The sequence below is a fragment of the Canis lupus genome, chromosome 26 (assembly GCF_011100685.1).
Source record: "Canis lupus familiaris isolate Mischka breed German Shepherd chromosome 26, alternate assembly UU_Cfam_GSD_1.0, whole genome shotgun sequence".
In the NCBI taxonomy this organism is placed as follows: domain Eukaryota; kingdom Metazoa; phylum Chordata; class Mammalia; order Carnivora; family Canidae; genus Canis; species Canis lupus.
This window is the reverse complement of record NC_049247.1, coordinates 19,220,796-19,281,486: the sequence shown is the minus strand read 5'-3', so window position 1 is coordinate 19,281,486 and position 60,691 is coordinate 19,220,796. Positions and strand designations below refer to the sequence as shown.

General features: G+C 44.3%; 1 long non-coding RNA gene and 2 pseudogenes across 1 annotated transcript; 1 reads left to right on the top strand and 2 right to left on the bottom strand.

The window, feature by feature from the left end:
• Positions 1 to 21,547: 21,547 nt before the first annotated feature.
• Positions 21,548 to 22,840, bottom strand: LOC100687137 (annotated as a pseudogene).
• Positions 22,841 to 38,131: 15,291 nt separating this feature from the next.
• On the top strand, positions 38,132 to 41,611 carry LOC100686035 (annotated as a pseudogene).
• An 8,850-nt stretch (positions 41,612 to 50,461) lies between these two features.
• LOC119866191 lies at positions 50,462 to 57,712 on the bottom strand. Its single transcript, XR_005379300.1, has 3 exons — positions 57,416 to 57,712; positions 55,727 to 55,795; positions 50,462 to 55,287 (listed from the first exon to the last, which is right to left on the bottom strand). It is a non-coding gene; the product is annotated as an uncharacterized LOC119866191 (long non-coding RNA).
• Between the last annotated feature and the right edge of the window lie 2,979 nt (positions 57,713 to 60,691).

Here is a 60,691-nt window from a genome sequence, read left to right as displayed (position 1 = left end):
GATCAACAGTGGCTGAGTTAGGTCGGTAACCTCTGTATTATACTGCTGCTCAAAAGAGGTGAGAAAGAACACTGGTGTGACTGTCAGCAAAGGCTAGTCAAGTCACCTAAATAGGTACAAAAAAGCCTGGATCACTAACAGAGGCCCAGGGGTGTGCTAGGAAGACTATTTCCCCAAGTTTAAGAACACATTAAAGATACTCTTAATAGTCTCTTATTTTAGATGTCCCAGGGATGACCTCTTTTTTCCCTGTAAGCACACATGGCCCAGGAGAACAAGACTCTCATAAACATTGTGTTGGGGTCACTGCACCAGGCTTCTTTAACTTGCTATAGGTAAATGCGGGACCAAGCCTTGAATTATGTATTTCTCACTATAGTACTGCCTTAAAAAATTAAGGATGTAATTAAGAACTTTGAAGAGGATTCCCACATTAATGGGGGACGACAAACCTGGTCACTCCTTGCAGCTGCAATACTACAGCTATTCCAAACATGCCTCCTGCATCATCGAAACTTTTCCGGCAGGAAAAGGCATTTGCCAAGACATCTATCCAGAAGCTCCTATCCCTAGGCTGCAATTCCTGTACAATAAAGTGCCTTTCCTCTCCCACATAAAGTGATGGTCTGTCATAGATCCTTCCATGCTGATCAGTGAGATCCTCATCAGTCACCAGTTAGCCACATGAATTCTGGTGGGATTGGTTAAGTATCTTGAGAATGTCAAAGGAGTTCCAGAGACAAGAAGACTTCGAATCCAGTGTTCATGGCGCTTTACCTCTGGAGCTGAACTACTACTTTTAATTCTCTGTAGTTATTTGAAAGGCAGCTGGGATTCACCTCCATTCCCCTGCTTCTAGAGTCTTAAGGCAGGAGCTTGTGCAAGTATATGTATATACATGTATGCAGAATCATGGCATCATTTTAGGGCCTCAATCACCACTCCCACTACTGAGACTAGCACAGCCTTTGTACAAGCTATTCTTTCTGTCGAGAACTTTGAGAAACACACTACTTAATTCTCATGGCTGTCCTGTGATATCCCAGACGGATCTCCTACAACACCAACTTCTGCATCTCCACAGGAATTTCCTTGTCCCACTTTGCATTACTATGAACGCTTTTCTGCAAGCCAGGATTGTGCTTTCCTTTTAAGGGCTCATCTATGGATTTCAGGAGTTTTCTAGATCTCATGACAACACAACTAGATTGCCATCTGTTATTATACTGAGTTCCCCCCAGGACATCCCAAGACTACCCAAGTCATTTCAAAGGTCGTCTCAACCAATGACCTTTGAAGTAAAATCTGGAGAATGAGCAAGCAAATATCAGCCTGATATCCCTGTCTGCAACTCCATCAGAGGCTATGTCAACCCAACAATCCCCAAGCCAGCTCCTCACACACAATCTCCCATTGCAATAAGTGATGCCAGCCTCCACTCACTTCCTCAGATAAAGCCAGAGACTCCTCTTACCATTACTCACTACATTTGAGCCATCAAAAGTCCTCCCGTCTGCCTCGTCCATTCCCTTTCTAATCCAGGTCACCATTATCACTGATCTAAATGGACTTAAGCACCTCCCCACTGGTGTCCCTGCCTCCCTTTTTACCCACATACAGTGCATTCCCTGTACATTAGACGCACATCTATAAAATAAAGTACCCCATTTCATCTATCTGTATAGTGTCACTTAGCGGTAAAATCCAATGCGTGTAGGTGGACAGAACTTTATACAATGTGGCTCCCACGTCCTCCTCTGACATCATATCCTGCAACCCTGTACACGTCCCACCCACAACTGGGTTTATTTCTTGACGGGACACTCTAGCTTTGTTTGGGATCTGGATACATCATGCCCATCCTGAAAGTGGTGTAAGAGACAATTCTTCTCACCAATCTGCACACAGCTCGCTCCTTTCTGACAGTCACATACCAGCTACTCAGAGCTTTCTATGACCAGCAGTCTAAGCCACCAGACATTCTCCATAACACCTCTTGATTATTTGCATAGATTGTCCCCAATACATGCTTTCTTCTTGTCTGCCATCTCTCTTCCTGCTACAAGGATGCAAGTTCCTTAAGAACAGAGAACTCAGTAGTCTTACCAATGTATACCCAAGTTGTATAATGAGCACTCATTACATGCTTTCAGGTTAAACAAGTAAGTACTAAGCGTGGAGCACAAGTGGGGATGATACCATAATAGCACCATACTCTTGAATGGCTGTGTACCCTCAGTGCTTCCAAGTAGCTAGGTTTTGGATTCCTAATATAATTTAGCAAAAAACCCAGCTTATACTTTTCTATGTTCTTTCCGTTTGCTATAAATATCTGTAACTCCTTGAATTCTCTATTATCTGCCGAAGCTAGAAAACCAACCTCAGCACCCAGTGCACCTTCGTTCACAAAGTTTACTTGTTTCTTTGTGAATAAAGATTGAGGGAATTCATGAGTTATGAGATTTAGCACATAAGTGACATCATTTCTGATGGTAATTGCTCACTTTTTCTTTTTGAACCAAGTCCTAGAGAGCTGAGACTTCTATGTAGGTGAAGTCTTCATATCTGAGATCTTGCCATATTTTATTTTCAACCCAATAATCCATCAACATGTTTAAAACTATCATTGCCACTTCTAAAACTCACGAGAGAGGTCATATTGGAGCCATTCTAATTATGTAACATATATATACAAGCACCTATATACAAGGTACTCAAATACGGACAATTCATGTAAGTGATAATACCCTATAGATTATGACTTATGATCTAACATATGTGACTATCAGTTATATATAAGAGACATATTTGATTAAATAAGAAAAATACTTAGATATACTGAAATAAAAGATTGCGTACCTCCCTGTAGTAGTCTACAAAGGTGATTTCAGCACCACCTGATTTTTTAAATTTAGTTCTGGGATTATTCTTCCAATTAATAGAATCCACCCTCTAGGTTTTGTTGTTATACCTGTGGAATATTCACAATATATGGTATTATTCCTAATGTATTCATAGTATGGGGTCAGGCAAGAATTAATAGGCTTTAAAAACTACAGGTAATTGCAGGATAGATCAGCTTTATTATATTTAATATATTCACCGAGTTGTACACCCTTCAACACAACCCAAAGAAACACCACAACCACGAGCAGTCACTCCTCATGTCCACTCAACTTCCCCAGTCTTTAGATAACTGCTAGTTTAAAGTCCATCCTATACGTTTGCCTACCTGTCCTGTTTCATAGGAATTGAGTCATACGATATGTGACCCTTCCTGACTGCCTTCTCCCACTCAGCATAATGTCTTTCGAGATTCATTCCTGCTATAGCATATACTTGTACTTAATTCCTGTTTATTGCCAAATAATATATCTCATTATAGATATGCTATGTTTTTATTTATCTGTTTCAGCGGATGAACATTCAAGTTGTTTACACTCTTGAGCTATAATGAGTAATGATGTCAGGTCTACAAAATTGGTACATGAATGGCCATAAGTTTTCATTTTTCTTGGGTACATAACCAGCAATAGAACTGCTGGATCATATGACCACACTATATTTAGCATGTTGAGGAAGTGCCATACTGTTTTCCAAGGAGATCATACCATTTCACATTTATACCAGCAACGTTTGAGGGTTGATTCCGATTTTTCACATCCTTGCCAACATTTAGTATCTGCTTTTTAATTTTAGCCATCCTAGTGGGTATGAAGTGCTATTTCACTGTGGTTTTACTCTGCATTTCCCTCAGGGCTAATAACATTGAGTATCTTTTCATGTGATTATGGATCATTTTTATATTTTCTTCAGAGAAATGTCAATTCAGATCCTTTACCCATTTTTTAAAAAGTTATCTTCTGACTTGTACCTGTTCTTTACTTAAATAGATGCAAGTTATGAGATTGAGAGAAAACAATTGCAAATCACCTTTCTATCCACTGTTTTTCACTTTTGACTTTGAAGAAAGAAAGTGTTTAATTTCATGAAGTACAATTTATAGTTTCCTTTTGTCATCCCTTCTCTGTTGGTGTCCTATAAGGGTTTTGGCTCACCTAAAGTCAAGAAGATTTACTCCTATAGTTTCTTCAAAGGCTTTTATACTTTTAACACTTATATTGAGGTCTATTTTGAGTTTATCTTGGAGTGAAATTGGAGTTAATTTTGTATATTGTGTCAGGAAGCGCCAGGTGGATACCCAGTGGTCACAGCAATATTTGCTGAAAGAGTATTCCTTCTCTAATTCCTTCTCTATTTTATACCAACTTGTGATCAAAGAACTCAGTGGCCTCTTGCTTGCTAGAATAGTTGTGACCAACTTGCTTCAAAATTCTAAAAATTGAAGAATAATTTTGTTGAAAATTTAGTGAATATTAAGCATTCGGTAATACACATGAGGACACATTAGGGGGAAAATCTGCCAGCAACTTTGTCTTACACATAATAAGCCTGGTACCTGGTACACATAAGGTACCTGGCACAAGTACACATAATAAACCTGGTACCTGGTACACATAATAAACCTGGTACCTGGTACACATAATGTACCTGGTACAAGTACAAGTAAATTATATTGTGAGGTAGATATTAAGGTCCATTTATCCTCTGTTTCCCCTCCTTTCCATTATATACAACAAACTGTCATGGAAAGACCGTTAGGATGTCCTCCATTCCCAGAAATGAACCAAAACATCTTTTGCATAGATTATGTGCCTCCAATTTGGGATATTTGTCCACCACTGTTACTACAAAATAAAAAACCAGTGAATTTGCTCTAAGGAGAAATATGCATAGGCATGCATACTCGATGTATGCTCCTCCTTCCAGGCAGGTCCAGGCACAGGATATGGGGGTAGGCAGGGAGAATCACATTGAATATAGGCCACAGAACTTAAGCATGTGTAGGTGAGGGTCAAGTCCCATTTCATCTCCAAGATCCTCTGCCCTCTCAGGATGAGGAGGTGTCAAGAACATGAAATTCTAGGAGCAAATATCTATGTTCAATGCCACTGACACACGAACACAGTCATATCTCAAGAAAACTAAAGCTTATAAAGAGAATGTTGCAATAGCGTAAGCAGTCTGGTGAGTTGGGTGAGAGTTCGCTGATGAATTCAATGGTCAGCGTCATAACCTGGTTTTTCAATAAGCTGACCAATTCCGTTTTCCGAGATAAAGATAAAACAAGAAGGTCTAGCAGTCCTTCCGAAGACAATAAGCTCATTACTGAACCACAAATCAATAGGTCACCTGGGTATGAAACACACCAGCGTGGCTTTGCCCCGAGAGACACATGCAGGGAGAATATAAGATTTATGAGGCTAGAGTGAGGAGTCAGAATTAAACATTTACAACTACTTTTTTTTTTTTAACTTAAACGAGCCTCTGTAGATTATTCATTTGGTAAATAGATGTTTATTGAAAAAATATTAACTCCTTCTAATGTTTCTGCTGAAAGATGAGAACAAGAGATAAAAACTATTCAATACTTCATCAGCATTTTACCCATATTTGCCACTGAAAAGGTAAAAATATGTATATATTTTGCTCGGATTCATTTTAAGCACTGAAATGCTTAAAATGAAGCATTTTAAGCTTCATTAAAGCTTAAAAGAGAGAGAACATCAGTGATAAGCACACATGGCATGTGGGTTTTGTTATAAATCCCATGGGCAAGAGATCTTCAGGTCTCCTCAACTCTTTGTACAAAAATGGTATTTGCTTTAATACAGTGAAGATGTAAGAGGAAGAGAACAAAGGTCAAGAAAATGCCTAGGGCACCTGGGTGGCTCAATTTGGTAAGCATCTGCCTTTGGCTCAGGTCGTGATCTCAGATCCTGGGGTTGAGCCCCGAGTTGTGCTCCCTTCTCAGTGGGGAGACTGCTTGTCCCTCTCCCTCTACCCTCTTGCTGGTTCTCTCTTGCTCTCTCAAATAAATAAAATTTAAAAAGAAAACATCCAATAACAGTACTTAACCTGCAACAGTAGCTTGTGAGGTAATAATAAAGAGTTCCCATCAAATATAGGACACTCTCTGATAAATGCTTTATGCTGCAAAAGCAATTCTGAATGAACCTTCCCATCCTCGATGTCTGGCATATAGTCAATGTTGCACTTATATGTGACCTGCTGGGGGCGGGACGTCACTCGGAAATGGTTTGTGAATAGCTTTACAGGTCTACCCAGCGTGCCTGCAAAAATGAATCCACGTGTCAATAATGAAACAAGCAGACCGACTGTACCTAAATAATGTGGATATCCCAATACTGAAATCCAAAGTTAGGCCAAACAAGGATATTAACCACCAAACACAAACATTTACATACAGCTGATGTCCAGAGTATGTATCATCCATTTAGAGGAGTCCTCACTCAAGCAGACATTTAGAGAGTTAAAATAGAAGATTAAAATATTTAACAAGAGATCAGAAGAAAGATCTCTAACACAAGGCTTCCAACAGGGTGAGTGGGTGGGGAGCCAGAATAATGTTAATGCTGTAATTATGTTCAGGTTTCTTTTTTCTAAAGTCTCAGTGCATTCAAAGAGCTGGGTCATTCTGTCTTAGTGGCTATAAAAGGAAGAGAAAAATGGAGAGTCCATCTAGGACGCTCTAATAGTCTCTGTTTCTGCAAAATTGGGTGCCATTACAACAACGTAAGCAGATTGGGAGCTTACCTCCACTCACAGTGATGGCATGAAGCTTTACACACACTCTTAAACACAAACATGCACAGGTTTCACGTGAACAATTCCCTCATGCTGGGTCGTTAACGGCCAGCATACCTGTTGTGGACTCTCTAACATGTTCCAAGTACTGTCGGGTATCCACCACATGGTCTTGAAAAATGCCCCCAAAACGCTTTTTCTCCTTCAGTGAGGTTGCCTGCAGTCTAGTTGCCAGCTGAAGTTCCTCTACATGGAAACGGATGTGAAAGCCATGAGTGTTATACAATAAAAAAAAGGGGGGGGAGGAAACATAAAACCACAAAGGACAATATTAAACACCAGCTATTAAGTAAAACTAAGTTGAGGTTGCTGGAGTTAGGAAAGTTACGACTGTCCAAGAATCCAAAGGGTATTTCAGTCATTGGTCACCAGAAAGGGGGAATGGGACCTGGAAACCCCTCTGAACAAGACCCCACCCCACATCAGTGGCCGGCCTGGCCAGCCCCACATCCATCCCCATGGAATTTACTTTTGCGCCAGACACTTGTTCGGAGTGCAAGCTTCAAAGCAGAAACTTTGTCCTTAGCCAGCGGCTTTATAGGCCAATCACTTGGCACCTCACTGCCCTCTCAAGAGCACTGGAAAATGCTGACTGAATAAGCAGTTTATTTTTAAGAAGTGCATGAAATTGCCTTTGATACAAAATAACTGAGACGTTCTTTTTATTAACAGCTACTGGAAAAGGCTCTATTTTTTAATTATGTTGAAATATGTATACAGATTTTACGAGGCACCATTTGGAGGACAAGACAAAGCAGTCTTTCAAATACCCTGGAAGAGGGGATTTATGAAGATGATGGAGGAGTAGGGTCCTCACCTCACCAGGTCCTCCCGACTTACCTACAGAACTTCCAAATCATCCTGAACACCTACGAATGTGACCTGAAGTTTAAAGAGAGAACAGCCGGAACTCTACAGAGAGAAAAGTTTTGGCTTCTAACAAGACAAGACAGGAAGAGGGAAGGGGGGAAAAAGAAGGGGGGAAAGGGAAAGGAAAGGAAGGAAGAAGCCTGGGGGCAGGTGGGGGGTGGGGAGCTGCGGGCCAGAGGAGGTGGCTCCAGCCTGGCGGGAAAGCCTGGGCGCCCCTAGAGCCCAGCCCCGGAGAGGAGGGCGTCGGGCTGAACCCCAGGAGGGGCGGCGGAGCCCCCAGGCTCCCGGGGTCACGAGCAGACGAGGCGCGCCCGGGGCAGAGCGCCCCACAGCCCGCGGGCCGAGCTCGGGACAGCGCTGGAGCCGCAGCCGGCGGGGCCTCGGGGAGAAGCGGGGGGCGCGGGGGGCGCGGGGGCAGGCGGGGGCTCCGGGCGGGCGGGCGCTGCGCCTGCTGCCTTCGGGCGCCCGCCGCGGCCCCGGGAGCGCGATGCCGGCAGCACAGGCCCCGAAGCCCAGGGCGGGGGACACGGCCGCGGTCCTGCCTCCCCCTGGGGCGAACAGAGGCTTCAAGACTGCAGAATTAAGATCTCATCAGGCAATTAAATGGGGATTAAATTAAAAAGCAATTAAATGGGGATCCCTGGGTGGCGCAGGGGTTTGGCGCCTGCCTTTGGCCCAGGGCACGATCCTGGAGACCCGGGATCGAGTCCCACGTCGGGCTCCCGATGCATGGAGCCTGCTTCTCCCTCTGCCTATGTCTCTGCCTCTCTCTCTGTGTGTGTGACTATCATAAATAAATCAGAATTTTAAAAAAATCAATTAAATGAGGTTCAATCCAAATTGGGGGTCCTAATGGCAAGGCATAAGGTGCTGGAAGAAAGAATGAGCAACACAGAAGACTCCTTGATGGCAAGGAAGGAAGCTGAGGAAAACAGAGAAAAACAATGAAAGGACCACGAGGAAAGGTTAAGGGAAATACATGACAGCTTCAGAAGGTAGAATTACGTATCACTGGCGTTCCAGAGAGCACCCAGAAGGACAGAGGGCCAGAAAGCATATTTGAACAAATCCAAGCTGAGAACTTCCCTAATTTGAGGAGGAGAACAGGCATTCAGACCCAGGAGATAGAGTGGTCCTCCTCCCAAATCAATAACAACTGTTCAATACCTCGACACTTAATAGTGAAACTTGCAAATTCCATAGAAAAAGAGAAAATCTGTAAAGTAGTTAGAGACAGCAGATTCTTAACGAATATGGGGAGAATTATTACATTAATAGCAGACCTCTCCTCAGAGACCTGGGAGGCCAGAAAGGGCTGGCGGGATTGATTCAGGGTCCTAGATGAGAAGAACATGCAGCAAGGCTCTCATTCAGAATAGAAGGAGAGATAAAGAGCTTCCAAGATAGGCAGAAACTGCAAGAATATGTGACCACCAAACCAGCTCTGCAAGAAATATTAAGGAGTATCATAGGAAAATTAACATGCTTCCAGAAAATTTGTTCAGGTTTAAGTGAGCAGTTGAGATAGAAATGATTTATATATGCTGTGATTTAGTCTATGGTTTTATTCCAAAATTAGTCACCATGCAGAGTCTGTTTTTATAGCGTATGCATAATGATTGTACTATATAGGAAGGATGACGTGGTGTTACATTATCCCTAATAGGAACAATGCTTTTAACTGTTAAAGAGTAATCTTGCTTTCCTCAGGAGGGGGGGGAAAAAAACCAACTCTACAGAGCTCCAGACATTCTGTACAATCCCTTAGAGGATGGGGCTTCTGCACACACTTTTGGTCAAAGAAGAGACTAAGGGCACATCTTTTGAAAACATTCTAATGAAATGACTCATGCACCCATTCCACCTATAACTGTAATTTAACTCAAATACCAATAACTAGAGCTTGGCTCAGCAGGGATTCCTTAGAGCCAGGTATAAAGCCTTGTGAAGGAAGCCGGGGTAAGCCACCCCAAAATATATATATATATATTTTTGGGGGGGGGGGAAGAGGAATCCAGAAACAAATCTTAGTGTTAATGTCTTCCCATATATTTACCTTTCCAGTTTGCCACCCTTGATAGCCTAAAACTGCTTTTCTTTAGCCTATCATTTTTTCTACAAATGTATTATTGTTCTTTGCTGAAGATGCTATAAAGCCCAGTTTTAAGCTGCTGCTTTGAGTTCCTCCTTGTTTTTGATTTCTTCAGTGTGATGTGCACTGCAAACCTTTATAAATTTTTTCTTTTGATGATATCCTCTTGGTAATGAGTCCCCCCGGAAATCCTAAGATGGGTAGATATGGAGTTTAGCCTCCCCCCACACCAGCACTCGTTCTAGTTGTATCCTCATGGAAGAACGCAGGCAAAAATGAACTCTTTGCTTGGTCGGCAATTAGCCTGGGACAGGCCATCCCAGAGATGCAGCTGCCTACATGAGATTGTGAACTTTTTGCATCCGCTACACTGGTGGACTTTCTCCTAACATACTGAACACTGGAATCCTCAAATTAAAACCCCAAAAGATCCAAGGTCTTTCTTTCATGCAGAAAGGATTCTGCACATCAAGAAACAGGCATGTTGAGGTTTTCAACTTAAATATCACTTGCTTTACATGGTGGTAACATGCTTTTTATATGAAGAAATAAGAACCGTTTACTTAATATCATATAGCTACACTGTTCTATCAGATTATCTTTTTTCTCACGAAACTAAAACATTTGCAATGTCGCATCTTGAAACTGTTAGTGTTTGTAGCATTGAGATGTTTTGCAAGTATACACCGATGACGGAGACTGACCCTTCCTTGTGGGGAAATTTATGTTAAGTTTGAAAGTAAAACACCTGAGGGATCCCTGGGTGGCGCAGCGGTTTGGCGCCTGCCTTTGGCTCAGGGCGCGATCCTGGAGACCCGGGATCGAATCCCACGTCAGGCTCCCGGTGCATGGAGCCTGCTTCTCTCTCTGCCTGTGTCTCTGCCTCTCTCTCTCTCTCTCTGAGTGTGACTATCGTAAATAAATAAATTAAAAAAAAAAAAAAAGTAAAACACCTGAAATGCTATATGTGCTATATTTCCTGAATTGCCCGTACTTAATCTCAATGACATCGGATCAGAACACTATGATCGTATTTTAATGACTAGAGTCCACTGTGCATTAGTTGGGCAAGAAAAATTTCATTTTGACTGATAGTACCCTCACCTGTATAATGGAAATGTACAGGACCTAGCCCTTTAATTTGTGAATCCTACTCATTCTTAACATTACAAACTATGTGCAGAGTGACTGCATACCTGCAGTTTCTTAAAAGGAAAATTAAAAAACAAGTTTTTTCTCTTCTCCAGAAGTTTTTCCTTTCTGGTTTTGACATTAAAAAGCCCAACCTTGGGATGCCTGGGTGCCTCTGAGGTTTGGTGTCTGCCTTCCGCCCAGGGCGTGATCCTGCAGACTCGGGATCGAGTCCCGCATCGGGCTCCCTGCGTGGAGCCTGCTTCTCCCTCTGCCGGTGTCTCTGCATCTATCTGTGTGTCTCTCATGAATACATAAATAAAATCTTTGAAAAAATGATTGAAATCTGATGTTCTGGATAGCCTTTACATGGAAAAAGAGATTGTTCTCAGTACTCTTAGAACAACTGCAGAACAACTGGATAGAGAAAGTCACTCCCCCAGCTAGGCCTCATATTGTTACGTTGAAGATGACTGGACGTTTTCTTCATAAATTCACACCTCCCATACGTTTCCTTCTTGTTACCTACACTGCCGGGATCTTGAAATCCCTTCGCGGTGATGGCCTGGGGGAAGCCCACGTATCTTTTTGGGCTTCTCCCTATATTTATGTCAGCTTTCGTATCTGTACATAATACATCCCAGACACAGGGATAAACAGGTAACATAGCTGAACTATCAGGGGGCATTATCCTAAGGTTCTGTTGTACTAACATTTCTGTTTCCTCGGCATCTTAGGTTTGCTTCCTAGGCCTGTAATTAAACGGTGTCTGTTTCTGATGAAGCACTCTAATTGTAACTTGCCTCAGTTAACTCCTGGGAGTGAGTTTGTAAAAGCCTACCTTCTCAGGTATCTAGGCAGGGTTGACTATTTATGGACTGTGGCATTCACCGTGAAAAGTGCTACTTAAATGCAAGGGATGCTTTTCAAGAACTCTGACGCCAGTAAAATGTCCACATTAATAAAATGTTCTCCCTTGAAACATGATTCTAGGTAACTCAAAGAATAAGCCCAAGAAGCTTCTGGATAGAAGTATGACCAAAAAACAATTATTGCACCATCTTTCTGATCGAGGAATGTCAAACATTAGATGTGTTGTCTAGTTTATGGATACATAAAAGGAACTCATAATCCATCCCCGATACTATCTTTTGTACCACCACCAGGTAGAAATGAATAGGGCAGAAACGACTGATCCCACTTACCTGGGAAAGAAACTGGGGCACAGAAAGCTTTAGCAGTCTTTGTACGTCACACATTCCTTTTGGCTTTCTTTTGAAGGCTCCTCCATTCCTTGAAAGGTCAGGTAGAAATATCAATAATGGAATTCCAGTGCTGGAGGATCACTTATCCTGACCCTTTCCCTTTTACCAAAGAAGAAACGGAAGCCCTTCAAGATTACCCATTGATACTCCGAGAAGTTCATAAACGTCTTGATTTCTGAAGTGTCACAAAAATCCTACACGATATAAATAAGACTGTTGAGTGGGCCCTGACACATCTGCAGCGCAAGACACCTTGAGTTTGATTTTAATTATATTACAGTTGACTGTATTATATTAAAATAGAATCCCCCCTGCTACTCTAGAGAACCCCACAGTGTCGGGGCCCCACCCTACCTATTCTCGCAGGGCAGCTCGGGCTTCTGCTCTGAAGAAGGTGGGCTCTGGGCAGCCCCTGGGCATGGCCGGCCTCGGAGGGAGGATAGAGAGCTTCGAAGCCCCTGCTGGAAAGGGACAGAGAGGTCTGGGGTCTCAGGCAGTCAAGGTCGGCTATAAACAGCCTGGGAGCCCTTTCGCCAGTGCTCCCATCCCTCAGTGTACAGCCTCTACCTGCCCACCCTGGACACAGAGTAAGAACAAAATATTTGAATAATGAATAGCCAGAACTTTCCCAAGTTGCTAAAAAGTATATACACACAGATTCAGGAAAAATAAAAGAGTCCAAAGTAGTATAAAAAAATAAAGCAGGCTAGGAACCCTGGCTGGCTCAGTCAGTGGAGCGAGGGACTCCTGACCTCAGGGTTGTAAATTCAAGCCCATGTTGAATGTAGAGATTACTTAAAAATAAAATCTTTAAAGTAAATAAATAAACCAGGCCAAGAAATAATATAATGAAACTACTGAAGTCAGTGATAAGGAAACATTTTAAGGTAGAATGAGAAACAAGAAACATTGAATATAGATTAAAGGAAGGAAAAAAGCAAAGAAGAGGAAAAGAGGGAAGGAAGCAAGGGAGGAAGGAAGGGAAGGAAAGAGGCTCATCACAAACTATCCAAACAAGAAGATGATGGAAAGATATCTTTATAATTTGAGAAAGAAAAAAAAAAGATCTGTCACCAGGAAATTTTGACAATCTTTGTGACCATGGATTAGACAATTTCTTAGACTGGACATTAAAAGCTCTAAACATTAAAAAATGATAAATTGGGGATCCCTGGGTGGCTCAGCAGTTTGGCACCTGCCTTTGGCCCAGGGTGTGATCCTGGGGTCCCAGGATCGAGTCCCACATCGGGCTCCCGGCATGGAGCCTGCTTCTCCCTCTGCCTGTGTCTGTGCCTCTCTCTCTCTCTATGTCTATCATGAATAAATAAATAAATAAATAATCTTTAAAAAAATGATAAATTGGACTCAGCAAAATTAAAAATATTTACTCTACAAAAAACAGTGGTAATAAAAGATAAGCCTAGGACTGAGTGAAAATATTTGTAACACATATATGTGATAAAGGACATGTAAGTTGAATATCTAAATAATCTTACTACTCCTTTAATATGAAACCAAGTAACTTAATCAAAATGGGGTTTTGATTATATCATACATTTCACCATAGAAGATAAATGAACGGAAAATACACAGGAAAGGACACTCAACATCATTAGTCATTAGGAAAACACAAACCAGATCACATATGATAGCACTACCTGCTCAGCAGAATGGCTGAAATTAATAAAACCAATAATACTAAGTTTTGTTGAAGATGAGGGACAAAATGATAGTAAGAAATGACATGTACCACTGCACTTTGGAGAGTGGTTTGGTAGTTTCTCAGAAAGTTAAACTTGACTTTCCTAATGATCCAGCAAGTCTTCTTATAGGCATTTACCCAACAAAAATGAAAATGTATGTTTACACAAAGAACTATATTTGAATATTTAACATAGCTTTATAAATAATAGCCAAAACCTGGGCATAAAAATAAAGTGTAACTATTTTTACATCAGAGAATACTGCTCAAAGGTGAGAAGGAATGTACATTCATACAAAAGACAGAGGAAGTACAAAGGTGGTAGGGAACATTTGAGTCCACAGACATCACAGAGACAAAGACATATGGAGGGGTGAGAGGATATGTGGCATTCAGTAAGTACCTATTAGATAATTGGATAAGTTACTGTTTCTCTTGTATTTGAGTCATTTGGTTTGAACATTGAGTCAGAAGATACAGGCAGCTCATGGTAGGATTCAGAATCTGATTATCTTGTAATATGAGTATTTTGACAGGGTAAGGAAAAATCTTGCACAATTATTATGATGATTAAGTCTTTAACTGTGAAGACACAACAGTGTCTGGGACAAAGTAACCACTGCATAAATGCATGCTATTGTAATTATTAGGCCAAATAGATTTGTCTTTTAGAAAGATCTCTCATCCCAGAGTGTACCGGACATGTATGAGTGGATGCAGTTACACGCTGGGAAATAGCGGCAAGGCATTTTCAATCATTTACAATGGAGATATTGAAATCCTGAAGCATCTTCTGTCTTGCCTGGACACCTGGAATGTTCATCATTCTCTCCTGCTATAGTAAACTATCAAATCCTATCAATTTTTCTAGATGCCTGTGAAAGTTTATATTTTTCAGTGAAGCTCATCTACACCACCGTAATTTCAACATCATCTCTCCTTAGGAATATTATTCCATTGACTCGATACTTTTAGTGTTTATAACTCCATCTATTATATATATAATTTACATATTGATGATCTCTATCCAGTGACGTAAGCCAGTAAAGTAATAATTATGTTATGAACTCTAATGATTATGAACTATAAAGTAATGGCAGGTAAAACTTTTAAAATAATTTTCTTTGAAAAAATTAACTGTATCCACAAAAATATTTAGATTTTCAGTATTTAATTTAAAAAAACTGCCTTTTTCTCAAAGGAACAGCATTGATTTATAGTGGAAAAGAAAAGAGTAGGTGAATTATGGATAACAATCAATCATTTGAACTAAAATAATTAATGATATTGATATATTTTCATCGATAGAGAACAGAGATTTCAATTGACTGAAGTTTCCTTAAGGGGGTGGGAGTGAATGGGTGACGGCACTGGGGGTTATTCTGTATGTTAGTAAATTGAACACCAATAAAAAATAAATTAAAAAAAAAGATGATTTTAGTCAAGTAAGTCAGGTGAGCTATAACTGCTATATAATTCTAGAAAAAATAATGAATTCAAGATTTTGAATTTTTAAAATGTAGTTTGATTAAACAGCAATTCTGGCACAAATATTTTTGTTATGGTAAAATACACATACAATTTACCATTTTAACCACTTTCAAATGTGAAATTTAGCATTTACTCTACATGCACAATGTGTGAAACCATCACTTCTATCTAGCTCCAAACATTTTTATCAACCCCGAAAGAAACCACCTATCTATTATGTTCCCATCGCTTCGTGCCCAGCCCAGCCTCTGGCAACCACAAATCTTCCTGTCTCTATGTATGTGTCAGCGTGGATTTTTGATATAAATGGAATCATATTAATATGTAACTTTTATGTCTGGTTTCTTTCCCTTATTATAAAGTTTTCAAGCTTGATCCGTGTTGTAGTATGTGTTAGGACTTCATCCTTTCTAGGGCTGAATAATATACTTTATATGTATTATGTCACCTTCTGTTCATCTGTTCATCAGTTGGTGGATATTTGCATCATTTCTACCTTTTGGCTATTGTGAATTTTGCTATGAACATCTACATACAATTTTTTGTTTGAATAATAGTTTTCATTCTTTTGAGCAGATACCTAGGAGTGAAATTGCTGGGTCAGATTGCCATTCTCTGTTTAAGTTACTAATGATAAATCTTTTTATTAAGATGTATTCTTTGCTGTGTTGATATTATGGCTAGGGAATCTGAAAGAGATTATATATATATGTGCAGGTACAACTTCACATGCCAATGTATTACTGAAACATATAGAGAGATATACATGTGTATATACATATATACGTCACATGATAGGCCTGAAAAGTAATCTGTTAATAGAAAATGTTTTGGGATCCCTGGGTGGCGCAGTGGTTTAGCGCCTGCCTTTGGCCCGGGGCGCGATCCTGGAGACCCAGGAATCGAATCCCACGTCGGGCTCCTGGTGCATGGAGCCTGCTTCTCCCTCTGCCTGTGTCTCTGCCTCTTTCTCTCTCTCTGTGTGTGACTATCATAAATAAATTTAAAAAAATTAAAAAAAAGGAAATGTTTTCCTCATAATATGTATTATTAACTATAATGCTATTGATTAATGGCTATATGCCAGATTTTTATTACTAAGATTTTGAACATGAATAAGTCACCTTATACATGGTTCTTGCCTTAAAAAAAAATTAAATCTAAATGAATACAGAAAAAAATACAGGAGAGCTAGGGAACGAAAGGTAAGTCTGATCCATAATGGGACGGATAAAAATCTTGTATGTGTTTAGAATTGAAAAACAAACTTTATGTGGCTTTTCAATCTGAAGATCCTTATATGAGGAGAGGATCTATATAATAATAAGATCATTCTATTGTCAAGCTTCTAAAAAATCAAGAGCCAGGGCAAATGAAAGTTGGATGGCTTTGGAACCTAAAATAAACTAGCAAATTGTACTTACTGAACCTGGATCCAAACTGTATTCTGCCAATCCCCTCTGAAGCTGGGAACTGGCTTTTCTGTGTACTGGTTTCCAACATGGAGTCACATTTCAGTTAGGTCCCCACCCAGAGGGAAGCATAGATGCAGTAGTGGCTGAAAGATTCTTTTGAAACTAATAAGCTGGATTTCCTTGAGATTCAGGACACTACATGAAAAGGTTTCCAACTTTGGATTTCTCGCAACTTTGGATCTCTCCTGCTGTTCCCTATGAAACTGGGAGAGGATACTAGAGTAGATTATGTGGTTCAGATCATCTTACCACGCTGGTGAAGTTAAAATCCATAGCAGATGGATTTCAAATAAGCCTTCCACCTCAATACTGCATCTCAGTCTTCCAATCCAGATGTATGTATTAGCACTCTTGATGCAATCACTAAAAGAAGTACTTACAGCTGTATAATCAGCTGCAAAATAACTTGGTGTAATTCACATGACTGGTTTATTTATCTATTTTTTAAGATTTTATTTATTCATTAGAGACAGAGAGAGAGAGAGAGAGAGAGAGAGAGAGAGGCGGAGACACAGGCAGAGGGAGAAGCAGGCTCCATGCCAGGGAGCCCGACGCGGGACTCGATCCCAGGGACTCCAGGACCACGCCCTAGGCCAAAGGCAGGCACTAAACTGCTGAGCCACCCAGGGATCCCCACATGACTGGTTTATGACCAGCAACATCTCTGTCAAAATGACCATTGTGTGACTATTTAAATATTTTGGTTTTACTAGATTCTTCCCCTCAGGTGTTTAATAACTATCAAACAAGAATGAAGAGCTGGGTAAAATGGTGAAAAACTTCAAAGAGGTGGCCAGCATCCCTGACTTGGTTTATGTATACAAATTCTGACATGGGCATATAATAAATAAGTAGCATCTATAAGCATTTTGTATACAGATAGAGAATGTTGCTATTACCTGTTTATATTTTTTCTTTCTCTTGATTGAATGAAAGTTACTTAAGGAGAGTTTATGGTTTTTTTCTTTCTTGTTTTTTTTATCCCAAACCCCACAAAGTCCAACCTACTGGTGATAGATAAATGATCAATTAAGAATGAGTGAATTCAGATGAAAATTCTAGGTATCTTAATGGTTTCTAGTGATGACTTTCAGGGTCATGTATCTAAACTCTTCCATTTTCAGACAACATGCTATTTATAATGGGCTTATTCATACTACATTGATATTAATCTTTTACCAGAATGATTAAAGGAATGATTTTTTTGTTATAAAACATTTAATGTTAACCTACAACACAATGGAAACTTTTATGAAAAAAATTTAAAGTACACTAGATTTCTTCAGTAAATTATCACGTAAACTATTCAGGCTCAGTACAAGTTGGGACACTGCATCTTTTGTGGAGGGATTTCCTGTTTGCTGCATTCCTCACAAGTCCTAAAAAAAAAAAAAAAAAGGAAACAGTTGCAAAGTGGAGCTCCTTGTTCAAGCACCAGGTAATACTCCCCTGATTTTGCATTCTGGGGGTTATCACTCCTTCCTCCTACAGTCATTTTCTGAAACTCTTTCCTTGGCCTTGGCACCATTAGCAATTTTCATAATGACTGCTCAGTTGAAGATTCTAGGTTCCTTATTATTTTTTAAGAGATATTCTCCGATCATTTTTTATCCAAACATCACAGTGGAGGCAAGCAAGGACAAAAGAAGTATTTGCTGCAGGAAATTATGCAGAAGTGGAAGAAAAGACCAGAAATGCCCCCACTAACTGCAGAAATTCAACTGACTCCAACTGGGTGTCTTTGCTTGGTCATTTCCCATGTTATTCAGTTGAATCTACAACGTCAGTTTTGGGATGCAGAAGAGAACTTGAAACAAGTGTTTTTTTTTTTTTTTTTTTTTTTAGGTTGATGGCTTGCTGTTTGATAAACAGCTGAAATAACCCAGAGGTGATCTGGAAATGAGAGAATCCTTGCAGATCATCGGCTTCTCAGTATTTTCTCCCTTGCAGGTCCCATGGAGTTCCGAGGTCCTTGGGAGTAACAGATTGTACTGGCTTTAAGTGACAAAATGTGCATCCTTCCTGGAGGAGGAAGGGAGATGACACCTATGCAGCAGCCCTACGGTAAGGAGACAGGAATGGGGTCTGAGCAAAGCAGGCTTGTTTCCACACGTACTAGGAAGGAACATGTGCTTCAGATAAAACTTCCTGAAACCTAAAGTAAATGGGTAGGCCATCCCAAGAACTGTACCGACATACACTTTTTCTTAATAATCTGGCATCTGACCTCCTTCCCTGAGCAAGTATTGAAAGTCCAAGAGACATAACGTGCACATTGTAGAATAAGATGCAGACTGAATTAAGGAAAAAGTTTTACAACTTCCCAAAGACGTGTGGGCAAAACACCCAAAACAATACCCAACCTAGAGAAGGCCCTTATTATCCTGCCCTTCTGTGTACTGCCAGGGAAATAGCTATGAGTTTGACAGGGAAGGAGACTCGAAGTTAAGTGGGAAATTCCTCTTTGCATGGTTGTAAGCATGAAGCAGACTTCACATAAGGCTGAATAGAGAACATGCTTTATCCTGGTATCCATTCCAGATACCTTTCATGCCAATAGACAGTGACTTCCCACTCATCTAGCCTTGAGGCAGCAGTAAACAAAATGGAATAATAGGCAGCCAGGAGCAAAATTAAATTAAATTTTCCTAGAGATGGTGTTTTAGACATCTGTGCCAAGACCCCTGGGTAATTCCCGGGCTCCCTAGGTGGTGCCTTGTGAGGTTCCTTATCCTGTCCCTTACCCATGTTTACCCCAACCACTGTGGGATGCAGAGGAGAAGCCACGTACATCACTGCTACCTAAAAGAGAAAGAGTTGCCCTTAGATTTTAGGGAAGCAAGAGAGAAAGCCTTTGGAGACTGCAAATCTACCACGTTATGTTTTATCTTGATATGAAGCCTGGCCTCAAAGCATGCTAGGCTCCAGTTACTTCAGTAGGTTGCTGTGTTACAAGTCTGCACCAGTCTAGCTATAGAACACTTTGGAATATTTGCCAGCTCATGCTGACATCTGTTAATAATACATGGCATGACCCATGTACCCAATACCATAAACTCAACCAAAGAAGGGACATCCATCCAGAGGTTAAAAAACCCCTATTACCTCAACACAGCAATAGAGGGAGAGAATTAAAACCTGCCTCCAGCATGTGGCTATATCAGAAACTAACTGTACCTTCCAGCAGATTACACACACCTGGAGTTCTGTCTTGGCTCCCTTCAAGGTTTCTAGTTCTATCCTTGAACCACCACCACCACCACCACCACCCACTTCTCCCACTGAGACAGGCAGGGCACCATCATGGGGTTCTGCTGGTTCTACCATTGACCCTGCTAGTCGTTTGGGAAGGCACCAAGATTGGCAATTCAGGAACACTCGGGGCTGGGCAGGAAGAGCACGCACACATCAGAAGAGGAATGAAGAGCTGCTATCCTTTGGTTCAGATTGCATAGTAACCATCTAGTACGGATTCCAAGGGACAACTGCAGTTAATGAGTATACACAGAGTTCACACTGCATATATGGGGATATCTGTACAGAGACTTTGTAGGGCAATGAACTCAGATTTCCTCCCAATACTCCAAGCGAGGCGAGTAGATGGTAAGGAAGGACAGCAAGAGTTGGATCCATAAAGAACCACCTCTCTAGGAATGTGAGAGGGACAATGGCAAAAATAAGCACAAACCAGCCCAGTTCACCTTTATTACACTCTTGTGGGCTAAGGACCCCAGGGCATGAATTCATGGGCTTAAGAATTGGCTCTTTATCAAATAAAGTTTAAAAAAAAAAAAACAGCTATGTTGTGGGACAGGAAATTTAACAAAATCCCCTACCCCTGGACAAGCAGAGCAGGACTGACTATTTTGGGCTGCACCTGCCTTGTGCTGACCTGCTTGTTACTTAAGGGCACAACATTGTTAGCCTCATTCCTCTGGTCATTACAAAGCAAAAAAAACATTTAGAAGTTATTCATAAAATGTGGGAAGTTCAAGGAACATCTCTCTTCTGTGCCTCTTCTCTGGTGGTGGGAGAAGCAAGTCGTCAGGAGATGCTGCAGTAGTAGCTGGTTGATAGATGTTTTTTTCCACTTTTATTTTTCATAAAAGCAAGGATGAATGAGAACTAGTGGGAATGTCCCCTTCCCCAGCTGGGACAATGACTGGGTCGAAGAGTCTCCTTTCTTTGGAAGGTGTGTGGTGCAGAGGCAGTAGGGAAGGGTGGGCTTGCCAGTGGGAACGTTCACTGCTGACCTTCGCACACACACACACAGGTGGTGACTCTTTTGGGCTGCATGGTTTCTGATCCTCCCTTAGGATACAGCAGTCTTAAAAAAATATTGTATTATAATAATAATATGAATTTCTCTCTCGGTTTTTGTTTGTTTGTTTCTCCATTTCTTTTTTTTTAATTTATTTTTTATTGGTGTTCAATTTACTAACATACAGAATAACCCCCAGTGCCCGTCACCCATTCACTCCCACCCCCCGCCCTCCTCCCCTTCTACCACCCCTAGTTCGTTTCCCAGAGTTAGCAGTCTTTACGTTCTGTCTCCCTTTCTGATATTTCCCACACATTTCTTCTCCCTTGCCTTATATTCCCTTTCACTATTATTTATATTCCCCAAATGAATGAGAACATATAATGTTTGTCCTTCTCCGACTGACTTACTTCACTCAGCATAATACCCTCCAGTTCCATCCACGTTGAAGCAAATGGTGGGTATTTGTCATTTCTAAGTTTCTCCATTTCTTTTAGGGATTAGGGTAGGAGGGGAGAGGGAAAAAAAATGTCATTCATCTTTCAGGTCCTGAACAGAGAACTTCTGTGTGACTGAGTCTGGCCTCCTGAAGTGTGGGGGTGTTGGGCCACTCCTCTGAAGGGATGCAAGGCAGCACCCACCAGGGAAAGTTGGCTTCAATCTGAAACTTTTCAGGGCTTTCTTTCAAGTAGAAGAAGAAGTCATGGATTACTGTTAGAGACTGTGAAAAGTGGAATCACCTCTCTACTCGAGAATCATTGGCTAATTTGAAAATGATCTTGACACTTTCAGGGTCATCAGGGGAAGGCTCTGGGGGCAGACACTCCAGCTTCCCCTCCTTTTCCTCTTGTAAATTCCGCGCACCTCTCTCCTCTGCCAACTTTTGCTGTTGCACCTCCTCCTCCTCCTTGTGCCCCTTCAGCTCCGGCTCCTCCCGTGTCTTCCTTTCCTTCTCCTGGTCAGCCCTGAGAGAGGCCAGATAGGCCTCGTCTTTCTGTTGTCGCAGGACCTGGGTCTGATTTCGTTCTTCCCTTTCAAGGTGTTCTGACACGAGGTAAGTCTGGTTTGCATCCATGATACATGTCAGCTGGTTAATAAGGTCATCGGGTCCCACTGCAGTCATTCTCTGATCCTTCAGCATAATCAAGGCCAGGAATGGATAGGTGTTCCCTCCTAAAGCCTGCAAGTCCCTATATCCCGCAGGTTTATTTGTGGAGCATGCCCAGAGAAGCATCCTAGTGTTTATTAGGGAAATAACTTCAGGGCCCAGAGTGTGTTGCTACAGAACTCATCGGAGTCCTGGGGATCATCTCCATGAAGACAAACCAAAAGCAACCAAAGCTCCCGCTTGGCATCGTTAAGTGCCTGGCTGTACGTTCCCTGGTAGAAGGCAGGGTGTGCCCTCCCATATTTCTCTTCAAAAGAGAGCATAAATGAAACAATGTCCCCAACGGGGTCAGTGACCCGGCTGCGAGGGGCAAACCTAAATATATCAAGTATTGTGTAGGTAAATCGGAATGGAAGCATTATTAAGTAATAACCCCATCCAGGCAGCCCCCTTGGCTGTGGTCTTGCAACAGCATAACTGTAGGGCCTGTGCTCAGCTGTATTAACTTGCAGGGGTCAGGATGGAGGTGGGTTGAAAACATCTGGCACACCCTCTTGTTCATTCAATCGGTCCTGTACAGCAGCCTCTATGTCCCAGTAATGCTGTTCCAAGGGATGGCAGCATTGATCCATAGATGCTATGCCAGTCAGATCCTGAAACTGCAGCAGCTTCTCCGTCTGCTCCTGGGTTATATCCGGCTCCTCAGGCGCTGCCATTTGGCTGCCGCCTCTACGCTTCTTAAAGGAATGATTTGATTACCTCTTATTGTAACATAATTTCCTGTTTTTATTTTCATACTCTGGGTGTTTTGTTTTGTTTTGCCTGTTTAAAATTTTTCCTCTAATTAAGTTGCTGATTTTAAAAATACGTTACTCAAGGTTGCTTTTTCTTTGAACAGAATGAATAACAGTGCAGAATGACCACATTTAAAAAAAATTATGCTTGAAACAGTACTTAATTCCATGTTATTTGCCATATTCAATTTGGTTTTCTTTTGTTGCTTAGCCCTGTAAGACTACCTTTATATAAATAATATTTCCTTTCAAGCACTAGCCATATGAATTAACAAATGTCATACCTGAACTCTCACTGAATCATATTAATTTTGTCTTAATAATTATGTAAAAAATAATTATGTATATGTGCATACTTTTTTGTGGGGAAGGAGTGTAGAATAAAAGAAAGAATGAAAACAGATCCAGAATATTTTTTCATTAATGTATCTTGAAAAAATTAAAATGTACTTGTCCATACAAGTACATCTTTATTAAGATGAAACTTTGTTCATAATAAATAATTATGCTATAAAACGTCTTAAATCCATAACCTTTGTCAAAATGGTAAAATTGCTGAATAAACTGGCAACATAACTGGAAAGAAAACACAGAACTATGCACACAGACACACATTAAATAAGTAGCCATGAAGTCACAGTTTGACCCAGTGAAGAATTTAAAACTAGAAGCAAAAGGTAGTCCTTTTATAAATTGCTGATCTCCTCATACACCTTGTTGCTACGTTAGTTGTTTTGCTTAGGAAAGAGGATCATTCTGACAGCTATAATTTGTGTTTCTCTATAAAATTGGAGTTGAAATATTATAAGATATTCTTACGATCTGTTTGATATTTTTAAGAGTATTATTTATACAATATTGAAAGAATGAGGAGACATCTAGTCACATAACATGTTTTTTATTTACCAAAATTGGGCATCTTCTATTACCTCCACGGTGGCATCCAAGCCATTTCCCAGTTGGCTTTGTTTAGAGAGGTAAAATTAACTCATTCTCTCACCATCAAGTGTCTAAAAGCCCAACTGGGAAATAGAGAGTAAGTAAGACCAAGAGAGATGATATTTATTGTCAAAAGGGATAACAGCTTAATAACTTAGTTATGTCTTCTATAATAAATAAGTTTGTATTACATAGATATCACATATGTAATATTTAAATATTACAAACATATGTTACTTATATAATGTATAAATATATAGTTACTCATATATATTAGTATATGTATCAATTGTATATAGATAGCATTGCTATTTCTTATATATATACCTACACATACAGAAGTATATATTGCATATGCCCTGTTTGTGTTTGTGTTTGTGTGTGTGTGTGTGTGTGTGTGTGTGTGCGTCAGTTAGGAAAATGTTAGAAACAAGATCTCAATCAGAAATTCAGGTCCTAAAGACCATTCTAAGACATTATACTTTATTTACTATGTGAGTTGTGTCTTGGAGCAATACTTCTGAAAGTTTGTTGCTTAAAGGAAGCATTGTGCTATACATTCCCACCTTAATGCCAGTTAATAAGTGAGGTAGGGGAAAGTGTCCATGAAGCTCCCTGGAACCTATTTGCTATACTACTCTAGGAACACTTTTAGTTATCTAAGCCCTCCTTATTGTTGTTATTTTTGACTTCACATATCTAGGGATCAATATATACGAAGTCATCTTTAACATCTGAGTACAACTCTGTTCCCATTATTCACTCACAGTCCTAAACACGGGATTTGGCGATTTAGCAGGTATTTCTTGAGTGCCTACTGTTGGTCTAGGTACTGAGCTATGGCTGGAAATACAATGAACAGATTCCCATACTCATGAACTTAATAGTTTAAGGTAGACAAGGAAATAATCATATAAAATACAAAATATAAGTGGCAGCATCTATAAATATAGAAAGCAGGTATTTCCTTAACTTTGAATGGCCAATTTGCATATATATGCAGCCCTCTGGGCTGAGACCTGCAGTGCTCTGGAATTCAGCCAAGCCCAGAAATGATTTATTCTGGAAATTTGGGATCCCTGGGTGGCGCAGCGGTTTAGCGCCTGCCTTTGGCCTGGGGCGCGATCCTGGAGACCCGGGATCAAATCCCACATCGGGCTCCCGGTGCATGGAGCCTGCTTCTCCCTCTGCCTATGTCTCTGCCTCTCTCTCTCTCTCTCTCTCTGTGTGTGACTATCAGAAATAAATAAAAATTAAAAAAATTTTATTCTGGAAATTTGCTCACAGAGATGGGACTCAAACATGTGGCTGATTCATTTTTGAAAACTTTTATTGAAGATGTAGAGACTTTTTACCTTGATTTACTTTTAGGTAGAAGTCAAATATTTCTGAGGGCTGTGGATTACTGCAAACTGAGTTTTAAACTATCCAATGGTGTTAAACGTGATCAGATGCTCTGAAAAGATAGCATGAAGTTAAAATGGTGTTAAACTGATCAGATGCTCTGAAAAGATAGCATGAAGTTGAAAGTCAATTGAAAGACTGTAAACCTATTACTGTTTTCAATTTGAATGTTAGTTTGTGATTTGAAATTAGTGTGGAAGAAAAAAAAAATATCCAGTGATTAAAACTCAGAGCAGCATTGCTAAAACATTGCTCCAGAGGGGAGGGCTATGAAAATCCTATACAAATACATTCAAGAAGAGGTTTAGTTTTAAAAGGCAACAAAGGCAGTAAAATCTGTATTTTTCCATTCACAGTGTAAACTCTTTTAAATGCTATTTAGCTATTTGCTTATCGTATCTACTAGAGTTTAATGTAGAGAAACATGCTGAGTAGAAAAGTGAGCCCGCATGAAGGAGCCTGGAAATGTTATAGAGCAAAGCTTTTTCAAAAAGTATTTATTTTCTATATGGCCAACAACAGAAAGGCATGGGACACTATGGTGTACAGAGAGTTAAACTGTGTGCGTGTTTGGGGGTGGGGTGGCAAATGTAAGAAGAAATACTAATTCTGAGCCCTCAAACACCTTTCCACTTTCTGATAGCAAACTCTATTTGAATATGCGTGTTCAGCCTTTCCTAAGAGAAATCTTGTTCCTAGCCAAGAAAGGTAATGTCATATCAATCTAAATATTCAGCTATACATTGAATGTGCTGATCTGGTCATTAGGAACAAGGATACTGGTTACACATGCACTATTTTGTTACCTGTTTCCTAAGAGATATCAAGATAATTGCTTTTTGTGCTTCAGTAATATTCTATGCATAATATTTCACTTGCTGCATTATTTTATAAGTACCTATCTCTGTATATATCTCTCTGCTTGAGGACAGGTACTCTTTTTTTTAAATTTATTTTTTATTGGTGTTCAATTTACCAACATACAGAATAACCCCCAGTGCCGGTCACCCAATCACTCCCACCCCCCGCACTCCTCCCCTTCCACCACCCTTAGTTCGTTTCCCAGAGTTAGCAGTCTTTAAGTTCTGTCTCCCTTTCTGATATTTCCCACACATTTCTTCTCCCTTCCCTTATATTCCCTTTCACTATTATTTATATTCCCCAAATGAATGAGAACATATAATGTTTGTCCTTCTCTGATTGACTTACTTCACTCAGCATAATACCCTCCAGTTCCATCCACATTGAAGCAAATGGTGGGTATTTGTCATTTCTAATAGCTGAGTAATATTCCATTGTATACATAAACCACATCTTTTTTATCCACTCATCTTACGATGGACACTGAGGCTCCTTCCACAGCTTGGCTATTGTGGCCATTGCTGCTATAAACATCGGGGTGCAGGTGTCCCGGCGTTTCATTGCATCTGTATCTTTGGGGTAAATCCCCAACAGTGCAATTGCTGGGTCGTAGGGCAGGTCTATTTTTAACTGTTTGAGGAACCTCCACACAGTTTTCCAGAGTGGCTGCACCAGTTCACATTCCCACCAACAGTGTAAGAGGGTTCCCTTTTCTCCGCATCCTCTCCAACATTTGTGGTTTCCTGCCTTGTTAATTTTCCCCATTCTCACTGGTGTGAGGTGGTATCTCATTGTGGTTTTGATTTGTATTTTCCTGATGGCAAGTGATGCAGAGCATTTTCTCATGTGCATGTTGGCCATGTCTATGTCTTCCTCTGTGAGATTTCTCTTCATGTCTTTTGCCCATTTCATGATTGGATTGTTTGTTTCTTTGGTATTGAGTTTAATAAGCTCTTTATAGATCTTGGAAACTAGCCCTTTATCTGATATGTCATTTGCAAATATCTTCTCCCATTCTGTAGGTTGTCTTTTAGTTTTGTTGACTGTATCCTTTGCTGTGCAAAAGCTTCTTATCTTGATGAAGTCCCAATAGTTCATTTTTGCTTTTGTTTCTTTTGCCTTCGTGGATGTATCTTGCAAGAAGTTACTGTAGCTGAGTTCAAAAAGGGTGTTGCCTGTGTTCTCCTCTAGGATTTTGATGGAATCTTGTCTCACATTTAGATCTTTCATCCATTTTGAGTTTATCTTTGTGTATGGTGCAAGAGAGTGGTCTCGTTTCATTCTTCTGCATGTGGATGTCCAATTTCCCCAGCACCATGTATTGAAGAGACTGTCTTTCTTCCACTGGATAGTCTTTCCTCCTTTATCGAATATTAGTTGACCATAAAGTTCAGGGTCCACTTCTGGGTTCTCTATTCTGTTCCACTGATCTATGTGTCTGTTTTTGTGCCAGTACCACACTGTCTTGATGACCACAGCTTTGTAGTACAACCTGAAATCTGGCATTGTGATGCCCCCAGATATGGTTTTCTTTTTTAAAATTCCCCTGGCTATTCAGGGTCTTTTCTGATTCCACAGAAATCTTAAAATAATTTGTTCTAAATCTCTGAAGAAAGTCCATGGTATTTTGATAGGGATTGCATTAAACGTGAATATTGCCCTGGGTAACATTGACATTTTCACAATATTAATTCTGCCAATCCATGAGCATGGAATATTTTTCCATCTCTTTGTGTCTTCCTCAATTTCTTTCAGAAGTGTTCTATAGTTTTTAGGGTATAGATCCTTTCCCTCTTTGGTTAGGTTTATTCCTAGGTATCTTATGCTTTTGGGTGCAATTGTAAATGGGACTGACTCCTTAATTTCTCTTTCTTCAGTCTGATTATTAGTGTATAGAAATGCCACGGATTTCTGGGCATTGATTTTGTATCCTGCCACGCTACCAAATTGCTGTATGAGTTCTAGCCATCTTGGGGTGGAGACTTTTGGGTTTTCTATGTAGAGTATCATGTCACCGGCGAAGAAGGAGAGTTTGACTTCTTCTTTGCCAATTTGAATGCCTTTAATGTCTTTTTGTTGTCTGATTGCTGAGGCTAGGACTTCCAGTACTATGTTGAATAGTAGTGGTGAGAGTGGACATCCCTGTCTTGTTCCTGATCTTAGGGGAAAGGCTCCCAGTGCTTTCCCATTGAGAATGATATTTGCTGTGGGCTTTTCATAGATGACTTTTAAGATGTTGAGGAATGGTCCCTCTATCCCTACACTCTGAAGAGTTTTGATCAGGAATGGATGCTGTATTTTGTCAAATGCTTTCTCTGCATCTAATGAGAGGATCATATGGTTCTTGGTTTTTCTCTTGCTGATATGATGAATCACATTGATTGTTTTACGAGTGTTGAACCAGCCTTGTGTCCCGGGGATAAATCCTACTTGGTCGTGGTGAATAATTTTCTTAATGTGCTGTTGGATCCTATTGGCTAGTATCTTGTTGAGAATTTTTGCATCCATGTTCATCAGGGATATTGGTCTGTAATTCTCCTTTTTGGTGGGGTCTTTGTCTGGTTTTGGAATTAAGGTGATGCTGGCCTCATAGAACGAATTTGGAAGTACTCCATCTCTTTCTATCTTTCCAAACAGCTTTAGTAGAATAGGTATGATTTCTTCTTTAAACGTTTGATAGAATTCCCCTCGAAAGCCATCTGGCCCTGGACTCTTGTGTCTTGGGAGGTTTTGATGACTGCTTCAATTTCCTCCCTGGTTATTGGCCTGTTCAGGTTTTCTATTTCTTCCTGTTCCAGTTTTGGTAGTTTCTGGCTTTCCAGGAATGCGTCCATTTCTTCTAGATTGCCTAATTTATTGCCATATAGCTGTTCATAATATGTTTTTAAAATCGCTTGTATTTCCTTGGTGTTGGGAGTGATCTCTCCTTTCTCATTCATGATTTTATTAATTTGAGTCTTCTCTCTCTTCTTTTTAATAAGGCTGGCTAATGGTTTATCTATCTTATTAATTCTTTCAAAGAACCAACTCCTGGTTCTGTTGATCTGTTCCACAGTTCTTCTGGTCTCGATTTCGTTGAGTTCTGCTCGAGTCTTGATTAACTCTCTTCTTCTGCTGGGTGTAGGATCTATCTGCTGTTTTTTCTCTAGCTCCTTTATGTGTAAGGTTAGCTTTTGTATTTGAGTTCTTTCCAGTTTTTGAATGGATGCTTGTATTGCGATGTATTTCCCCCTTAGGACTGCTTTTGCTGCATCCCAAAGATTTTGAACGGTTGTATCTTCATTCTCATTAGTTTCCATGAATCTTTTTAATTCTTCCTTAATTTCCTGGTTGACCCTTTCATCTTTTAGCAGGATGGTCCTTAACCTCCACGTGTTTGAGGTCCTTCCAAACTTCTTGTTGTGATTTAGTTCTAATTTCAAGGCATTATGGTCTGAGAATATGCAGGGGACGATCCCAATCTTTCGGTATCAGTTCAGACCCTGATTTGTGACCCAGTATGTGGTCTATTCTGGAGAAAGTTCCATGTGCACTTGAGAAGAATGTGTATTCAGTTGAGTTTGGATGTAAAGTTCTGTAGATATCTGTGAAATCCATCTGGTCCAGTGTATCATTTAAAGCTCTCGTTTCTTTGGAGATGTTGTGCTTAGAAGACCTATTGAGTATAGAAAGAGCTAGATTGAAGTCACCAAGTATAAGTGTATTATTATCTAAGTATTTCTTCACTTTGGTTATTAATTTATTTATATATTTGGCAGCTCCCACATTCGGGGCATATATATTGAGGATTGTTAAGTCCTCTTGTTGGATAGATCCTTTAAGTATGAGATAGTGTCCTCTTCATCTCTCACTACAGTCTTCAGGGTAAATTTTAGTTTATCTGATATAAGGATGGCTACCTCTGCTTTCTTTTGAGGACCATTCGAATGGTAAATGGTTCTCCAACCTTTATTTTCAGGCTGTAGGTGTCCTTCTGTCTAAAATGAGTTTCTTGTAGACAGCAAATAGATGGGTCCTGCTTTTTTATCCAGTCTGAAACCCTGCACCTTTTGATGGGGTCATTAAGCCCGTTCACATTCAGAGTTACTATTGACAGATATGAGTTTAGTGTCATCATGATATCTATTCAGTCCTTGTTTTTGTGGATTGTTCCACTGAACTTCTTCTTAAAGGGGAATTTTAAGAGTCCCCCTTAAAATTTCTTGCAGAGCTGGTTTGGAGGTCACATATTCTTTCAGTTCCTGCCTGTCTTGGAAGCTCTTTATCTCTCCTTCCATTTTGAATGAGAGCCTTGCTGGATAAAGTATTCTTGGTTGCATGTTCTTCTCATTTAGGACCCTGAATATATCCTGCCAGCCCTTTCTGGCCTGCCAGGTCTCTGTGGAGAGGTCTGCTGTTACCCTAATACTCCTCCCCATAAAAGTCAGGGATTTCTTGTCTCTTGCTGCTTTAAGGATCTTCTCTTTATCTTTGGAATTCGCAAGCTTCACTATTAGATGTCGAGGTGTTGAACGGTTTTTACTGATTTTAGGGGGGGGGATCTCTCTATTTCCTGGATCTTAATGCCTGTTTCCCTTCCCAGATTAGGAAAGTTTTCAGCTATGATTTGTTCAAATACATATTCTGGCCCTCTGGCCCTTTCAGTGCCCTCAGGAACACCAATTAAACGTAGGTTTTTCTTCCTCAGGCTGTCGTTTATTTCCCCTAATCTATCTTCATGGTCTCTTAATTGTTTGTCTGTTTTTTCCTCAGTTTCCCTCTTTGCCATCAACTTGTCTTCTATGTCACTCACTCGTTCTTCCACCTCGTTAACCCTTCATCATTAGGACTTCTAGTTTGGATTGCATCTCATTCAATTGATTTTTAATTTCTGCCTGATTAGCTCTAAATTCTGCAGTCATGAAGTCTCTTGAGTCCTTTATGCTTTCTTCTAGAGCCACCAGTAGCTGTATAATAGTGCTTCTGAATCGACTTTCTGACATTGAATTATAATCCAGATTTTGTAGCTCAGTGGGAGAGAGGACTGTTTCTGATTCTTTCTTTTTAGGTGAGGTTTTCCTTCTAGTCATTTTGCTCAGTGCAAAGTGGCCAAAAAGCAAGTTGTATTGGGAAAAGGAGAAAAAGAGAGGAGAGAAAGAAGGAAAGGAAAGAGAAAGAGAAAAAAAAAGGAAGAAAAAAAACAAAAAGAAGAAGAAAAAGAGAAAGAAAAGAAAAGAAAGGGGAAAAAAAGGGTGGAGGAAGCAAACAAATCAAAAAGCAAAACAAAACAAAACAAAACAAAAAACCCACGGGGGAGTATCTTCTGATTCTGTATACTTTAAGTCCCTTGACTTCCCCTGGAACTTGTCCGTCTAGCTGGTCTTCTGGGGGAGGGGCCTGTTGTGCTGATTTTCAGGTGTTAGCACTTGGGGGAGCTGCTCTGCCCCCTGCCTGGTGCAGGGCTCCGTGGGGGTTGTTTACCCCGTGAGGCCGCAGGAGGAACAGCCCCAGTGGCGGGGCAGCTCTGGAAACCTGGATTCAGCCCCCGCAGTAGCTCCGGAGCTCTCGGTCTGCACGGCCTGGAGGCTCCGGGGCGGGGCCGCTGATCTGCTCAGCTCGGGGCAGGAGCGTCCTCGCTGTCCTGGGCCCTCCCGGCCTCTGCCTGTCCCGGGGGAGGCCGGATCCTGGGCTGTGTCCCGGCGCCCTGTGCTCCGGGGCCTGCGCTGTTGGATTCGCGCTCCCGCCCCGCAGCCCCCTCCGCAGAGCCTCCCCCGAGCCCCCCCCCCCCCCCCCCCGCAGCTGCTCCGGTCCCGCCGTGCGCGCTGCAGCCCTTAGGGAGCTCGGCTCACTCTCCTGGGCGCGCAGTTGCTGTTACTGTCCCGGGGAGCCCGAGGGCATCCTCGCCCTCCTGGGGTCCTGGTCCAACTCCCTCCGAGCCCCTTTCCGCCCGGGAAGGTTGGTGCAGCTCCTGCTTCTCCGGGACGGGGCTCTCCTGTCCTGGGGACACTCGCCCCGGCCTCAGCCAGGCTCCTCGCGGGGCCCCTCCCCCTTGGATGCCTTTTGTTTCTTTTTTTTTTTTTTAATTTATTTTATTTTATTTATTTATGATAGTCACACACACACACAGAGAGAGGCAGAGACACAGGCAGAGGGAGAAGCAGGCTCCATGCACCGGGAGCCCGACGTGGGATTCGATTCCGGGTCTCCAGGATCGCGCCCTGGGCCAAAGGCAGGCACCAAACCGCTGCGCCACCCAGGGATCCCCTTTTTGTTTCTTTATTTCTTTTTCCCGGTCTTCCTACCTTGATAGAAGCGCGAACTCTTCTCACTGTAAAGTTCCAGCTGGTCTCTCTTTAAATCTCAGGCCGAATTCATAGATTTTCAGGATAATTTGAAGGTTTTCTGGGTAATTTGGTGGGTACTGGTGTTTTGGAGACCCTACTCTTCCGCCGTCTTGCCCCTCCTCCTCCGAGGACGGGTACTCTTAATTGTCTTTCTGCTTGCAACACCTAATTCAGTGCTTGGCAGAAGGTTGGCACATGGTGTTTAATTCAAGGAATGACTATGTTTTTTGGCAGGCCAACTTCCTCTATAACTCACCAAGTACGGTTTTCTTTCTTTAAAGACTTTCTAAATAAAATGTATAAGTTAAAGGGCAAGAATTAATTATTAATAATTTGCCTAAGAAATTAAGTCTCTAGATGGCATAAATCATATGCCATCAGTAACATTCATGCTTCTGTTGAAAACCTATCAACACTTCTACAATTTCAACTTACAATCTAAAATGTGAAAATATTCAGCTGGAGATGATCAAACCCACTGGGCTGGACAGAGCAATTGATCAGCACCTTTGCCCACATCCACAGCCTGGAGGTGTTAGAAGGTAAGCAGCGCCTTCATCATTCTGGCAATCTATTTTAGTCTAAGTCTACATCAAAAGCCTGTCAGGGCTCAGTGCTGATAACAAAGCACTATGGCTTTTCAAAGTGACAGAGCATAGTGACATATCAACACTAGGACTTAAATGAAAAACCCCTTCTAATTTAACAGGGAATCTGCTGAAGCTGTATTCAGCCCAGCACTCTGGTTTTCAATTAAAACTTTTTCAGGGGATCCCTGGGTGGCTCAGCGGTTTGGTGCCTGCCTTTGGCCTAGGGCGTGATCCTGGAGTCCCGGGATAGGGTTCCGCATCGGGCTCCTGGCATGGAGCCTGCTTCTCCCTCTGCCTGTATCTCTGCCCCCCCCCACCTCTCCCTCTATGTGTATCATGAATAAATAAATAAATCTTAAAAAAAAGACTTTTTCATAGCAAGAGAAAAGTTTGGCATATCCTTTCCTTTTTTGAGGCAGTTATGGAATTGTGTGGAGAAGACAGTAGTATGGTGTAGAGATGGCCCGGTAATAGCTAAGTACGTATGAGCCCTTCTCATCCACTAATTGCAGTTCCAACAGTATAACAAAAGTCTTACCTAAAACTCATACTGCTGAAAAGATCCTTTCTCTCAACACAACTTTTCTTCAATGAATGTTTTTTTTTTCTGACACAGAGCGTAAGAAGACAAAGGGGAACAATATATCAATTACTTACTACCTGCTTGTGCCAAGTACTATCAGTATAGGGATGGGGAAGGGGCTCTTATCTATGTTATTTCATGTAAATATTACCTATGCTATTTCATTCCTACTAAGGTATAGAATGTAGATGCCTATTTTCATGTTTTGTTCATACAGTAAAAGAAACAAGAGTAATTAAGCAGCTTCTGTATGGTCACACACCCATTAAGGGGTAGAGTTGCAATATGCCCACCTAGTCTTTTATATTAGCTACAATATTGCTAAAATTTAAAAGTGGAGAACTATGGATAACATCAACATGCTGACATAATTAAACATTTATTTATTTATTTATTTATTTATTTATTTATTTATTTATTTTTCTCACTTGCACTTTCCTTTTTTTAAACAAGATTTCATTTACTTATTTGAGAGCGAGAGAGAGAGAGGCACAGACACAGGCAGAGGGAGAAGCAGGCTCCCCGCAGGGAGCCCGATGAGGGACTTGATTCCGGGACCCTGGATCACGCCCTGAGCTGAAGGCAGACACTCAACCGCTGAGCCACCCAGGCGTCCCTCACTTGCACTTTCCTTAAACGAATTTCTTGAAACATATATCTTAAAACAAGCTTAGTTTTTTGGGTATCTTTTCTTAAAGGTTTTATTTAAATTCCAGTTAGTTTCAGGTGATTAACAATTACATGAAGACCTAAAACCATAAGAGTTTTAGAAAAAAACAGGGAAAAAATATCCTTGATATTGGTCTTTGCAATGACGCATTATATGACACCAAAATTATAAGCAATAATAACAAAAAAAGTGAGATAATATCAACTTAAAATACTCTTGCACAACAAAATGAAAAGCAACCCATGGCAAGGAAAATGGTATTTGCAAACAGCACTTAACATCTAAAACATATAAGAAAATTCAACAGCAAAAAACAATCTGATTTAAAATGGGTAAAAGATTTGAATAGACTGTTTTCCCTGAAGAAGATATGCAAATGGCCAATATGTACATGAAAATGTCCTTAACATTACTGATCATCACAAGAGTGCAAATCAAAATCACAGTGAATGTTCCCTCATACTTGTCAGAATGGCTATCATGAAGATAAGTGATAACAAGTGCTGGTGGCAAGGATTTGAAGTTAAGGGAATCCTTGTGCAAGTTGGTTGGGAATGTAATTCAATATGGGTACTATGGAAGGCAATATGGAGGATGGAGGTTCCTCAAAAAATTAAAAATAGAACTCCATATGATCCAGCAACCACCCTATGGTTACATATCCAAGATAAAATAAAATCCCTCTCTGAAAGAGATTTCTGAATTTCCATGTTTATTGAAGCATTATTTACAATAGCTAAGACATGGAAACAACATAGTATACATAAACAAATAGATGAATAAAGAAAAAATATATATGAATATCATTCAGCCATTAAAAAGGGAAACCTGCTGTTTGGTTTTTTGTTTTCTTTTGTTTCGTTTTGTTTATTTTTTTAAATTTCTTTTTATTGGAGTTCAATTTGCCAACATATAGCATAACACCCAGTGTTCATCCCATCAAGTGCCCCCCTCAGTTCCCATCACCCAGTCACCCCAACCCCCACACCCACCTCCCTTTCCACCACCCCTTCTTCGTTTCCCAGAGTTAGCAGTCTCTCATGTTTCTCGCCCTCTCTGATATTTCCCCACTCATTTCCTCTCCTTTCCCCTTCGTGCCCTTTCACTATTTTCATATTACCCAATTTAATGAGACCATATAATTTTTGTTCTTTTGTGTGTGTGTGTGTGTGTGTGTGTGTGTGTGTGTGTGTGTGTTCCATCCTTGGAACAAAAGGATGATTTATTTATTTATTTTATTTTATTTTATTTTTTTTAATTTTTTTTTTATTTATTCATGATAGTCACACGGAGAGAGAGAGAGAGGCAGAGACACAGGCAGAGGGAGAAGCAGGCTCCAAGCACCGGGAGCCCGATGTGGGATTCGATCCCGGGTCTCCAGGATCGCGCCCTGGGCCAAAGGCAGGCGCCAAACCGCTGCGCCACCCAGGGATCCCTATTTATTTTATTTTTTATTGGTGTTAAATTTGCCAATATATAGTATAACACCCAGTGCTCATCCCATCAAGTGCCCCCCTCACTGCCCGTCACCCAGTCACCCCCACCCCTGCCCACCTCCCTTTCTACCACCCTTCGTTCGTTTCCCAGAGTTAGGAGTCTCTCATGTTCTGTCCCCTTTCTGATATTTCCCACTCATTTTTTTTCTTTTTCCCTTTCACTACTTTTTATATTCCTCAAATGAATGAGACCACATAATGTTTGTCCTTTTCTGATTGACTTACTTCACTCAGCATAATACCCTCCTGGTCCATCCACGTCGAAGCAAATGGTGGGTCTTTGTCGTTTCTCAAGGCTGAGTAATATTCCATAGTATACATAGACCACAGTTTCTTTATCCATTCATCTTTCGATGGACGCCAAAGCTCCTTCCACAAGTTGGCTATTGTGGACATTGCTCCCATAAATACTGGGGTGTAGGTGTCCCAGCGTTTCACTGCATCTGTATCTTTGACGTAAATCCCCAACACTGCAATTGCTGGGTCATAGGGCAGATCTATTTTTAACTCTTTGAGGAAACTCCACACAGTTTTCCAGAGTGGCTGCACCAGTTCACATCCCCACTGACGGAGTAAGAGGGTTCCCCTTTGTCCACATCCTCTCCAACATTTGTTGTTTCCTGTCTTGTGACTTTTCCCCATTCTCACTGGTGTGAGGTGGTATCTCATTGTGGTTTGGTTTTATATTTCCCTGATGGCAAGTGATGCGGCACTTGTTGGCCTTATCTATGTCTTCCTCTGTATGATTTCTGTTCATGTCTTTTGCCCATTTCATGATTGGATTGTTTGTTTCTTTGCTGTTGAGTTTAATAAGCTCTTTATAGATCTTGGATACTAGCCCTTGATCTGAGAGGTCATTTGCAAATAACTTTTCCCATTCTGTAGTTTGTCTTTTACTTTTGTGGACTGTTTCTTTTGCTGTGCAGAAGCTTCTTATCTTGATGAAGTCCCAATAATTCATTTTTGCTTTTGATTTCTCTCACCTTCATGGATGTATCTTGCAATAAGTTGCTGTGACCAAGTTCAAAAATGGTGTTGCCTGTGTTCTCCTCTAGGATTTTGATGGAATCTTGTCTCACATTTAGGTCTTTCATCCATTTTGAGTTCATCTTTGTGCATGGTATCAGAGAATGGTCTAGTTTGATTCTTCTGTATTTGGATGTCCAATTTTCCCAGCACCATTTATTGAAGAGACTGTCTTTTTCCAGGGATAGTCTTTCCTGCTTTGTCGAATATTAGTTGACCATAAAGTTGAGGGTCCACTTCTGGATTCTCTATTCTGTTCCATTGATCTATGTGTCTGTTTTTGGGCCAGTACCACACTGTCTTGATGACCACAGCTTTGTAGTACAACCTGAAATCTGGCATTGTGATGCCCCCAGCTATGGTTTTCTTTCTTAATATTCCCCTGGCTATTTGGGGTCTTTTCTGATTCCACACAAATGTTAAGATGGTTTGTTCCAACTCTCTGAAGAAAGTCCATGGTATTTTGATAGGGATTGCATGAAATGTGTAAATTGCCCTGGGTAGCATGGACATTTTCACAATATTCATTCTTCCAATCCATGAGCATGGAACATTTTTTCATCTCTTTGTGTCTTCCTCAATTTCTTTCAGAAGTGTTCTGTAGTTTTTAGGGTGTAGGTCCTTTACCTCTTTGGTTAGGTTTATTCCTAGATATCTTATGCTTTTGGGTGCAATTGTAAATGGGATTGACTCCTTAATTTCTCTTTCTTCAGTCTCATTGTTAGTGTATAGAAATGCCACTGACTTCTGGGCATTGATTTTGTATCCTGCCACACTGCCAAATAGCTGTATGAGTTCTAGCAATCTTGGGGTGGAGTCTTTGGGGTTTTCTATGTACGGTATCATGTCATCTGTGAAGAAGGAGAGTTTGACTTCTTTGCCAATTTGAATGCCTTTTATTTCTTTTTGTTGCCTGGCTGAGGCTAGGACTTATAGTACTATGTTGAATAGCAGTGGTGAGAGCGGACATCCTGTCTTGTTCCTGATCTTAGGGGAAAGGCTCTCAGTATTTCCCCATTGAGAATGAAATTTGCTGTGGGCTTTTCTTGGATGGCTTTTAAGATGCTGAGGAATGTTCCCTCTATCCCTACACCTGAAGAGTTTTGATCAGGAATTGGATGCGAAATCTCCTGTTTGTGACAAAATGGATAAATCTTGAGGACGTTATGCTTAAGTGAAATAAGTCAGAAAAAGAGAGATAAATACCATATGATCTAACTTGTATGTGCAATCTGAAAAAATAAAAATGAAACAAAACACCCCAAGCCAAACTTAAAGATACAGAGAACAGATGGGTGGTTGCCAACGGCAGGGAGTGAGGATGGGTACAACTGAAAAGTTCACAGCTATCTCACTGTGGTTTTGATTTGCATTTCCCTAATGACTAATGATATTGAATACTTTTTTTTAATGTGGCTACTGGCTATTTGTAGAACTTTAGAGAAAAAACTATTCAAATCCTTTGTCTACTTGTTAATTGGGCTGTTTGTCTTTTTTCTGTTGCACTCTCACTGCTCTTTTTACATTCTGGACATTAATTCTTTATCAGCTATATGATTTGAGAACATTTTCTCCCATTCCAAGGATTGCCCTTTGCATTTTGTTGCTTTAGTTGTTAATTTATCTCAATAATGTAGCCCGTTCTATGTAGAGGTTTTATACCTTTCAATAGATTGATTTTTTAAGTTTTTATTTAAATTCCAGTTAGTTAACATACAGTGCAATAGTAGTTTCACGTGTACAAATACGGTGATTCAACACTTCCATCCATCACCCGGTGCTCCTCACAAACATGTGCACTCCTTAATCCCCATCTCCAGTTTTCCCCGTTATCCCACTCCTCCCGTATGGTAACCATCAGTTTCTTCTCTATAACTAAGAGTCTGTTTCTTGATTTGCCTCTCTCCCCTCTCCTCGTTTTTTTTTTTTTTTAATTCCACATGAGTGAAATCATATAGTATTTGTCTTTCTCTGATTTATTTTGCTTAACATACTCTCTAGCTCCACCCACATTATTGCTAATGGCAAGATTTCATTCTTTTTATGGCTTTATCCATACATCAATCGACGTGTGGATCTTCTTCACTCATACATTAATCGCTAGACACTTGGGCTGTTTCCATAGTTTGGCTATTGTAGAAAACGCTGCTATATAACCATCAGGGTGCATGTGTCCCTTTAATTTAGTCTTTTTGTATTCTTTGGGTAAATACCTAGCAGTGCAATTGCTGGATCATAGGGTAGTTCTATTTTTAACTTTTAAAGGAACCTCCATACTGTTTTCAGGAGTGAATCCACGACTTTGCAATCTCACCAACCAAGCATCTTTTTTCTTTTTTTACTTTTACTAATTTTGGGGGGGTTTAATATTTATGTATTTTTTAAAGATTTTATTTATTTATTCATGATAGACGGGGGGGGGGGGGCAGAGACACAGGCAGAGGGAGAAGCAGGCTCCATGCCGGGAGCCGGACACGGGACTTGATCCCGGGACTCCAGGATCGCGCCCTGGATCAAAGGCAGGCACTAAACTGCTAAGGCACCCAGGGATTCCCCCGGTTAATATTTATTAATATGAAAGTAATTGAAAAATATTTAAATTAAAGAGTAAAACACTTTAAGTTTTAATATTTTCGGATGTCTGCATAGCTCAGCGGTTGAGCATCTGCCTTTGGGTCAGGGCATGAGTGTTCCAGGATAGAGTTCCACATCAGGCTCCCTGCGAGGAGCCTGCTTCTCCCTCTGCCTATGTCTCTGACTCTCTCTGTGTGCCTTTTATGAATAAATAAATTTAAAAATCTTTTTAAAAAGGTTTTAATACTTTAAGTATGTCAACATTAGAATTTATTACAAATTCACTTTGCTGGTTTTACCTATTTGATATTTTTATTTTATTAGATGTAGTACTTTTATTTGCTATTTATCATTTGTATATAGAAATGCAATTGATTGTTAATTGGCCTTATGTTGAGTAACCTTGGTAGAATCATACATTAAAACTGACAATTTAGCTGTATATTATTTTCAACTTACTAGCTCCATTCTTACATCATATACAAATAATGTGAGTTTTGTATGTTCCATTTAAATCCTTGAACTCTAAAAGATGTGTTTATATGTAGGTATGCATGTTTGCATGTATGCACACAGGCATGTGTACATGCATGTCTGTATATATTTTTATTTTTGTACTTACTAGGACTACCAGGACAATAGTGAATAGAAGTGGTGATACTGGGAGACGCCTGAATGACTCAGTGGTTGAGCATCTACCTTTGGCTCAGGGCGTGATTCCCAGTAAGGGCGTGATCCCTGGTGAGGGATCAAGTCCCACATCAGACTCCTCACTGGGATCCTGCTTCTCCCTCTGCCTATACCTCTTCTCTCTGTGTGTGCCTCTCATGAATAAATAAATTAAATCCTAAAAAAAAAAAAAAGTGGTGATACTGGGCACTGTCTTTTGATTTTAAGGAGAAACTTTTTTACCCTTAAACCCAGTATTTGCCATAGGTGTTAGATAGATATACTTTATCATATTGAGAAAGATTCCTTCTATATCTGTCTACAAAGAGTTTTAGGTATACAGGCTTTTGATGATTCATTACATTAATAAGTATAAGATTATTTAGATTGTCCATGTTCTTTCTCTTGTCAATTTTAAATTGTACTTTACTAAAAATGTACTGCTTTAAAATTTTCAATTTTTAATATCATACCGTCTACCATTGAAACGGTCCTCAAAAGAAAGCAGGGGTAGCCATCCTTATATGAAATAAATTAAACTTTATCCCAAAGACTGTAGTAAGAGATGAAGATGGACACTATATTATACTTAAAGGATCTATCCAACAAGAGGACCTAATGCTACAGTGAGAAGAGTTTGCACTTCTATCAATGTAGGAAGACAGAGAAAAAAATAATAAAGAAATAAAAAAGCATCCAAGGAGGAGGGAACCATGCGAGGAGCTGGGCTAAGGCCGGGCAGCGAGTGCCCCCAGGACAGGAAAGCACCGACCAGGAGAAACAGGAGCTTTACCAACCTTCCCAGCAGAAAGGGGCTCAGTACACCAACGCCGTGCGGGACCGCGAGCTGGATCTCTGGGGGTATAAAATTCCTGTCATTGAAAATCTGGGTGCTACCTTAGACCAGTTTGATGCTATTGATTTCTCTGACAATGAAATCAGGAAACTGGATGGTTTTTCTTTGTTGAGAAGGCTGAAAACATTATTAGTGAACAACAATAGAATATGCCGTATAGGTGAGGGACTTGATCAGGCTCTACCCCGTCTGAGAGAACTCATTCTCACCAACAACAGTCTTGTGGAACAGGGTGACCTGGACCCTTTGACATCTCTCAAATCACTGACTTACCTAAGTATTCTGAGAAATCCTGTAACAAACAAGAAGCATTATAGACTATGTAATTTACAAAGTTCCGCAAGTCAGAGTACTGGATTTCCAGAAAGTGAAACTAAGAGAGCATCAGGAAGCAGAGAAAATGTTCAAGGGCAAACGGGGTGCACAACTTGCAAAGGATATTGCCAGGAGAAGCAAAACTTTCAATCCAGGTGCTGGTTTGCCAACTGACAAAAAGAAAGGTGTGGGCCATCTCCAGGGGATGTAGAAGCAATCAAGAATGCTATAGCAAATGCGTCAACCCTGGCTGAGGTGGAGCGGCTGAAGCGCTTGCTACAGTCCGGTCAGATACCTGGCAGAGAACACAGGTCAGGTCCCACTGATGGTGAAGAGGAGATGGAAGAAGACACGGTCACAAATGGGTCCTGAGCAGTGTGGCCCAAGTATCTGCAGGATGTATAATATGCCTACTTGAGACAAGTCCTGTTTTTTTGAACTTGGAATAATAACCTTGTTTGAATCAGCAAAGTGGAGCTTATAAACATTGTTGAAATGCTTAAGACTGCTGCCCGTAATTTTGTAATACTATAAATTTTGAAATCTAAATGCCAGTTTTCTACAAATAGTAAAAATGTGACATTCACTGTGCTGCCAAGCTGTCTGTCATCGGGCGGGGGTGGGTGGGTGTGCAGTGCTGTGAGGTATATGGACATGTGGAGGTTGGAAATGACAGAAGTCAATGTTTCTAGGTAGGCTTCCCAGGCCTCTCTAAAATGTTTAGATTTTTAAGTTCTTAATAAAACTCAAGATAATCTGCAAAAAAAAAAAAAAAAAAAAAAGATTTTGACACAAAGAGAGCACAAGTAGGCACAAGAGGAAGAATCAGGCTTCCCGCTAAGCAGGGAGCCCAATGTGGGGCTCAGTCCCAGGACCCTGGGATCATGACCTGAGCCGAAGTCAGTCTAACCAGTTGGTTAGCCACCTGGTTGGCCACCCCAGTGCCCCCCACCCCCAAATCTGCAACTTTAATTATCCTTCCTCATGTAAGGCAACATCTGGGCAGATTCTAAGGATTAGAACAGGAGCATCTTTTTGGGAAGGTGGGGAGGGGCAGAGGCATTATTCTGCCTCTGAGACCTTGCCCAGGAGTGTCAGGGTGCAAGGACATATTTGAATGTAGGAACCCTTCCCTCCATAGGGATCTAGGGAGAGAAGAGCGACTTGGGGGAGCCCCCTGCTGGAGGCTCAGAGGACAGAACCCTTAAGTGCCTGCACTGGGTCCAGAGCTCCTTTCTCCCTTGTCCCCCTCACTCTGCACTGGTGACAGCTGAGCTGCCCCAGGTGGAAGATTTGTGGGAGACCCCTCAGCTCTGCTCCACTCCCTCCCTCACTCAGGTGTCTGTTCCAGCCGTTCCTTCCCCTGCTGGGGTCTGTGGCCCAGGCAAGGGCTGACTCAGCCACCCCTGGTGTCCAAGAGCCCAGGACAAAGGCCACCATCACTGGCACTGGAAACAGCCACCGCATGGGTAATCAGGGAGCACCTTGGCTGCAGCCACCCCCCGGGGCAGTGTTCCCAAATTGCTGATCCACAGAAGTGCAACAGACTCTTAGGGATCTCAGAATGATTCTTGGGTTCCAGGTCATGCAGCCTGGGCTCTTTGGGTTCTAGTCTGGTGATGAGGTTGGTTGTTACCTCATCCCCAGGCTCTGGATTCTATACTTGCACCCCTCCCCAAACTATAGACTCATCAATCCCTGGTTCCCTGGGTCCAATCTTAGGCTGAGAGTAATGGGCTTGTTCCAAGGCTTGTCCCCACCCCCCACCCCCCGCCCCCGGCTTTCTCTCCCTGGTGAGGACCTCTCTGCATTTTCTCTCTGCCCCCCAGAGAGGAAGGAACCATGGGGTGAGGTGAAGACCCGCCCCACACCACAATGGGAAGCTGGTAGGTTTGGCTGGTCTGTCACCTGTCCCTGCCCTTGGTCCTTGGGACATTGTGAATCTGAATATGCATCGGAATATTCTCTGAGCTTGGGATCCCTCTGGGGACCTCTATGGGGATCAATGTGGAGGAAGAAGCTGGGCTATGGAGGCTCACTTCATTGAGCTCAGGGCTTCACTGTGGAAAAGAGGTTGCATCCTGATAGGGAGGCTCCTGGGCAGAAAGGAGACCCCCATCTGGGAGGAGGGAGCAGCGGAAGGGAGCATGGGGTGCAGTTCTCTCTCTCCAGGGTCCCCTTTCTGTAAGAGCCTCTGGCCCTCAGGAAGCAGGGGGAGCACCCTCCTGGGGCACAGCTTCTACTGGTTCTCGGCCCCCTCCCCCCACCTTGGAGCTCAAGTGCAGGACAAGAGAGATGTGCTGACTCCCCCACTCTCCCATTGAGTCGAGCAAGTGGGAAGCAGAGCTCCAGAGGTTTGTCCGTCACAGCCTCTATCCCTCCCGCACCTCCTCCCTCTCTGCTCAGGTAATCTGCTGTCAGGCATCAGGGGAGGCCTTGCCATTTCCTTCTTATAGGAGGGGCATCACATGACAGTGACTCAGACTCCCCACTTTTGTGTCTCTCTCCCTTTATTTCAGGACGCCTGGCACAGTGTGTACTGTCTCGGGAATCTCAGGGTTGGGGTATCCTGGACAGAGAGGTACCTGCCTTGCACTGGGCAGGTCAGCACTTTTGGATCAGGAGGTCCAGGTTGGTATCAACAGCTCCCTGGAGCTGCCCCCAGAACTGTGATGCCCAGAAGTTCTTGGCGCCCACCTCATTCCACTATTATGGTTATATTTGCCTCTTTAATTAGTTGTGGAATGAACCAACCGTCTTCTATTCAATGGAAAACTTTGAGTCTATTTAGAATGATCTGTTCACTGAACAGATGCAGGAAGTGACCTCTAAGGGTTCCGTGTGATTTCTATTCCTTGGGAAGTTGTCTTGATGACTCATCCCATGTCTTCAGTGACTGTAGGACTAGCCATGATTTTCTGCCTGGCTTCGGACAAGTAACCTAACCCCTCTGAAGGCAGCTGCATGCAGAGGTGACTAAACTCACTTTATACGTTTGGGCCAAATGGACAAAGCCTGGTTAAGTGCTTGGGATACGTGGGGGAGGGTGGGGGGTTCTTTGGAAGGACCTGTGAGGCTGTACAATGAGTGTGCCAGGAGGGCAGTGACACGGCAACACTGCTGTATATCCCACATGCCCTAGATTCTGGTAGAGACAGCCAGCCCCTAGACATCTATGTTTTAAGAAAAAATGGCAGGCACACAACATAGAACTGAGAAAAGAATGCCCATGGCAGAGGTTGGCTGGGGCTGGCTGGGACCATGGGGGCAGCAGCTCTGATGCGCGTGGCACCTCTGAGCTGTTCAGAGGCTCAGGCCTGCTGAGCAAGCAGGGTTTGCACAGAGGACCCAGTTACGTGGGGCAGGCCACCAGCAGGCCGCCACGCAAATTTGGTGGACAGTAACGCGACACACTCCACGGACCTTACATGAATAATACTTCTCTCTGTCCTCACGAGTAATTCCAATTACTGTCACTCCTATTTTATTTATTAATTTTTTTCATTTTATTTTTTATTTAAATTCAGTTAGCCAACTTATAGCATATCCTTAGTTTCAAATGTAGCTTTCAATATGTCACTCATATTTTAGACACGAGGCATGGGCGCTCCTAGAGAAGTTTGTTGATCCGGCCCTGGGTCACGTGGCGCGAAGGGCAGAGCTGGGCACAGAGCAGACTGTGCAGATTCAGATCTCACGCTGTCCCCAGCATGGAGTGTTGTCCTCATTGTCCTGTCTCCAGAGAATCTCTGTCCTGTTCATCAGGTGCAACAGGGAGTGTGCAGCATGCTCTGGAGAGTAAGAACGTCACATCCTCTGCCTCCATGGATCCTAATTATTCTGAGGAAGATACACATAAAATAACCTCACAATGAATTGTCTCCTAATAGGAGACCCCTGAAACAGATCAGCTGGGCACAGCTCTAGTCAGGGAGATCTTGGGAGGCTCTCTGGGAGGGGGCTGAGTGTCCATCTGAAGAAAGCATTCGGGGTAACTGGGGTGCAGCCTGAGTTATGGCTGGGTGGGCAGTGGGAGAGAGGATGTCTCCCTGAATGACCACTGGTCTGCTTGACTCCTGTTGCAGAACCCGTGACATTCTAAATCAACTGTCCACATGACAGTTGCCCAAAGAATGAGCTTCATCTACAACTGACCAAACCTGGGCGATGAGCAGCTAATATTAGCTAGGAAAGGGGCCTGCCAGGCTGGTGCTCTGGTGGCTTAATGGATGGAGTCTACAAAGCCCCAGTGTCTTGATGACCAAGGGTCTGACCCGCCCTCCGAGCAGCCAGAACTAAGGCACAGCCCAGAATCGGCAGGGGCTCCCTGGCTCTGAGCGGGCACCTTCCTTCCTCCTTCCTTCCTCCCCAGCATCCAGTCTCTGCTGCACAAACTACAGTCAGTCGACTTGCATCTACTCACGGATTTTGTACCCACAGGACCTTCAATGGAGTAGTCCATGGAGGTGATATTTGTGGCTCTGCCCTGTTGTTTGGCCAGAAGTCCATTTGGATGCTGCCGAGACACTGCTGGGGACAGCCAGTAGATTTTCTTGACTACAGATGATTTTCTTGTGAATCCTGTGTTTGAATTCCCTATGATCTTCTCTTTTTGTAACCTAAGCCATGATCCTGGAAGTACACTAACCACAGAACGGTCGCTATGCAGCTGGGAGAGGACCCTGGGAGTGCGATCGTTCATTGCTGGGTCACACTCCCGTTCTCCTTGTTCACCTGTGCCTGGGGAGCCAACTGAGTCCAGGCTGGGCCCAAGAGGGGCATTGCGATGTGGTGTGTGCTTACCACCCCCAGCAGAGTGATGCGTGGGGACGCAATTTTATTTGGATGAGACAGTACAGAAAAGATAATAGGACAGTGACCAGGAGCATGGGAGCTCGTGTCTGATGACTGGTGACCGATCATACTAGAAGCCACCTGGGAAAGTTACCTAAACCCCCTGTCCTCGGTCCCTGTCCTGTGACATGGGGCCTACTTACTAGTATTATGCTATAAAGCTTACTAAACTCCAGGTAACGCCGAAGGAAATGACTGGTACCTCGTAGTGGCATAAGTGATCCCATATGCCACATCTGGAGGAATAAGCAAGAAATGCAGAAGTGGCTGCCTGCAGAGGGGGAGCGTGGATGGCTACAGGGCAGGAGAGGGTGGAAGGTGACCTTTCACATGGGCACGATGCTTTACCTCAGGGAGAATGTCTGCCATCGTCTCCTGTGATCCCCCAGCAGCCCCCCATGGCATACACGGGGCAGGTGCAGTCACCCTCTATTTCGTAGTTCATGGCACTGAAATTCAGAGATTTTTAGTAACTTGCCCAGAGTCATGATGTTGATGACAGACGCATCTGGGACAAGAAAGGAGTTGGTTCCCTGGGGACGGAGATCCCCGAACCCGGCCCCCAACTGAGTCCTGTGGATCATGTCCTGGACTCCAGACCAAGTGCTTCCTTTCGCCAAACTCTCTTGCTGCAGAGACACGGGAGGTGCTTGTGCCAAAGAAGGCATATGCTTGACTCAGCCTCCACCCAGAGGTTTTCTGAAAGGAAGTTCCTTGAAAGGTCAAGGGCTCCAATCTGTGTCCCTTCTCCCTCAGCATCTTCACACAATAGCTGCCCAAGATGAACTCCTGGGGGTCTGACCAGTGGTCTGTGTGGCTCCCACGTGGCTCAGAGTCCAGGCATTTCCAAGCCAACTGTCCACATGACAGCTCTCTAGTGAGTTACCTTGGCCTTCACCGACCAACTCTAGATGAACAGTTGGTGCTGATTAATGAGGACAGTGATCAACTGGGCTAGTATTTGGTGGTTTAATGGAGGAAGCTGGCATGTCCCCCGCTGTTTACTTACTGATCTAAGCACCTGTCTGAGCAGCCTGGCCTAAGGTCTGGCTGAGGGCAGGCAGGGACTGCACTGGCTCTGAGTGGGTATCTTTCCTCCTCCTCAATATGACAGAGTCTCTACAGACTCCTCATCCTTCTTAGTCTCCACAGTGGTAGCGGAGAGAGTCTCATGTTCTCCTAGAGGGTCACCTCCATAGCCATAGCCTATGACACCCACCCCCCAGGACTCTGAGAGTCACCCAGGCCCTCCTTCCCTCTGTCACCAAATGTTCATTCCATCAACCCGATGGCACTATCCCTTCTCACCACTCCCCTAGGCAACACCCAAATGGCCAGGGACCTTGTCCACATCCATCCATGGAAATCCCACCGTGAGATCCCAGTTTCCTTTCTAAATCTCCAGATTTACACTGCTAATATTTGGTTTTGGATTTTGACATCTAGATCCAGAGGAGTTGACCTGTGACCCCCCCATTCCTGTCGTGTCCATGCTGGGGTAGCATCAAAATGCTCCTAATCCCATGAAAGCAGTGTGGGATGTTCCTCTGTGTCTGTTCCCTGGAAGACTGTGTAGGAGACTGGCATTTCCATCTTCAATATTCAGTTGAATTCAGAGGAAGCCATCTAGGCTTGAAGTTTGCTTTGTGTGAAAATGTATTTTTTTATATCTCTTGTTTTTAATTGTTACTTATGCTACATATTATGCAGTGCACACATCTTAAGTGTACAGTTTTATGGTTTCTTATAAACACACTTGCCGCCAACACCCAGTTTCCACATGCAGAGCGGCTCCAGCACCCTGGCAGCCTCCTGTAGAAGGACGTCAAAGTCATTGCTAATTTATTAGGTTACAAGGATGAAATCAGTTACTCCATGAATATTCCAAGCACAATGATTACACATAGTTGGTGCAAAAATAGTGTGGCAGCACCCTGGGAAGGTAGTGGAGCAAGCGGGAGAGTTTCCACTGTGGGGGCCTGGGGCAGGGCACGGAGGCTGAGAGAAGCTTCTCGGAAGCATTTGGCTTTCGCAGAGTGAACAGCCACTGCTCCAGAGTGCAGTACCTACATTAATTCAGCGACTGCTTCCTTTGCTTCAAGTGCTGTTCTGTTTTTGTGTTTCATTTTACATAAAGATATTTTAAAGATCAAACTAGCAGAAGATAAATTCTGCTTCCTGTAAAAGCCTCCAGCATTAACTATAAAACGTTTCTCTGCAACTCAGGTGGCATTTGTACGATACACACACTCGGAGGCTGGCACTGACTTAGTTGGCTGGGGCCCGAGGAGCAGTGGGGAGCCCTTGGTCCTTGGCCTCCTGTCCCCTTTAAGCTTCCAGACACTCTGCAAGTCCAGGAGCTCTGAGATCCCAGCCGACACCTGTAGGGCACTTCCTTCCTGGGTCTCTAAGCAGCATCTGCTGTGCAAGTGGGTGCAGGGCTTTCTGCCCCCCCGACCCCTGCAGAGGCACAGAGGAAGGGGGACTGCTTGGGGGGGGGGGTGTGCGGGACCCAGAAGGCTCCTCAGGTCCTGGAAGGTGACCTCGGGCCTGCAGGTCCCCAGCAGTCAGATCCGCGGGGCACTGGGTCTGTTTGTGGCTCTGAGGCTGAGGGTGTCACCCATCTGAGGAGTGTGTCTGTAAGTGTCCTCCAGGAGAGAGACAGCCTGGGCCTGGGGCCAGGAGCCCTCAAGCCCCGGGTGCCCTGGACAGTGAACTGGAGCGGCCGAAGGGGAGGCTCCAGACTCTGGGATGAAAAGCCTGAGTCCCACCCCTGGGCCTGTGAGGAGCAGGAGGTCTGAGGACATGGGGCAGGAGAGGTGACGTGCCCTCAGCCCATACATGAGGGGGCCCGTGTGACACCTACACCACCAGGGGGACAGTTCCCTGGAGGGCTTCCCTTTCTCCCCTAAGAATCTTCTCCACCAATGCCTTGCCTGTGCCTTTCAACTTAAAGAAGGTTATGCTGAAGTCATAAAAACAAATTAGTCTTACGGTTCAATGTATTTCAGCATGAAGACTACAGAAGGCACTGTTATTTGAAATGTGATGAAACCTAAAAAAAAAACTAAAAATGAAAAACCAAAACGTAGTGAAAGCAGTTATATTTTATTAATTTTAAAAAGTAGAAAATAAAAGAAACATAAGCAATTTGTCATTCTACCTCCTTACCATATCCCAAATGAGCATGGTACCGAGTTTCTTTCCATTTGTGTGTATTTCATTTGATTTTTATACATATATATTTTAAAAGTCTACAGAACCTTGGCTTGAGGTGCCCCAGGCCCTGTGCGCAGAGGCTGGGGGGCCCCGGGGCTTGGGCGACTCCCAGCTGGGCTCGGCCGCTGCGATGTCGCCTACTGGGCTGGCTGCCCTGGGCCCATGGGGATGGGGAGCTGGGCCGGGTGAGGGGCCCTGCTGGGGTGAGAGGGAGCCCGCGGGCCTCTGTCCTCACTTTTCCCGGGAGCCTGAACTGGGACATCAAGCCCGCCCCGTGCTACCTCAGCACCTGGCTTGGCGGAGGTGTTCCCTGTTCACCTTGAGAGTCGGGCGGGTTGGGTCCTGCAGGGATCCTGAGGACGTCAACCCTCCAGGGACACTTTCACAAAGAACAGAGCGATCTGCTACCCCCGGAGTCCCGCACATGGGGGCCCTGCAGGCACCTACAGACCTGTCTCCCCCGTTCAGGAGCCAGTGGAGGACTCAGCCTCGCACACCCAGCGCTGGAGAAGGCTGGGGTGTCTCCTTCCCTGCGGCACTGGCCTTAACCTTCATGTCCCGCTGCAAGGTCAGGGCACACCTGGGTCTCTGGTGCCCTGAAGAGCACTTGTTCGCCTTCTGCTCTTCCTCCTGCCTCTCTACACTCAGCTTCCTCTCCCTGTTCTCTCTCATCTTTCTTTCTTGATTCAATCTCTTAAATCCAGGACAAGAGGATTTTTGGAGTCAGATTCCTGATGGAATAATACTATTTTAAAATTGTGTGATTTGGGTAGCTGTAAAGTAGAAAACAATCATCTGAGTCCAGAGCTCCCCTGGGGCAGGAGAGCACAGACTGGGGGGTGTCCAGGACAGATCCAGGCTTCCGGGGCCCCTCCAGCAGGGTGGAGAGCCCTTCTGAATTTCTGCCCTGCTCCCCACCCACCACCCAGGGCTGCTCAGTATCATTCAGTGGTGCAGACCCAGGTCAGGAGCCAAGGAGATGCCAGGAGAGCAGGTGAGGGGGGCAGTGGTGGGAGATTTTTAATAATAAATTTATTTTTTATTGGTGTTCAATTTGCCAACATACAGAATAACACCCAGTGCTCATCCCGTCAAGTGCCCCCCTCAGTGCCCGCCACCCAGTCATCCCCACCCCCCGCCCTCCTCCCCTTCCACCACCCCTAGTTTATTAAGAGGAAGTGATTCTTAACCCTACCAGTTTGTCGGATATTCAAGCAAATACTTCCACAGATGGCAAAATAGCATTCTACCCAATAGCACAGTCCCAGGAATACTTGCAGGTTCTGTGGTACCCATAGTAATGGGTGACCTCGAGCAATCTCGCAGTTTCGGTTTTACTAAAACTGAGGAGGAATACGTGAGGAATTACTTCAAGAAGAAGAGTTTTTCTCACTATTATCAGCCCCTCTAAGGCCCCAGTACCACCTCCATTGGTTTCTCTTCTTCTTTTCCCTGCCCAGGGATGTGGGAGGCCTTTAACATTCCAAGAGTCAAAATCCAGCTCCTACCCCCTAACAAACCCAGCAACCATGAGGCCAAGTGGTGGGAGATTTTATAGACACCGGAGATGAAAGGACCTCCTGTGCCCGAATGGGATCGGGTCCTTCAGGATGACAATCATTCACAGAGGGAACAGGGAAGAGCCACAGAGGGAGCTTATGGGTAGGAAACAAATAGAAGAAAAAAAGCCAGAAATAGGAAGTAAATTACATGCAGATGGCTGGGGTCTGCGTCCTAATCCTCAGGATCTTTAAGACAGGCTTCAGCATGCACCAGGGCAGTGACAGTGATGAGGTGGCCTTGGGAAAGAGAGGATCGAGTCAGAGGCTAGGGAGGACTTGGGTCACTGTTCCTGGGGTTACGGCCCTGACCCCAGACCACATTCTGTCCTCAGCACTGCAGTACCCCCCCAGGACTGAGATCCAATGGGATGAGGAGGGGAACCGTGTCTCTGGGCCCTTCCCAGCCCTCAGATTTCATAACTGAGGCCAGAAGCAGCCCCTGGTCCATCCTGTCCCTCTAAGAGACGGTCATAGTCCCTGTGACTTTGTGTTGGAGACATTGCCTGTCCTCCCTCTCCACCGCCCGCCCCCAACACTTTCCTGTCTCCTCATTCCTGCCCATTTCTCTTCTCTGATTTGGCCTACACCTTGGTGTTTCTGTCCAGTATCAGAAGAGCAGAGAGGAGTGGTCGTGGGTATGTTACCACCCTCCCTGATCAATCAGTCAATCAATTAACGAAACCTGCCAAATCCAGGGGTACCTTCATGGCTGTGCTGGGCTTCTTGCAGAGGGAAACCAGCTCTGCCCACCCTGTCACCAGCCTGTGCCTGCTCTGACCTCAGGATCTCGGGAGACACTGAGCTTCACCCAACCCCATCATCCCCATGGCACCTCTGGCCATTTAGAGAGGGGAACATGACATTAGAAGTAATGGAACTTGACCAAATCCCTTAGTCTATAGGTGAAGTGAGGGAAATCCACAGCTACCAGTACCTGGCAGCCTTTGTCCTGAGACCTGGGAGGACTGGGTGGGGGAGGTCCTGGGGAGGCTGAGGGAGGGTCCTAGGGTGGGGCCATGACCGTGATGTGGGGAGCAGGCCCATCACTGTGTGGCTGGAGCAGCAGGATCAGACTAGAGCAGAGACCCTGGCCCCCCTGCCAGAGCCTCTCCCCTGGATTCGGTCAGTCCCAGGAGACCAGCTCAGTGGGACCATGAGAGGGAGTGTGTGTGGCCAGCTCAGCAGCCTTCACAGAGGCCTCTAGAATTCTCATCGGCCAGGGAGGGCCTCAGGGTGGCTGCACACAGGCCTCTCTCACGTGGAGACAAGTGCAGGTTTTATTCTGGTCCCAGGACTGGGGATGTGGATGATGAGAGGAGGAGAGAAATGTGCTCCAGGGCATGTCTCCCACCTCATTTCTGCAGCAGGACCCAGGAGCAGGGGCAGGAGGCTGAGAGGGAAAATTCTCTGTGCTGCCTGCCCCGGGTGCACCCATCACCCAGAGGCAGACCTGAGGGCGGCCCTGCTGGTGCTGCTCCATGACCCGAAGCTGCAGAGGGAGAGGGTCCCAGATCCTCAGCCCCTGGCTCACACGGAAGCACTCTGTCTGCCATTCAGGTGTATGGGACACAGTGCGTCCCACCAGACCGCCGCTGTCATGGGTCACCCCAAACCCGACCCAGTACTCCCCTGCTCAGTTCCCAAGGCACGTGATCTAAACATAAGCAAGGTTTTGCTGCTTGGCAGAGGCAGAGCAGAAGAGAGTGGGTCCGGGGAAAGATAATCTTAAATAGCAAAGCAAGAAAAAGATGATTACAAACAGTACACCTGAAGCCAATAGATATGACAGCTCTTATTCTTACATCATTAAAATATAAATAGAACACACATTTCCTTTTTCTCTCTGCTTTATTTCATAGCCCCTTCCTGGGTCTGCAAGCTGCAGGTGTAATCTGACTGCTCCCGGGACCCTCTCCCATGGGACGCACCTGAGAGCTGTTCCCTACCTGCGGCGTCTTCGTCCTCGCTGCTCGAATCGTACTTTCTGTCGACAAGACAATCTTTAGAGACAAGCATGAGCAGCAGGTTATTAGAGAGAGGGGCTCCCCTGTTGCTGCTACTCCAGCTGAGGCCAGGCTCGCTCACCCAGCATCACCTGCTCTTCCTCTGGGTCCTCATCCTTCCTGGGCTCTGGGAACTAGAGCCCTTCAACAGGGCAGTGACCACAGTTGCAAACCTTCGGTGACAGAAAGGCTCCCCCTTCACCTGGCACTTCCCCATCTCCACAGGATCATGACAGCTCTCACCTGCACACGGATCCACCTGAGATCCCAGCTCTGATGGACACACACTGGGTTAGGTGGGGTCCAGGTGCAGCCCCTGTGCAGGCTCCGAGCAGCTGCCCAGGAGAGCCGTCTGTGGTCACGGAAATGGTCTGGGCTGTAAACATGCTCTACTGGGCACCTGACATGTGGCTGGTATGACGGGGGATGGAATGTGTAACTTCATTGACTTTAACTAACTTAAACGTAAGCAGAAACGTCTGGCGAGTGGCTACCCCCCCTGGATAGCCCAGCTCTGGGATCCAAAGGTGAGGAAGATGTGACCTTCCTGCCCTGGGGGTTCCCCAGAGGTGTTTGCTGATCTGATCTGACCATTCATTTGTAGGTTGTCCCTGGCTTCTGCCCACATGACAAGCGCTACATGAGGCCCTGGGGACACTCACACAGGAAGGTCCACACCCAGGTCCTAGAGGAATCCCAGCAGGGGCCCCTTGTAAGCAGGGGAGAGGACCATGACCCCACACACATGTGCTGGTTGTAGTCAGATCAGTAGACAGAGAGGGGACACTTCACTCTCTTTGAAGCTCACCCTTTCCTTCCTGATCCAGATTAGAGTCCGGGCAGGTACCCGGTTTAGTGTGGGGCCCCACACCCCATACAAGCTGAGCAGGGACCTTTCCAACCTAGAACCGGATTCCGGCTCAGGGATTTTAGTACAGGGGCTGCTCAGAGCTGAGCTCTGGAGGATGAGCAGTGACCACCCGGGATCAGGGCTCTTGAATAGAAAGACACAGATGAGAGTTTGGGTCTGAGAATTCTAAGACCATTTCAAAGATACTCTCCAATTGATGTCCTCTGGCCATAAAAGAACAGCAAGGAGCACCTTTACTCTGAGATCATCCCCCATCACTCTGCTGAGCCCACCAAGCACTGGAGTCTGCACCCCTCTTACCTCCTGGGCAACTAGAATGTCCTACAGCTGCCCTGGCCACATGGCGTGAGATCCCTTCAGTCTAAATGTGTCTGCAATCCAGACAACCCTGGGCCAACAGCATGTAGGCAAGGGCTGGTTGTCAGGTGACTCCCAGAAGCAGAAGAAAAATAAAAACTGGTCCCTTCTGGCCCCAGTGGATCAGGCTGGAACTCTCCTTGTGTCTGGCCTGGCCCTGGCTCTAGCCCACTGACATGTTCTGGGTGGGAGAGCAGGAGACCTGACTCCATTCTCTGCCTCTCTACAATTTCCACCAAGGAAAGTGCCTGGTTTGTCATACAGATAGATGGAGAAGAGGATGGAACAGGAAGGAAGCCCCTCTCTCCAGGCTTTTAGGAAGACGTCCATACAGTGCCCACACCAGCCATGACGGTGGACCAGCCTCAACCCTGCTCAGAAGTCTTTCCGGGGCGGGAGAGGCATGAGAGACAGTGCATGGGGTCTGGGACTGAAGGGCCTTGTCTCAGTGTCAGCTCCCCATCCGCGGGTTGTGCAACCCCCTGCAATTCAGCACCCTCTCCAGCCTCTCTCTTCTCAGAAGCCTATTAGATACATTAGGGCTCCTTTCCTAATGAGGAATGCTCCTCATTATGCTCCTTAGTTATGCTTGATCCCCCTGCCCTGCAGGGAATGAAACAACCTGCTCACAGGTGAGATCTGAAGTTGTTCCTGACCCCATAACGGTGATTCTGGAACACAGTTTTGTCCACTTAGAACCCTGTGAACCTTCTCCTAGCTGGTGATGGGATTCCCCGCAAGTTTATTGGGGTGTACTTGGTGTACAATTTAATCAAGTTTGAAACACAGATAATTGCATGAAACAACGATGATGGGAATTGTCACTTAGAAGCTGATGCTGGCAACTGTGTTGTTGGAGGGGACCTGGATCTAGGGAGACACATACACACACGTACTCACACAATCACACTACCTGATTCCCCCAGAGAACAGCCCGCCACACTGCACGCAAACCCTCACCTCCCAAAGGGAACAAAAGTGCTTGTGGAGAAATGGCCACAGCTCTTTCCCTGGAGAGTCAGCCTCCTTTCCCACCTACCCAGCCTGGGCTCCCAGCAGGAACCCAGAATCGGTGGTGGCGGTGGCACTTCAGAGGAAAGCCAGCAGGGGAGACTCGCTTCTCTTAGCACCTAGATCTTTCCCCAACAAGGGAGGGACTCCAGAGTACGTACTGTTGTCACTTACTCCCGAGACCACCTGCAATGACAGGAGACAGCACACGGATCAGATCACACCGTGTATCGCCTGCACAGTCGTCTGTCCTGTTGGCGACTTTAGCAAACCAGCCGAGGACCCGTCTGGTCGGATTCCCCAGGCCCACGGAGAGGATGCTGGTGAAATGGGCGTGAACTTTTCCTGGATCACATACTCTCAATCCACATCGGTTGCCATGAAATTCTTCCTCCGATGAGGGGAGATTTCTGCTGAGGGATACCCCCCCCAGCTCATGCTGCCATTCCCAGTTGGCCGTGGGACACAGGTGTCACTGGTGGGACCTGATCCCCCACTGCCACCCTCTGTAAATATCTCTGTGATGCACATGCCCACATCTTCACACATGAATTCAACTGAATTTAAACAGAGAAAGAAACCAAGAAAAAGGGTTTGCATCTCAGACAAAAGCAGGAGAGCTCACCTTGGCATTCGATGGGGTCTTTTACTCAGCTCGTCCCCTGGGTGCTCCTCTGCTAGGCCCTCGGGGGAGCTAGGAGGACACAGGGTAGCTCAGTCACTGGTGGTTTGCTTGACATGGACTAGGGCCGGTGTGTACGGCAGTGATGGGTTAATGGGGACTGAGCTGCTCTGGACCACAGGCCACCGCCTCGGTGGGGGGAGGAGGCGAAGGAGGGAGGCAGAAGGGGAGGGAGGTGCAGGTCCAGGCTGATGATGAAGCCAGGTAGCGAGGTCCTGTTTGTCACTGTCCCAGGCTATGAAGCTCACAGAACCCGATGCTTCCAGGGGTTGTGGTGATAATACTATTAAACACACTCAAGTGTCTCCCTGATTCTTACCTGCTTTGGACGGGAGGCTAAGGAGGAAGCCCAGCAGACAGATGCTGACCCACACTGGCCGAGGGGGCCTCGCGCCTCTCCGGATCCGTGCACTGACAGAGGCACAGGGCTTTCACCTGTGCTCACGCCACTGACCATGCCAAAGTGGGCTACACGCACTTGTGGCTGCCCAGGGCTGCGTGACCACAGAGGCCGCCTTCTAACGGCGGCAGTGCCTGGGAGCTCTGGAGACTCTGGGACCTCACGTTCGTTCACAGATGCTGGGACCCCCTCACTCAATGACTAGTGACCCTATGCAAGTAATGAGCACAGGTCAGTAGTTCAGAGCATTGGCCACACTCCTGGGATCATGGGCTGGCTCTTCCCCAGGGAGCTCCTTAGCTTGCGTCATTTATCTCTGCACCTCAGTTTCCCCTTCTGAGGGTTGGGGAGTGAAAACCAATGCCCAGCACAACTGTGGTGAGGGGTGACCAAGACAATCTATGCAAAGTATGCAGGGGTGACACCAAGTTGTGATGTGTAAATGGGACGTATCCACTGGGGGAATATGTGCTCTTCCCCACAGGCATTGGGCACACCTCACATTCACACCACAGAGACGCGCACAGAGACACCCCTAAAGCCCAGGCACACAGAACCACACCACCTAAAGAGACTGTGGCACCAGCCATGGTCCCTTACTTGGAAAATTGGTTCTTGTTCCTCATTCACAGCAGGAAGCTGGAAGGGTGACCTTTCAGACCAAAACCAACAAGAAAGCCCCACTTTCCTTTCTTATGGAGTTGACCTCAGTAAGTAAATGATTCTAAAACATGTACCATTTTCACTGGGTCTTGAGGTCACCTGCAGTTACGGAAAAGAAAACGTTGTGAGAGTCAGGTCATACTGTACACTGCTTGCACGGGGCTTTTGTTCGCTGGGTGAGTCTAGAAAACCAGACGGGGAACCCCAAAGTAACAATGGAGCAAATGTCCTTATGCCAAAAGGCACCACCTTTCCCTGGAGAATAAATGTCTCGGGTCCATTTTGATTGGCAATTGCAAAATTGTTTTCCATGGACAAGAAATTGCTGCACGGTGAGATGCTCACTATTATCCAGTTTGTAATTGATGCTGCCACTCTAGAAGGCCTCGAGTGCCCTCTAGGATCACACATCAGTTGCTAAGACAGACAATCGAGACCCCTCCTGCAATCAGAATTGCATATCCTCTCTACAATATACATTGTCAGATTTTCCATAGAGGACTTGAGTCAAACATGAGAAAAACCGACAAAGCGACATATCCATCTCAGATAAAGATGGGTGACCTTACCTTAGGATTAGATGGGGCCTCTTCCTCTGCCGTGTCATGAGGAAGCTCCTCAGACAGGCCCTCCGGGGGGTCTAGGAGGACACATAGGGACTTATTCAGGCAGGTGTGGTCGACTTGGGCAGGGAGGGAGAGTCACAGAGCTGGTTAGTTAAGAACTGTGAACTAGGCTGCTGCTGAGTCATCCTCCTGGGTGGACGAAGGAAGGAAGACAAAGGGGAGAAGCAGAAGAGAAATGAGGAACAGAGCCTTTTGGCTTCCTGGGAAAGACTGTCAAGTCACCGTGAAATGTTCATGATTACAACTATATCGCAGTCGGGAAAAGGCAAATCTAGAGTGACAGTAAAAAAGATCAGGGGCTTCAGGAGGGAGGGTCTAGAGGTGAAACCAGGGGAATACTAGAGCAGTGAGACTCTTCTGGGTGGTTGACACCAGACATTACGTATTTTTTCAAAAACCCATAGAAATGCACAACACAAAGAGTGATCGTTAATGTCAAGTATTCATCGATATCGGTTCACTGATAGTAACAACTAGAGCACAGGAAGGTAAAAGGTAAATAATATGGGAAACGGGGCAGGGGGAGGGGAAGAGGGCACACAAGAACTTTCTCTGTTATCTATTCAAATTTCTTTATTTATATAATTTTATTAATGAAAAGATTAACTTTAAAAACTGGTTTATTAATTTAAAAAGAATCTGGCTGCCTTGTTTCAGGGACAGATCTATTTTCATTAATGTTCAGCAACCAGTTAATATCCAAACATTAGCTTGAGATACTGTTTCCTATTAAATGCAAACAAGGCTGAGTGATTTGTCAACCCATCTTTACTTCCATGGTCACAGGCACTACTCACTGGCTTAGAACTTTCACACACGGAATAAACAAGCACATGGCTTAGCATTTTCAACGTTTTCCACTACATATGGTACACTGAATCAACTTCAGTCACGATTCTTGAGTCTCCTTAACAATTAATTTCCACTGTACCTTCCATCGCCTCGTTTGCGGGGTGCACCCTGAGGTGCGGCAGGATGCCCATTGTTCTGACCCACTGTTGGGGGTGAGGTGCGTATCATCTTAAATGAGGAATAAATTTTCTTTTCATATCCATCAGCTAAGACTCTGGAAATGCGCTCACAGTAAGAGAGCTGTTGACACCTCGCCAGCAGAAGAGCACAGCTAAACTAGTAATAACTTATTCACAGTTCAAGTTTTTGATCTCTGGTCCACCCTCTGAATCAAAGCTGGGCTTCAGGATCTTGCAGTTTGGTGCACACTTAAAACACCCAGCTGACAGACTGCGTGGGAAACACCTTTCCTCACACAAGGCAACACAGAGAGTCAGCAGAGCTCCTGACTGAGATCATGGGGCTAGTGCCCCAAGTCCGGGGCTCAGATCCTACTAGAAGCCACGTGAACCTGGGAAGGTCATGCCACCCCTCTGTGCCTCGGTTCTCTGCACAATCCCATGAAAACTTCAATAGAACCTCCCGTGTCGTATTACAGTATGGTGCTAAAAATGATTAAATTCAGGGAAATCTCTAAGAAAATAATTGTCACTTTTTAAGTGCTCTGTAAGTGTTCAAGTAGTGGCTGCCTCCAGAGAGGGGGCTTGCACGGCCACAGAGCCGGGAGGGTGGAGGTTTACTCCTTATCCCTTACATGGGGAGGATGCATTACTGCTCCTGAGGAATATTTGTCATCTCCTGTGACCTCCACGTCAGCCCTGTGGTGTGTAACCCACACTGTAGAGTTCACGGCATTGGAATTTAGAGATATGCAGAGATTCACAACACTGATGTGTGAGGGGTCTGGGACAGGAGTGCAACTGGTTCCTGGGGACAGAGGTCCCTGAACTCCCTAGTCCTTCAGATCATGCCCTCAAACTCCTGAACCAAGGGCTTCCCTTCCTTCCTTTCTCAATGCCTCCTGCCCCAAGGTTTCTGCAAGAGAGGACTGATGCCTTGGAGGAAGTGTCTGAGCCAAGCCCGAATCACAACTGGGCCTTTTCTCCCTATTGGACCTTGCCCCAAAATATGACACCGTTTTCCCCAAACAAAGCCTCACTGGAGGGCCAGCGGAAGCCCCACTGTGGCATCCTCCCCCAGCATCTTCACTCTGTCTGCTTGGCTCCCAAGCTGACTCAGAACCCAGAGCATTCCAAACCAACTGTCACATGACAGCTCTGCCAAGAGTTAGCTTCCCTTCAACTAACCAACCCTGGCCAACCAGTTACTGTGAATTAGCCAGGAAAGTGGCCACCAGGGCTGGTGCTTTGGTGGCTTAATGGGTGAAGTCTGGGACACTCAAGGTCTCACTGACAATGAATCTGAGCAACCATTCGAGCAGCCTGGACTAAGGTCTGGCTGACAGCGGGAGTGGGCTGCACTGGCGCGGAGTGGGCACCTCCTCTGCTACTTCCCTCCTCCCCAGATCTGGTCTCTATAGCTCCTCATCCAATCCTAGACCCTGCCCTGGCAGGAGACCAACTGCCATCTTCTCTTAGATGGTCCGCTCCATACCAACAGCCTGGGAGCCCACCCCTGGACTCTCCCTGAGGATCACCGGACCCTCATTGCTTCTGTTACCAAATGTTCATTCCACCAACCCGATGGCACTGTCCCTTCTTACCAACGTCCCAGGCAGACAAGAACAGGGAAGAATGCTGGTTTGCTCTGGATTCTTTCAGCAGGTGGAGGGGGGAGGGCTGTGGGCAGGGGCATCAGGGGAGGCAGGAGGATGGGGCAAGTGGGAAGGGACAGTGTGATGACTGTTCCTGCAGAGCCAGAAACCCAAGGACCTGGGTTCAGAGGGACACAGGCCCAGCTGCTGATGAGTGGCCTGGAGCCATGGAGACGCCCTGGCCTTGCCCTGCATGGAGCCCTCTACTGCCCTGGCATCCTGAGTCCTGGGGACTTGGGGACAATGGAGGCAGGGTCCTTAGCTGGACACAGTGCAGATGGAGCAGAACATGAAAGATAGGTCTCTGAGCCCACGGAGCAGGAGACCCAGTGCTTAGGGAGGTCAGGGAGGGAGGGAGGGATGGAGGGGTCTCTCCTCCATTGGCCCTGAGTCCTGGATCCCATCAAAGAGATCATGCCTGACCTCCCTTGCACATGTGGGTCACTTCCCTGGCTTCTCTGCCAACCTTTGTCCCAGTGTTTAGAACTTTCTCTTCCAAATGTCCCTGTGATGCTGTCACTTTTCCTTTCCTTCCACTAGATGCTGCTCTACAACCACTGCAACAACCCGCATTTCTGATTCCTAGGTCTCCG